Source organism: Haemaphysalis longicornis, unplaced genomic scaffold, assembly GCF_048455015.1.
Source record: "Haemaphysalis longicornis isolate Haplotype H1 unplaced genomic scaffold, Haemaphysalis longicornis Haplotype H1 scaffold_12, whole genome shotgun sequence".
Lineage (NCBI taxonomy): Eukaryota > Metazoa > Arthropoda > Arachnida > Ixodida > Ixodidae > Haemaphysalis > Haemaphysalis longicornis.
Window position 1 is genome coordinate 84358578 of NW_027526225.1, and position 71932 is coordinate 84430509.

A 71932-nucleotide genomic window follows, 5' to 3' on the forward strand; every position below is an offset into this window, starting at 1 on the left:
AACCTTAAAAAAAAAAAAAAAAGCTGCTTTTGGACAGTGCAAAAGATGAAAAATCCGAAGAGAAAAACGTTTATCTAATTCAAGATAAATTGCATGTTGACAAAAAAGTTTTTGTTTGGAACGAAGCAGCGAACGAACGTAACTCGAAAAGAACAGCATGCGCATGCAGTGGACGCAGAAATTGTCGTGAGCAATCATTATGAAGCTAGTGATAATGGAAGCGCATGGAATATCCCCAACAAACGTCTAAGACTACTAAATGTAAACGCTCGTAGTATTACAAACAACACTGAGCACCTTGACCTATGCTTCTAACACACGATCCTCACCTCCTTGCCGAGACGGGACTTCACACTGCCGTTGGTGATGATGACGTGGGGCCACCGGATTTCAAAATTTTTCGAAAGGACAGGGCAACTAGGAGGGGGGGGGGGGGGGGGGTGGGGCGGTGTGGTGGTTATTCTGAAAGATCTCATATGCCCGATTTTGAGTGCTTGTGTTTAAACGTGACACTTGGCGGCCAGAATTTCATGTTGTACGCAGCGTACCGGGCTCCTGATGCAACAACTAATTATCTATAAAAATTGTGTGCGCACATTTCGCAATACAACGATCCAAAAGTAATATTAGCAAGAGATTTTAACTTTCCTGGCATCGATTGGGGAAAATTAGAAGCAGGCTCTGACTCTGTCAATATTTCTTGCATGTTTGATATTATGATTGACCACAATCTGTGCAAGTTGTGGTTGATCGTACGCGTGTTACAGTGTGAACATCTTCATTTCTTGATCTGGTATTTTTACATCGATCAATTCTTCAGTACGACGTGTCCGTAACCACTGGCATATCGGACCACAGTTTGATTAGCGTTTCATTCCCCTTGCATGTAAGCCGTTCTAAGGATACGCATGTCACAAAATCTGTTAAACATTTTGCGTGCGCTGAAGACTGGCGCATATTTGAGTTTTTGGATGATCCGGTGGCCGAGTTTTGTGGCGACAATGTGGAACACCTTTAGGATGAATTCAAGAACATTTGAGAGAAAGAGAGAGAGAACAATCTTTAATGAGTCTGGCGATGTCAGCCGAGCTAAACCGCCTGGCTTGCTACGCCAGATGAATGCGGTGACAATGATGATTATAATGATGAAGAGGAACACATGATTTGAATTATTTACAAAGTATGATCAATGCTTGTGGCTTTTAGATAGGCCACTAAAGCTGTAACTTTTGTCTAAATACATTCATCCCCGCACGGGGCACCTTGAGTAATCTTGGTGACGGTGAGTGGCGACACCGCGTACCCCGAGCCCCCCATACTTAAGCTGTTACCTACCGTGGCGAGAAGTTGAAAGGTGAAGGGTTAGAAGCCGTGAACGGTGGCCGTCGGAAGCCCTGGTCAAGCTCCGGCCGATGGGCTCCCTGTCTCTCTATCAGGTTGGGAGCTCCGGGACCTCTTTGACCATCAGGGTAACGTCAAAGAAGAAAGTACCCCAGTTCCCTGCTTTATACTATGTCGCATGGTATTTTCGAAACCCTCTCTTCCAAATGATCGGGCCCCAAAAAGGGTCCACACCGATGTAATTTTCAAACCTCTGCCCAACATGAAATTTAACACCCCGGACAACTTTCCTCGCTTCTTAGTGATACAATCTAAGAACAAGGAATCTCCAGTTACCTGCAAGTCGGTCTTCTTAATTGCCAAGTTCATTGAGAGTGTAGTTGGTGCTAACTACAAGGCAAAGAAGCTGACATCGGGGGACGTGCTTGTAGAACTATCTACTAAAAAACAATCTGATAGTCTCTTGAACCAGACCGACCTACTTGGCCTTGAAGTAGCTGTAACGCCACACCGGAGCCTTAATAGCTCGCAGGGCGTCATATATGAGATGGACCTGCTCAATGAAAGTGAGTCTGACCTCCTCGAGGGCATGCGTGACCAGGGCGTTACTGCGGTAAGAAGAATAATGATCAGACGCGATGGCAAAGAAGTAAAAACGAAACATGTGATCCTAACTTTTGACCGAAGTGTCCTACCGGAGTCTGTCACTGCAGGCTTCCTTCATTGCAACGTACGACCTTACATACCCAACCCACGCCGCTTCTTCAAGTTCCAGCGGTATGGGCACAGTACTACCACCTGCCGCGGAAAACTGACATGTGCCAAGTGCGCAGGACATCATGACCCTTCAGAGAACTGTGCTTCTAACGTATTGAAATGTGCCAACTGTGAACAACCCCACGCTGCATACTCTCGGTCATGTGCTAAATTCAAAGCCGAGAAAGAAATCATAAACATGAAGGTCACCCAGAACATTACCTATCAAGAAGCACGACAGAAACACTCAATGTTTTCGCAAAGGTATGCCGATGCAGCTCGCCGGGGGGCGGAGCGGCGTCTAGTCACGGCGGCCACCCAGTACTGCGAAGCAGACTTGATGCCGTCCCAGCCCCCCCAGGTGCTGCCCAAGGCAGCCCAACCATCCGACACGACACCTGTGGCGCCCGCAAGTGTTGTGTTAGCTGCGAGTGTGAGGAGTGACGGCTTTGCCGTCAATCCTCCTCTTCCGGCTGCCAGACTGCAGGCGGCCATGGACGTAGATGTGGTCGGTCCCACGACCACTTCTGTGTCCAACAAACAGTCGGGGACGGCAGGGGCTCCTGCCTCCACTTCGAACATATCCCGAGGTGGAGCCCGCAAGGACTCCATCTCGTCACTGTCACACCACTCAGATGATGACATGGAGGTAACACCGTCTCTGCCAGTGCCAAAGGCGGAAAGAGAACAGCGCACCATGGCGGGGCGAGGCAAAAAGCCACCAGCCACCCGTGTCACAGGCCCAAGTCAGAACTGATAGATAGTATACATCCAGCCCGAGTCCTCATCTACACCAGGTAAAATTTCCTCCCTAAACATTTATGGTAGCACAAATAATTACACAGTGGAACTGCCAGGGCCTTATTAAAAACCTAGATGATATATATGAAATCCTACACAAAACGCCATCAGCCATCCTATGCTTACAGGAGCCACACTTAAAACCTAAGCACACCAATTTCCTGAACCAATACTCAGTATTTAGGAGAGACAGAGATAGCTCCACGCACTGCTCTGGTGGCGTAGCTACAGTTACGCAAAAATCTATCCCTTGCCAATCTCTTCAATTGCGTACCGCCCTAGAAGCGGTTGCAATGCGGGCAATTATTTTCAACAGATTAACAACAATTTGCTCACTATACATTCCCCTGAATATCGTTTATCTAGCTCTGAATTTGAATATCTCATAGATGAGCTGCCGGAACCGTTCCTACTCGTAGGTGACCTGAATGCACACAGCCCACTATGGGGATCTGAACGCACAGATTCCCGGGGCCGCTTGATAGAAAAATTCCTCTTCTCATCCGGAGCTTGTCTCTTTAACAAAAAAGAGCCGACATACTACAACACTACACACTATACATACTCACACATAGACTTGGCGATCGGCTCTTCTGTCCTCTTTCCGGCTGTTGAATGGGAAGTGGACGACAACCCCTATGAGAGCGACAACTTCCCTGTCATCTTGAAAGGCATTGATAAAGCCCATAACAGTTCCATCTGCCATAAAAAGTTTAAGGAATCGGGGGCTGATTGGTTAAAATTTAAACAATTATCTCAGCTTTCATACACGTCCTTAAGCTATTTGGGCATTGACGAAGCCTGTGAACTGGTGACTGCACACATTCTTCATGCTGCCGAGAGCTCAATTCCGCAAACATCTGGTGCCACATCTAACACTAGGAGGCTGTGGTGGAATGAAGAGTGTAGGCTTGCACGGCAGGCTCAAAATAAGGCGTGGGGTGTCCTTCGCAGGTACCCCACTACGCAAAACTTGATTTCCTTCAAACGTGCAAAAGCACAAGGAAGACGCATTCGCCAGCAAGCAAAAAGAGATAGCTGGCGCTCTTTCGTGACTTCTATCAACTCGTACACAGATGCAGGCAAAGTATGGAACAGAATTAAAAAGTTTAATGGACGGAAAACACACACCCTACCTTTGGTCAACAGTACAGGCGATACCCTAGAGGACCAGGCAAACACACTTGCGAAATACTTTTCATATGTATCGAGTTCTGCTCATTACACGAATGCTTTCTTACGACACAAAACATCTATGGAGAAGAAACCGATTCGTGATAACAAAAGATCTGACGAACCATACAACACCGAATTTTCCATAACAGAGCTTTTGGTCGCCTTGGGAACATGTAAGGCTTCAGCGCCTGGGGCAGATAGTATATCATACACAATGATGCAACATCTGCACCCAGAAACTCTCCGAACACTCTTGCACGTGTTCAACAAAATATGGGCGGCGGGATACTTTCCGAGAGCTTGGAGAGAAGCAGTTGTAGTTGCCGTATTAAAACAGGGGAAAGATGCCTCACTACCTGCCAGTTACCGACCAATAGCTCTGACAAGTTGCTTAGGAAAGGTTTTTGAAAAAATGGTAAATAAGAGGCTAATTCATTTTCTTGAATATAACGGCATCCTGGACAGTTGTCAGGCTGGTTTCCGATCAGGTCGAAGCACAACTGACCAGCTTGAGTCGTATGTCAAAGATGCTTTTATCCGCAAACAGCACTGTCTTTCTGTTTTCTTTGACTTAGAAAAAGCATACGACACAACTTGGCGTTACGGCATACTGCTTGATCTCAAAGCATTCGGTGTGTCTGGACATATGCTAAACACTACTGAAAGTTATTTGTCGGAGCGGACATTTAGGGTAAGAGTAGGGACAGTGGTATCAAGAACATACATACAAGAAAATGGGGTTCTCCAGGGTGGAGTATTAAGCTGTACTCTGTTTATAATTAAAATGAATTCACTTGGGAAATCGTTGCCACCCTCAATCTCCTACTCAATGTATGTTGACGACGTCCAAATAAGCTTTAGGTCATGCAATCAGTCCATATGTGAAAGGCAGATACAGTTAGGTGTGAACAGGCTTGCAAAATGGACGGAAGAAAATGGTTTTAAATTGAATCCTCACAAAAGTACATGTGTGTTATTCACAAGACAGCGTGGAATTCGTCGAGAACCCGATGTCACACTGAACGGAGAACGGATTGCTGTCAAGAAAGAACACAAGTTTTTAGGTGTTGTACTTGACGGAAAACTAACATACGTACATCACTTAAAGAAACTCAAACAAAAATGCCTAAGCACCATTAACATTTTAAAAGTGTTGTCACATCAGTCTTATGGTGCTGATAAAGACTGCCTTCTACGTCTCTTTGTGAGTTTAGTTAGGCCACGTATAGACTATGGAAGTGTAACATACGGGTCCGCGTCTAAAACTGCCTTAAAAATGTTAGACCCAGTACTACATTTGGACCTTCGCCTTGCCTCTGGAGCCTTCAGGACAAGTCCAATCCAGAGTCTTTATGTAGAATGCGACCACTGGTGCCTAGAGCACCAGCGTGCTTATACAGCACTCCTCTATGCTACAATGTCTATGACGAATCACCCATGAAATTCTATTGTGAATGACATCTCATCCGCCCATTTGTATTTAGCGCGCCCGTCGATCCCTCCCCTGTAGCCTTGCGTGTCAAAGGCCTTGCAGAGGAGATAGGGGTGTCTTTAGATGATGGCATAAAAACCTGTATCGCCGATATAGTCCCACCTTGGGACATGTCAACTAATCATTGTGACACATCCTTTAAACAAATTGACAAGCGTCGTGCACCCCGCGAATTGATTTTACAGCATTTCTTAAGTTTACAACACAGATATCCATGCGCCTCTTTTTACACAGATGCTTCCAAGTCTTCTTCTTCTGTGTCCTGTGCTGCACATGGCCCGGACTTTGCCAGCACAAGGACATTGAACAGAAATTGTAGCATCTTTACAGCAGAAGCCTATGGTATTCTAATCACAGTGGAACACATTACACAGAACAAAATACAACAATCAGTCATCTACACAGACTCCCTAAGCGTAGTAACTGCATTGGATTCCTTTAAGCCCACAAAAAACGTTATTCTAAACCGCCTTTTTAAAGCTCTTATAACTGCCTACAAGTCAAAGCTAAAAATACTTGTTTGCTGGATCCCTGGACACAGTGGCATTCTGGGCAATGAAATTGCTGACCAGAACGCCACTTCGGCGGCCCTATGTAGTGGTGTTGATGTAGCGCAGGTCCCTCACCTCGATCTGAAACCAGTAATCCGGAGGGGAATCCGTAAATGCTGGCAGCACATGTGGGACACACACACAGACAACAAGCTCCACTCAGTAAAACCAAACCTAGGAAGATACACAACAGAAAAACAAAACAGATTCATTGAAGTATCCATTTGCAGACTGCGAATAGGCCACACTTACGCTACACACGCATATCTTTTGAATGGAACACTCCCACCTGTTTGTAACAAGTGTGGGGAACGGCTCACCGTCCTCCATGTGTTAATTGAGTGCACATTCTGCAATGAAGCCAGAAAACGCCGTTTCTCGAAAATATATACCTACAACATTCCACTACATCCTTCACTGTTTTTAGGAGATGAACCTATGTTTACAAACAAAAGTCTTTTAAGTTATCTTGCAGACATCAAGTTTTTAAAACTCATCTCGTACAGTGCGTGACCTCGGAGCCTACGAGCAGTGAGTGAGGCCCTCATGCTCCCTTTGTCCGCACGGGAGGCCCACTCTCGTCGCATGCTCTTTGGCTCGAGGTGCATCACGTTGCACCCATAATCCATTTCAGCCACCATTATGAACATCTTCATGCTTTAGTGGACGGGCCCTCTACACCCATATATACAGTATTTTAAGATGTATTATACTCATTTCATACATATTTTAAGCACAAACATGACTATTGAAAGACCACATAACATTGTTCTGGCGCTCTTTGGTCTTAGAAACCCTTGCGCCAATAAACCACAAACATACATACACATACATAAATACATTCATTCCCAACAAACTAAAAAAAACGCACCAAGTTCACTTTGTGGGTCATAGACCTGCAGTTAAAACGAAGGGCCGAACGTCTTAGAAAAAACAGGGCAGTTGCCCACCGCCTAAGTGAAGTTCGTTCTTTTTCACATGAAGCGATTCACCGCGAGAAAACGTTTTATTTCAATACTACCCTGACTAATTTTATTAAAAATGACCCGCAGAAGTTTTGGGCCTACATTGGCGATCGCAGCAAGAATGTAGATCAAATTTCCGTGAACGGTCCTCTTATATTGGATGCGAAAGCGATTGCTGATCATTTTAACTCCTTTTTTTCTAGTGTTTTCTGGCAGACTTCTGAGCCTGTAGCTTTCGTTCAAGATCCAGTTATTCCACCAGGTAATTTAATTTCATATGAAGGGGTTATAAACATGGTTCTTCGAATAAAAGCAAAATGTTCCGGTGGGCCAGCGGAAATTCCGAATCAATTTTTCTGACGGTACGCCGAGCCCGTGTCCACATATCTTGTTACAAGTTTTGAGGCTTCAATCCGTACTGCAACGTTACCTAAAGAAATGAAACTGGCTTGTGGCAAGCCTTTTCTTGTTATTCTTGACCCTGTTCTTGTCTTCAACTATCGACCAATTTTGATTATATCATCTTGCAGCAAATGTTAGTACACATTGTCACCACATTCAAATCAAAACGCCTAGAAGAGCATAACGTTTTATCCCCGTACCAGCATGGTTTTCGAAAAGGCTTCTCAACTACAACTCAGTTATGTACAGTCATTTATTCTCTTGCATCTGTGATTGATAAAGGCGGCCAAGTCGACGTCATATTCTTAAATTTCTCCAAAGCTTTCGACTGCATTCCCCATGATAAACCTGTGGTTAAATTACAGCTTATTGGACTTCCCAAGTTTTAATGAGGCCGGATTTCTAACTACGTGTCTGATCGCTACCAGCTTGTCTGCATTAAAGATCAAAATTTAATTTTTCTGCCGGTTACTTGAGGTGTTCCACAGGGCAGTGTACTCGGTCCCCTACTGTTTTTTTATATATTGTAATGATGTAGTAAATTGTGTAAACCCACCTGTTAATGTTCGTCTTTTTGCGGATGATTTTATTCTGTTTAACTCGACAGAAAATCCTGATGACCAAACAGCTCTCCAGTCCGCTCTAAACAATGTATGTCTATGGTGCAACCAATGGGGGGATGAAACTAAACTTCGATAAATCAATTCTGCTTCGTATCACTAACAAGAAAAAGCAAGTACTAACTGAAATCACGCTCTCTAACCAACCTCTTCATGAAGTTAAAGAATACAAGTATCTTGGTGACACTCTAACAAATAATTTAAGCTGGAATTCCCACATTAAACAAGTTTCCTCCGCAGCTTTCCGCAAATTATGCATGCTAAGACACAAGCTTAAGGCTGATCCTACAAAAGGTAAACACTTAGCTTACCGATCCTTGATACCTCCAAAACTAGAATATGCAGGCAATGCCTGGGATCCTTAAACTAAAACTAACATTGATGCATTAGAAAAAAATTCAGCGGAGGGCAGTTCGTTCCAGTTATTCTCTATATAACCTTGGTAGTTCTGTCAGTAACGTTATGTTTTCGAATAGTATCCCAACTTTGCAGTCACGACGCATATTCTTGCGCCTAAAATTTTTGTGCCTCCTTTTAAACCGCAAGCTTGCTCTGAATTCCGACCCCTACCTCACACCACTAAGAACACGTCAGACCCGGCATTCACACGCACTTCCTTTAGCATCGTATTTTGCTCGCACTAACTTGCTTAAATTTACTTTTTTTCCCTCGTACCATTGAGGAGTGGAACGGTTTGCCTGCAAGCAGTTATCACTCTCCTCAGCTTATTTACGCCGAAATTTGAAATTGTTTTTCTAACTATTTCAACTGCTCCGCGTTTCCCTCCGCCCTCTTTCCTTTCGTTGCTTTTGTATAAAAATGTTCCGCTTTCCGCTTTTTATTTTCTTCCTTCTTTCGTTGTATTGAAATGTTGTGCATGAAAACAGTATTATCTTGCACCTCCTGCTTTGGCCTGTGGCCAGCAGTACTTGTAAATAAATAAATAAATAAATAAATAAATAAATAAATAAATAAATAAATAAATAAATAAATAAATAAATAAATAAATAAATAAATAAATAAATAAATAAATAAATAAATAAATAAATAAATAAATAAATAAATAAATAAATAAATAAATATTATATCAGCATAAATTAAGATAACTGGTCGAACAGAAATATCACAAACCAGAAAATACGAAAAATATAAAAAACAGCGAAAATGGCGAGACATGTTACGCCCTGCATTTCCGCAAGAATGCAGACTTTGCGGAAGTTCCACCCTTAATCGTTATAATAGCGTAAATGGAGATAATCGGTCGAACAGAATTTAGAAAAAAAAATGCTTGTAGAGAACTCACACCCTACGCGAGCAGCATAATAATGTTACGCATTAGTAGACAATGTGTAGTTTCTTAATTGGAGGGCAGTGGTCACATTTCAAAATTTTGAATTCTGTGACACAATCTACAAAATAGTCCGTCAAGCACGTCAAACCACGCAGTGTTTTTTTTTTTTTTTTTTTTTTTTCTGCCCACCTCTTTCTAGGGCCTGTTTTCCGTACATCCCCGACCCCCAGCAGAGAAGCATGTAGGCGATTGCAAACGCCGGCAAAACTCTGCTTTTTTCAATAGAAAGCTTTATCTCTCTCTGTCTGTCTCTCTCTCTCGGAATTTCCTCAAATTTTTATTGAAAGATAAGAAATTAGATGTATTGAGCATTGCGAGATTCAGAGGCCTCGGTCAAGGCTTCTTCTGACGGCTACCTTAATGAAGTCAACAAGGTCGCGTTGCTCCTCTTCAGGGCTAGGTGGCGTCAGGCACTCCCTAGTGCATCGTTTTCTAATTTGAATGTACTTAGGGGGCACTCCCAAAGGGTGTGGTTTTGGTAATTGGTAATTTTGCACTGTGAACATGGCAGTGAGGGTGTTGTTTTGCCATATCTGATGAGATGTAGCCTCGCTGGCGTTTCGAGTGTTCCCGCTTGTGCCTGTCGTATTAGGGTTTGCTGCTGTCGTGTTCGGCTAGGGTGGGGTGCTGGAAGTAGACGCTTCGCTGTTTTGTATTATTAAAGGCGAATTCTGGGTGAGTTCGTTCCTCAGATGACGGATTCTGGCAGCCGTTGCTGGGAGCCTGGATGTATGCGTCACGGGCAAGATGATCGGCCTCTTCGTTTCCCAGTACTCCGGCGTGGCTGGGAATCCAGCACAGTTCACAGTTCTTTAGTATGTTTGAATAGGGGCCGCCGGGCGGGATGTATGACCGGAGTCTAACAGCTGACAGGCCCTCCTGTTGTCGGTATAAATATTGCCGCGAACCATGCATTAGATTTGTTTATGGTTTTGATTTTATCGCCCGGCTGTGCCTAGGTTGTGTTATCTGTGCCCCGAGTGAAGCGCATGTTCCATTCCTGCTTTCTTATGCCGCACGGATTATCTCATTTGATAGGGAGAATACTTTGCCCTAACGCCACTAGCCTAGAATAGTTTTCTTTTATCTACAGTGTTCTCGATGTGGATATGATTCGACGGGTCAAGAAACACCCGCACCGGAAGATACATGACGGCAGAGCAGACGCCGAGGCATTCGATCCACCGACACTCGCCTGCGCACGTTACTTTGTTGACTGCTGCTTCGCCGTCTCTGTATTCTTTGAGTTGTTAGGGGAGCACAAGTTCGCTCCAAAAAACTTGTTTTTCCTTCAAGCCAACTGCGTCATCTTTGGCTTCGTGACAGTATTGAGGGGGGGGGGGGGGGAGCGGCTGCTTGGAAGAGGTGGAGAAACGCAATAGGCTGTCGCCTTCGGCTTGTTATGAGGGGCTGGCATGGTCTCTTCAAAGGTATAACAATCCTTGGTGCGTGCTCTCGAGCGCTCGGGGTGATCAGGCAGACAAGGCGAGCGGGTATTGTTTCAGCGACCGCGCTTGTGATCATTTCAGGTACTGTTGCCGGCAACTCCGCCCGTGTCTGCGAGATCTGGCCTTCGAGCTGGCTCTTGTTGGGCGGTTGTAGATGGAGGAGGCGGTGCGTGACTAGCGTTATATGCGTCATTTAGAGGGGTTGGTGGGATGGCGTCCACGAGGGGTTGGGAAGACCGAGCGAAGTAGTTGGCCAACTGCGTTCTCTAGGAGTTGGACGTCTTAATTCTTCGCGCAATGCAGCTTCGGCGGGAGAGGGGGCATAGAGAAAAAGTGGGATTGAATCTGTAGCCATGGCGTGTTACATAAAAGACAAAGACGCGATCTCGGAAAATTTAATTGGTTAATTAATGACAAAACTGCATACACGAATATCTTAAACTGTGCTTGTTTCCTTAAAGCGAAAATTTGCAATAACCTCGCCTACAGATGTTTCTCGCTCCACCTCGGGTGTTGTGCTCTCGAGGAGCGTTCGAGATTAAGGGTTTCCTTGGAGGAGTGTCCTTACCACGTCCATGGAATGCTCGAGACCAGGAGTGGAGGCGTTGCGGTGTTCTTCACTCGCCCGATTCGAGCTCTCTCGGGGAGAACAAATAAGAAACCAGCGGAAACGAAAGAGGGACGCATGATTTCAGTGCGCGCTGTGCAGTGGCATACCTCGGCAAAACTCGACGCGACTCACTCACACTCACTCACTCAGAAAAATATTTTTTTCCTCAGGTGCACGCACTCGCACTCACGCTCACCACTCGCCCTTACCACTTGAAATTACTCGTGTTGACGCTGCTCTCTCGCCGTGATCACTCCAACTCACTCGCGATCATACCACTCGCCATCACCACTCGTACTCACTCGCACTCATCGCTCACTTTCACCACTCGCACTCGCGCTCGCGCTCGCGCTCAACACTCGTCGTCACCACTCGCACGCGAATGATCGCAGCAGTCCCTCCATGAGTCATGACACGGAAAAATATCCGTGCATTACGTCGTCAGAAGTCCATCCAAACCGTATTCATAAACCAACACGCCACCTGAGTGTTAATTCCACGGTGCCCCATAGCAGGAGTGCAGTGACGGCATATTCCCGAAGCGAAAAGATATCGCGCAATTAACAACCATCACAGCAAGCGGCTCCTGTGTCGAACAGCGTGTACAAGTGCAAGAGTGGCGCTCACCGTGGTATGCCTCGCAAATCGCTCGAGTGCACTCGACACTCGTGAGTGGTGAGCGAGGTTCACCACTCGCATGTGGCAAGTGGGGCTCACCACTCGCGAATAGTGAGTGCACTTGCAGACGCGAGTGGTGAGCGGGGTACACTGGGAGTGGCACTTGCACTCACGAATTATGAGCGGGGCTCAGTGCGATTGGTGCTCGCACTCACTCGCACTTGCACTCGCTCGTAAAAGATGATGGCGAGGCTCACTAACCACTCACTCGTGAGCGGTGAGTGGGGTGTATGTGAGTGAACTTGTGAATTAGCCTGTCAACCTATGGGCAGAGCTCGCGGCCGAGATTCACAATGAAACAATGCGCTTTCGGGCAAAGGAAACTTTCTCGTGAGTACAATGTGGATTCTCAATCTAAAGTGCGAACGTCAAAACTGTGAACGACAACGCACGGACTAGTGGCCTTCGATGCATGAAGCGCAGCCTGAATTGATAGCTGCCGGCGTGACCAGCGAGGTTAGTGGGTGGCTCACATCTATTCTCAATTCATTAAAGAAACGCTGCCTAGTACCAGTAATGCATTGATGCTTTCTTTTGTTCAACAGTGTTGAAATGTATGAAGCATGGTACAAGGTTTACGTTTTGGAAACGTTTCCTATATAAACTTCCCGTTTCAGAATTTTATATTCCATTTGGAAGGCTGAATCGGGAAACAGACAGGCAGACAGACAAAAATTTTCGAGTTTCAGTAGGCCAAGCAAGACTGTTGTCTTTAAAAAAAATTACACCATCTTCCCGTGGGGAACCCTGATGAGGATGCGAAGCATCATGGGGGTTCCGTGTGGTTACATTGTGTTGCCGTTATGTTGAGTGATCTGGTTCTTACTAGCGCAAGAGGGAATTCCGCGTCCGAGTCCACACCGGTGACAAAGGCACGCAAGTACTGTTGTGTGACGGTGAGTAGGCGGTGGTTCTCGAGGCGCCGAAACTCGCCCATCATGTTCTTGTCGATGTTGTCTCTGTGGTAGAATCGGTAGTCTCCGGTAGCGTTGGTGAGGTAAAGGTTGTTGACATTGGTGCACCGGCTGAGAGCAACGTACACGCCCTCGTATTCGCAGCTTTGTTTTCTTCTCCTTCTTCTTCTTCAGCGGTTCCCCTACGAGAAGATGACGACGGTGTTTGAACGCGAAGCTATCTTGTGATGGATTCTTTGGTTGGCCAATCCCTAGGGGCATCCTGCCACAATCATCATCAGCGGTGCCTGGCCAGGCATGCGCAGTGGGGGTGCGGACGGCGGACAACAACGACAACTACAAGTTAGGAAGGGACACAGCACCGAGCATGAGTTGCTCCACATCTAAAATAGAGAACGTCAATGTCTGGTCGGAAGCAGAGTGCGAACAGTGGTGCTGCTGCTGATAATTATGATGATTAGTGGACCTCCCTTTAAATCGGGACGTTGGTTGTCAGAAACCAACTTGCCTGTTTTATTCCTTTGATTGCTAATGGCATGGTATTTCCTGGTAAAAAGCTAATGACGGCGGACAACAACGACAACGACAAGGAAGGGAGGGACACAGCCCCGAGTATGAGTTGCTCCGCATTTAAAATAGAGAACGTCAATGTCTGGTCGGAAGCAGAGTGCGAACAGTGGTGCTGCTGCTGATAATTATGATGATTAGTGGACTTCTCCTTAAATCGGGACGTTGGTTGTCAGAAACCAACTTGCCTGTTTCATTCTTTTGATTGCTAATGGTATGGTATTTCCTTGTGAAAAGCTAATGACCAGTCATATTACCAGAGAAACTAATACATCAATGTTTTATACTCTTCGTTGAATTCTAGCGCTGCTGTTAGAGCAGGCTCAAAATACTTTTTACTTTTAGAGGTGACAGCTGAGCTAGTCCATATTCCACTCTATGCTTTTCGTCAACCAGCATTCTAATCTTTTCGTCCCCTCGACAGCCTCGAAGTTAACTTCTTCAGTGCTATCCGTAAATCCCAGGGCTTCAGGAAGTCGAATATTTCCCTCGTGTAGATTTGGAAGGATACCGTCGCATCCTAACACTATGTGCCGTATAGTTTCTGTTTCATTTCCACAGACTACGCATACCCCATCATTTTGTGCATACTTCCCCACAATGCTTTTAGTTCGCAAACACCCTGCTCTATCCTCAAAAAGCAAAGCAGCGCCCTTGGAATAATCGTACAAATTTTCCTTTCTAATGACCAATTTCTCAGCCCCGTACATCTTTAACGATGTTTTAGCATCCATTTTTCTCTCCATTTATTTGTTTCTATCTGCCTTGATTCTTTTTTGGTTACTTTGGCTGCCTTAGATTTCTTCACTGTTCTTTCCGTAGTTCATCTTGAGCTTAACAAGGTGTACTGTTGGGCGAGTTGGTAATTCATTTTAAAAATGGCTACATCGCGAATATAAACGAGGACACAGATAGACGACACAGCGCAGACACAGACACGACACAGTCGACAAGGACACAGCGCTCGTCCCGTCGTATTTCTGTGCCCTTGTTTATAATCGCGCTGTAGCTTTTTTAAAAATTCGTTGTTAACCTTCTGGTTTTCCTTAGCCACTGTGTGTCCACGCTTATCATGTATAGGTACCTAACAACTTCAGCTGTCCACCTACGTTGATACATTGCTCTCCACCTCCCCTCAAAACAAATTTTACATTGAGCTTCTCGAACTTCAAACGACGCCCAGCCCATATCTCCCTGCACTGCTTCGTTGGTTCTTTTTCCATGCGCGCCTAAGGCCAAACGGCCTATAGTTCTCTGGTTCACTTCAAGGCCTGATAGAACGTCTGATTTTAATCATAGCACAGCATTCGCAAATGTGAGAGCCGGAACCATTACTCCTTTCCACATTCCTCCAACTACTTCATGTTTGTTATACCCCCACAGAGCTCTATGCTTCATTGTAGGTGCATTTCGCTTTCCTTTATTCTTAAGTTCCTCATCGTGAGTTCTTAAGTAAATGTCCCCTTCGTATATCCACACTCCCAAATATTTGTGTTTCTTCAGTCCGGATAATTCGCTATGCTGGATTGACATTGCGTAAGTGCTAGTGTAATTGAAAACCTTTATTTCCGATTTTTCAGTGCTAAAATTTAATCCGATGTCTGTGGCTTCCTGGCCACTAATAATTATAAGCCGTTGCATATCGCTCTGGTTATCAGCTAAAAGAACAATGTCGCCTTCTTATAGCATTGCCGGAATACGCTGCTGTACCACTTCCCCTTGCCACTTATGCCGTAGGTTGAACCCTAAATGACTTTCTTCCAGTTTCTTTTCTAAACCTACCATGTAAAGCATAAGCAGTATTGGGCTCAAAGGGCATCCCTGTTGCAGCCCTCGATGGATGTTCACCTGCTGTGCGCATTTCTGTCCTTACTGGTGTACTGTATTGTACTGGTACTGGTGTACTTGTACTGGTGTACTCAGGTGTACTGTATTACCTTTACAGGTTGCTATCACGAACTGTATGAACTCGTCATCTAAGCCCTGGGGTTTCAGCATCATCCACAGTAGTTCTCTGTTTACGTTGTCATGTGCCCCTTTAATATTCGAGAACGTAATCCATAACGGTCTATTCTGAGCTATCGCCATTTCAATGCACTCTGTTATCACGAACAAATTATCATCCAAGCACCTGTCTTATCTAAATCCATTCTGCAGTTCCCCAAGGATTTCATTTTCTAACATCCATTCTTGAATTTCGGATTTTATCGCCTTCAATACGAATCCATACACCAGTGACGTTACTGTGAGGGGTTTGTATGAATCAAAAAAGGCTTTGTTGCCTCTGCCTTTACAAATTAAATCCATCCTACCGTCTAGCCAATCCTCTGGTATTTGCTTGGATTGTATTGACTTATCTATTTCCCTCACTTTTTGCCTTGCTTTTTAGTACAAGCAGGATTATCAGCTGAATTGGTATCCCGTCTGGGTCCACTGCTGTTTGGGGGAAAACCTTTTGCTCCACCTTTTTTCAATCAAGGTTCCTGAAATTTATTTCCCTTTCCGCAGTCTTTTGTGGCGCTGTTGTTATCGGTGTAGGCTTTACTTCCTCTATTTTTCTTAAATTTCTCACTAATCACTCGATGAATGTGCTCCAACGCCTGCTCTCCTTCAAAATGTTTCCCCTCCTCATCAATCAAGAGGTTCTGATAGATATCGTTTTTTGAGCTTAGTGATTTCACATTGTTCCAAACCTTCTTGGATACACTTTTGCCCTTCTTCCGTATTTCCGCCATCCATTGTTCGCTTTTTTGTTTGATCTTGCTTGCACCATTTTCTCCACTTCTAGTTTTTTTTTCTCCCGGTAGCTATCCCAGTTTTTCTTAACTAGCGCCTGTCCCTTTTGCCTCTCTATGTTCTCTCGACGCCCTTTTCCGCTGGTCAATAGCCTCTTTTATTTTCTTATTCCACCAGCTTCTGGGCTTTCTCTTCCTTTTCAATGGGTTTAGTTGGTTGGCTTCATTCATCTTACGCTTTATGAACGCGATCATTTCGTCCTACTCCCAGTCTTTGTCTGGGTACTTATTGTTTTCATCTTCCATCATATCAGCAATAGTCTTAAACTGTTCATTGTTCAATTTAGTTCCTTCGGCTGTACCGTTTTCTAAATTTGTCCGGGTTGCGCCTCCAAAATGCAAGGTAAGCCGCTTGTGGTCACTTCCTGAGCTCTTTGTTACGTTTCATCTGTTCTCATTTCCCGCAACCTTTCGCATTCTGAACTTAAACAACAGCGCGAATGACAAGGACTAGGAAAGAAGCACAGACAAGCGCTGACACAAAAAGAGGGATTTAGAAAGAAGGAACGAAAAACAGCGCCCCTTTGGCATGAAATGAAGTTAATTAGCGTCTCGACTGGGGCCAGTTGGTTCATTCTGAACTTAATGAACATTCTGAACTTAATTCTGAAAGAATGAACCAATTGGCCCCAGTCGAGACGCTAATTCAGTTCATTTCGTATACTGTCTCTGAGAGTAGACTATAGTCTATGCCGGACTGTCTGTTACCGCGTTCCCACGTTATTTGACCGTCACACATGCCTTTTAAGTTTGCTATTACTAGCTTGTTTTCCTGACAGATCTATTAGTAGAGAACCATTGTTATCTGTGTATCCATCCAAATCTTCTATGTGGCCATTCATATCTCCAACTAAGATTATTTCACCCCGTCTTTGAAGTCGTTTATATCTCTTCTCAGACAGTTTACCGCTGCCTCATTTTCCTCCCTAGCTCCGCTTCCGGTCCACAGATACAGAACTCCAAACCATATATTTTTCCACGATATCGTGCCTTTAACCCATAGGTGCTCTTTATAGCTTTCCTGCCTCTACGCTTACTGGCCCCAGCCTAGCAACCTCTACCACATCATATGGGAGTGCAAATGAACTCCAGACTTGCCCCCACTTCCCAACCCCGGACCCGGATACCCAGCTTAAGCTGGTGACCCTAGCACGGACGGCCAGCCGAAGTCAAGGCATCCCGGACAACGGACGCCTTCAACGGGGCGAGGCCCACCCATCAGCCTCTGCTGGATAAATAAAAATATTTTATTCTCTCTCTATCTCTTCTCCTGCACTCTCTGCCAGTCGGTCCCTTGTTTAATGAGCATGCCAACGCCTCCCCCTCTCTTCATTCCTGCGGTCCTCTTGCATCCTTTCCAGGCATAATTGTCTGACAGGTGGTGCTTCTAGGTCCCGGGGGTGAGTCTCGGCTAAGGCGTACACGTTTATTTCTTCCGTGGTTTTGAATTTCTACCCAGTTATCAGGCTTTAGGTAGTTGATTTAGGTTAGGTAGTTGATTAAATTTAGGTAGTTGATTAAATAGTACTCGATTTTGTTTTTCCCTTTCCCTTTCCACTTACGGGGGTTTTTTTTGGTCTCTAAGTAAACTGCTCGCTCTATTGTTTCCCCTTAAATCACCTTTGTCTACGTTCTCAGCAATGTCTATAGGTTCCTGACTTCGCTCTAGACCTGGCTGCCTCCCAGCGTTGAGTGTGCATACGTCCCTCGCTTCCCATTTGTCGCCTAGTTTGCCTTCGTTAACTACGCGGGGTCCCCTAAAAAAGCTGCCGCACTCCCACCAAAGCGCTACACCACCTTGTTTTTTAGCCTGGGCTGAAGTGAATCCTGTCCCACTGGAAAGCTTGCCTATGCCCAATGCTGCCCGTTACCCTGTTTACGTCTATCGCTTCAAACCCAAGTTTACGTCTATCCCTTCAAACATTGGATGGTACTGCTGCATCATCTAGGGAGGCGGACGTTAACCAAGATGACCAAAGGCGAGTTTTGCAGATATCGAAACCCTTAGTCAACAGACTATCGTTACAGGTACCTGCCCATTTTACGTCACTGCAGTCGTCACGAAACATGCAATGCATCAGGAGGAATAAAGCATCGTTTGCTGCCGGACGAGCGCTGGGTTTTCTATAAAACACTAAATCTTTTGAATAAAACTTGTATTTTGCCTTCGCGGCCCCTCTCAAAAGGGAGACCAGCCGCGCATTCTTCCACCAGATGGTGTGTGAGGAGTGAGAGCACGGAGAAATTGAAGCGAACTGAGAAAATGTGCATTTCATTAGCCGCGAGATTGATTGATTGATTGTAGGGTTTAACCCGCCGACGCAACGCAGGCGATGAGGCGCGCCGTAGTGGAGGGCTCCGGATTAATTTTGACCACCTGGGGATCTTTAACGTGCGCCGAAATATCGTACACACGGGCGTTTTTGCTTTTCGCCTCCATCAGAAAAGCGGCCGCCGCGGCCGGGAATCGAACCCGCGACCTCGTGCTCAGCAGCGCAACGCCTTAGCCACTGTGCCACCGCGGCGGGTTAGCCGCGAGAGCCGGGAGAGGGAATGATGGGAAGGGTAAAAGGAGAGCGTGTTACGTTACAAGAAGCGGCGGAAGACTGCCGTACTTTGAAGACATTTGCAATGGGAAAGCAGACACGCAGCAATATGTTCTATTACTTAACTTCATTATAATCATCATAATCGTCACCCCGTCTACGCCCACCGCAGGACGAAAGCCTCTCCCATTGCTCTCTAATCACTACTGTCCTGCTGGTCCATATTGTGCCGGGTAACGCGCTACTGCTTTAAATTGAAATTGCCCAAATCATGTGGGTTTGGACGTGCTTTATTTCAAAAGGGGCTTTATTTTTTTGAGCAGAAGGAAACCTACTCAAAGCCCTTCAGTGTACAGCCAGGTGCATGCGGCCGGCCTAGTGGGGCAGCCGGGCTCCGCAGTAGCGCCTGCTGCGTGGCCGCTCAGAAGGTGGCATCCTCGAGGTCGTAGTCCTCCAGGAGAACGTGGGCAACTTGCTCGTCGACGACGACCTGCGACCCGTGTTCGCCCCGCCGTCTCCGCCTGCCCAGCGTTATCGGGCTCTGCCGAGGACTCTGCAATGGAAATCGCCACCCGTCGGCGAGAGAAAGCGGCTCCGTTATGCTTGCACGATGAAAAAAAAAAGGGGGGGGAAGGGCGGTTTTACGCCAGTAAGTGCCCGCAGGCCTTTAAAGGATCCACTTAACCATGCAACGTCGGAATTTTTTTCGTCATAGCAAACACCTTCCTCGTTCCCTGTTGCTTGTGGTTTGAGGGGAAGGAAAAGAAAAGGACGGGCACTGGGGATATTTTTGAGCTCGGCGGGGAGCTCACCCGCGTACAACCTAGTGCAGGAAAATGAAGTAGAGGGGGAGTGAAAGGATAGGGCAGAGTGTTGAATAGAGAGAGAGAGAGAGAGAGAGAGAGAGAGAGAGAGAGAGAGAGAGAGAGAGAGAGAGAGAGGGAGAGAGAGAGAGAGAGAGAGACCAAAGAATAAAAGATAGGGCGAGGTCAGCCCGGCCACATCAGCCAATAACACGGCCTTCCGGGCTACAGCTGCTGTGCGATGCCGTTATTCCCGCCTCCGTTGGAGGGACACGTAAGAGAGTTATCAACATCGCCTAGTCGCTCTGGCAGGTTAGAAATTAAATGGGAAGTTTCTTAAAAACAAAAGTCCGACATTCCCGCTTCCCTCTCGTTGGAATTCGGCGACGAAGCGACAAAACTTTCCCGCATGTTTTCCACATTGATTGAGTGACGCAGACAACTGGGTAGCCCAAAACTGAGCTTGGCAGGGTGGTTGGATGTGGGCGACAATAGAGTACAGGACATACCTAGTGTTTTCCTCGGTTCGGACGGAAACAGTTGCGCTTTTCCGAACTCCAGCGGCATTCCGAGCTGCGTATCGCATAGCAATAGCCCAAGCAGTAGGCTATGTTTATAGGTGGTATTCATTGAAAAGCTTAGCTGTCAGTTTCTTCGCTTGGCAACACTGAAAACAGCCACGGACATGGCGCGGCTTGTGCCACTGCACCCGCAAGCCGAAGAATATAAAACCATCGGCGTGCGTCATCTGCTCGGTTTCAACCCGATTCTTAACGGTGGTGTCAACAGAGATGTTATTCTCGAGGCATTACTTTGCGGTCGGTAGGGTGGAGTTGGAACGTCCAACACAAATCATGTGCTTAGCCCGGACAAGTACCGCCATCCCGCGGAGCCCGACGTAACCAGTGACTGCGCATTCGCATGGTTGCCTGCATGCGTGCCTCGCCGCTGAATACAAGCTATAAGCGTTCCGTACAAGAATAGCATAGCATAATTTTAACTCGAAAGCCCGAAATGGCCCACAAAGCAAAAGAAAAATTCAGAGATACTTAAGACTGCATATGTGTGGCAGAGCCGCGGGTGCTGATCAATGGAGTAGACACGGTGAGATCAATTACGCAGAATCACATGCGCGCTGCAAGCATATCGAGCGGGGGGAAATGCTTAACTCCCTTTCAATGTGAGCGCTTTTCTTCCAGAATGAGCGTTCTCCGCCTCTGGGTCGCATCAGTTCGCTTGACATGCCGCCACTTTCCCCTGGCTCGCAGTATGACGTCAACGTCGCACATACGTCTCTCTTTTTCTCTGGAGGCCACGTTTTCGCATGAGATTCTATTTTCACTTGAACTCCAATGCACCCAACTTTGTTTCCAGAATAACTGATTTGCTTCATTGTACTCGTTTCTTACTCTTTACAGCAGCGCGTTTTCAATACAGGACAACGGCAGTTTTTGTGCAACGGGTCACCTAATTCTTCCGTGTTATTAGACTGAATGAAAACACTATTTAATTAAACCTTCAATTGGTACCCTTATTTCGAGAATCTGTTAATTCTTGCTTCCCCATTCGCCATTTCCATCGACTCCCGCTCTTTCGGGTCTGCGAACAGCATTTCCTCCCACCGCTCAGTCGTCGAATCTTTGATGCTCGGTATTTACGTATTTTGATAGCCTGTCCACAGAATACGGTATATATTGGTCCGCCTCTATTCCGCTGTGTACTCAGTGCGGCTTAGAGGCTTCCGCAGATGAAGTATAGATGACCGGTGAAAAGCGCGACGGCTCATGGGCGCGTCGTCTGCTCCTGGCACTTCCGGTTCGAGATCTCGTCTGGCCTCCCGTATACGCGGGCGGCTTTCACGCGCGTGTGTGCGTGTTATTTATGTCACAGGGGGCTTACCTTTCAGAGAAGCCTCTAGTAGGATTTTTCATTGCTTTACATTGAATGCGCGAATCATGAGCGTTGTTGTTTTTTTCGGTGGAATCAGATAAACAAGCACACGCGCGCGTGAAAGCCGCCGGCGCACTGGAGGCCAGGAGAGCTCTCGAACCGGAAGTGGCAGGGTTCCGCGAGAGCAGACAATGCATCCACGAGTCTTTGCGCTTTTTACCGGTCACCTGTTGCCGCGGTCATATAGCACGAGGTTTTTTTTTTTTTTTTCTACTTCAGCAAATCTTATCAGTGCTGCTTGTTGCTTCGTGTCCAGTTCTTTACGAGGGCGTGTATCGCCGTTTACCCGGCCCATAGTGCTGCAGGATATCTGAATAAGCGGTTGGCATGTCCGAGATCGTCCGTCTGTTGTGGTGCCCGGGGTAGGAGTGCTAAGGTTGCGGCGTGTGCGCTGCAATGGAATCGTCAACCGGCAGTTTGTCGCTGCTTGGCACGTCGCTAGGGGCTACCTAGCAGTAAGCCACGCAAAGATGGAGACTCACACCAGCGGGGGTGGATTTGCCGAAGCTTTTCCTGCAGGTCTGTCTCGACATGAGACACCACGTGACGCATTGAGGACTGACGAGGTCCCCGGAGCTTTTTGATTAACAAGTTTTAGTGCTGCCTGGCATGTCGTTCGGCTATCCAAAGTCGCGCCGAACGAGGTGTGGAAAAAGCGATTGTGGAGATCGGGAATGACGCTCCCAACACAAACTGCGCAAATTTAACGACAGTTTGTTTTCCCAGCGTCCTCAGGCCAACGGGAGGGCCGGTATCAAGGTCGGAGTAGAGGGAAGTTCTTCTGCATCTTGTGGATGTCGGGCACTGGCAGACCAGATGATGGAGATCTGCAACGGTGGCATTGCAATAGGGCCACTTGGGATCGCTTGAGGGAATGCACCGTTTGCAGAGTGTTCCTGGTGCATATGTGGGATGTGTTGGTGTAGATTTTTCAGATAAATATTATTAACTGCGGACCTCTTTAAGCCAGAGCTCTGGCCGTGCTGAAAGTTAACAGAAAACTCCGCTCGGCAAAGGGAAGAGGCTGGAAATGCTAGGCCAGAAAGTGTGAGGGAAAGAGGCGAGGAGGAAAGGAGCTCACGACCAGGTATGGGAGTGCGTGCCTCGAGAGAAAAGGAATTGCTTGGAAATTACTACATTGTCCGATCCGTTTCCCCACGCTAAACGAATGGTCCACCTAAGCAAAGTGCACTGCGGACGAGAAAAAATTTCACCATCTTCCCGTAGCGGAACCCCGAGTAGTATGTGAAGCAGCCATGGGGTCGACTCAAGTTCCCGTTAGTTTTCAGTTCGATCGCGGCGTTGCGGGAGGAGAATGAGGGGAGCGGAGCGGAGCGCGCGCGCGTCATTTATACCGCGGATCTACAGTGGCGCCCCCAGCGGTGTATGCAGCGGCTACCGTCGCGTCTCTAACCCTGAGCTGCTTCGCATTATCGCGCGCGGAGCCGCAGGTGTTGCCATTCGTTGCGCAATCCCGGAGAGGAGAGGAGCTTCGGAGAGGAGAGGGGGAATGCCGGAGAGGAGAGGAGCGTCGGCGAGGAGACGAGGAATGCCTCGCATACTATTAGGGTTTCCCTACAAGAAGATGACGACGGTGGTTGAACGCGAAGCTATCTCGTGATGCATTCTTTGGTTGGCCAATTCCTAGGGGCATCCTGCCAGAATCGTCATCCTTTGGTTGGCCAATTCCTAGGGACATCCTGCCAGAATCGTCATCAGCGGTGCCTGGCTAAGCACGCGCAGTGGGGGTGTGGACGCCGCACAACGGCGCCCACACAACGGCGGAGGGAACAAGCTCGACCGTAACCTGCTTCGCATCTAAAAAAGTGCACGCTGCAAATCTAAACACCCACCATTTTTAAATGCAGAGCATTTCAGTAACTCACGATGTCACCCGCGTTGACGTCCGTAGTCGTAGTCCGCACCCCTCCCCCTACACTATATAAAAAAAAAAAACTATCCGGCGCCTGGTTTCGATCCCTCGACCCTGCGGGCGGAACGCAGTGTACATGGTGCTCTACCCACTGCGCCACAAAGCCGACACAGAATGGGAGGCTACGAACGCGCCTTATATCCTTGACTCATTCAAACTACGTCAAGAAGCTGCTGATACAACGCATTCACTACCACCAACTCCCCAAACACTAAACGTTGACGCAATACACCCACCCCCTATGCGACGCATTTACTCGAGTCCCCCTCGCGGGGAGATGGGCCCAATTTGTTAATCCTAGTGCCCATTATCAAACGTTTCCGTCAATGCTTGCTGAGCCAACGATTTCTGTGAAGATTCATTTTTTTAGTTGTTGCTGCAGAAAAACACAGGTGTTTCATCTTGCTCAAATAAAAATGAAGGTAGCCCACACTAACGTGTAAGATGTGAAGGTAGCGAAGCTGTACGCAACCTTCACGAACACCACGATGGTTTAGGGCCACGATTGCAGCCGATTAGCTTCTTCGCTGCCCCAATGATCTTTTCTCCATCATTGTTGCTATAACTGTGAGCTTCCTTCATTTCTTGGAGTGATAATGGTTGGGCATCACCTTGGAGGGGCGTACGCTATGGCCTGTCTTCCTCGTTCCGAGCAAGTGTTCCCACTGTTACGGCGAACGCTGGAGTTTTCTTTTAGCCAATCTCCCTAGGTTGGCATGCTTGGCTTGACGAACGTGCACTGGGGACGCCGGGCGGTCGTCACGAGGCACGAACACACGAGTACTAGGCATTTTTTCGGTTTTAGATGCGACGCATCTCATTCACTCGCCTTGTCCCTGCATCCATCCGGCGTTGTTGTCGGCGTTGTCGGCGTCCACCCCTCTCCCATTCTCGTCGCCGCGCCAGCTGCGCTCTCCGCCGCTCACCCCCTCTCCTCTCCGATAGCGAACACTCTCTCGCGAGGGGCATTGGATTGGATTCGATTGAATTGGCTTGGCTTGGCTTGGCTTGGCTTGGCTTGGCTTGGATTGGATTGGATTGGAACTCTGCGATGCTTCGCATCACCTCAGGGTTCCCCTCGGGAAGATGGTGTAATTTTTTGTTAACTGCCGGGGGGTCGCCGCTAGGCCCGCGCGTTTGTAACTGCCGACACGACGCATAACGACTAGCTAAACAGCTTGGCTGTTAAAAAACGCTTCTTGGGGTCGGCGTCCAAGCAGGGTCCCTCGCGTTGTGAAACTGGCGTCCATGCGATTGCGCTATCATCGCATTCAGGGCGCTCTGCATTTTCTTTGAGCTCGTAGCGCCCGCGTTGCATTTGGACTTTAGAAGTTTGGATCTTGAACTAAATGAGGGTGGATTGTGGACTTTCATTGAACTCATTTTGCGTAGATAAGTCTTCGCTTTCAACCATCTTACTCTTAAGAAAGGGGCAGACCTCAGAAAAACCAAGCTTCAACTAGAGAACACCACCAGCTCCGCTGTTTCACAGTCTTCGCATCTCAGTTGCGAAAGTGGCCAAATTTTTCGGGATCTGTTCGGTGCGGAAATGTGTATGGCGTGACCTTTTGAGCCGAATAAGTTCTTTGTGCTTGTGTTGGCGAATACGAGCTCATGAGGGCAAAGAGGGAACAAGCCGTGGCCACCCATTTACTTAGGCTGGATAAATTTTACTGCGAGATTAAAACTAATCGTTTATGGCAAATCGCCCTAACGGGGGCTTATGCTTTGATTTACAGGCTTCGCACTCCGGCAGAATGATCAGGCGACTTTACGAGCTGAGGACTCTAGCCCTCGGGCGCTAAAATTCTCGCCATCTTATATACCCGTCCCACACGTACACGAAAAAGGACCCTAAGTGTTTTAGGCCTTAAGATACCGAATGACATTATTTGGGTAGGCCGTGCTATCTGCGAAAACGCGAAGGCATTAAATGTAAGGCGTGATGGTGATAATGAGGAAAAAGAGAAATGCATTCATATTTTAGAAGTTTTAAACGCAGAGAAAAGCGCCGTACAAGGGTTAAAAATGGTTTTTGTGAATGAAAGCGTTATCAGAAATAGTGTTTCCTAAAAAAATGGTGTGAGCCGTTTTTAAAAGTGGCCTCAGCAGCTGCCGTCGCCTGCCAGCGGTAGCCGAATCCGAAAAATTCAAAACGACTAGTAACACGATGTCTTCCCTTTGGCCCCTGTTTTAGTTAACTTCGTCTTCTTCAGAACATCGCCACCAAGAGTGCTAAAGAAATTGTCTTATTTCGAAGTTCAGCTACATTTCCTCGTCAACAGTCTGGTGTTCAATTCCTTGGTTTCATTTGGTGCTCATCGCGTTTAAGGTAGGCAAATTTAAAGCGTTCGTGAAAACGAATGAGTTGTGCAAAACTCGTTAAATCAAAAATGACATTTTGGTTTAAGTTAGCACCAAATTTTGGCAGCAGCAAATTAATGGGAATATAACTCAAGGCATTAAGTACTCAATGTCATTTTTCGTGTACGTGTGGCACGGGTATTACATCGTCTCCAAATGGGACTGTTAGCATTTTCGAAGGCAGCGTTGCCGCTGTACGAAACTTGCGCCACGGCTGTCCAGTTTCATTCCCACATGTTCTTCCAGGTGGCGGACAAAAGCTTCCTTGTCCCTTTTGTCTGCTCGTATGCCTAGAACGCCGATCTCTCGGTTGTTGCGTACAGCTGCGCTCCTTGTTGCCTGCTGGGCGCTCTTTCGCTCTGTGGCGTTGACTTGGACGCAGTTTTACGAGGGACCCCTAGACCGCAGCGGCGCTGCACGCCCTTCTCACACGCAAGGCGGCAAACACTATACTCGGGAACAAGTTAAGAACGGCAATAGCTCATGTACGGTACCCCTCCGCCTAAGCGACGGAGCCTGATTCCAACGGGCGCGCGCGTTTTGAAAGGAGATTGCTATGAATTCCTGATCTCGTCTGCCTTTTCTCACATAGTTTGTTTGTCGTCGCTGCAGTAGTTTATAAGCATATTAAGCCCAAAACATCAGGACAACGGCTCGTGCCATGTTCAAAATATTCCCAGTAACGCACTACTTGCGCCGCGCGAAGCAACAACCGGCTGCGGTGATGAGGCACAGCGGAAACTTCCGGGGCCGTTCTTAAGTTGTACAAGAGTATAGGCATCCTACCCCCTCCCTTCTAAACCTCGGCTCGATGGTTGTCGCTGGAAGCAATCTGGCTCCTTCCGGGAGCTGTCGCACCAATGCGATAAGAGTGCGTAGCTGCGTTAAGGAACAATAGTCCTTTCTTCCACCCGGTCAAACGACCATTTAAACAAACAGGTAATGGAGGGAAAAAGCAATTAGGTACAGGCCATTTTGTGCACTGCCTACGCTTAGGAATGCGAAAGCATGATACTTACGCGGGTAAAATATCTTCAAGTAATATTTATACGCGCATTAAAGCTATTGAGGAGTAATACTTATACATTCATTAAGGAAACGAGTGCTAAGCTGCGCTGAAGGCGTTCTACAAGTACAGCCGGACGTTATCTGCACACAGCCTTCGGCGGCACAGACTTCAGGCATGGCGGAAGAGCGTTACCAGTTGAGCACGTTCAGTGGCAGTTACCACCAATGCCTGCATGTGTGGTGGCGCCTTCACACCCAGACGTCCTGCAGTAAACTTCCCGACATCACGAGCCACACAGTGCGTTTACTAGCTCCCCCTCCCTCTCCTGAGCATTGGCAGCCGCGTGGAATAATAGGACGACCTGATTTTTTGGGGAGATGGCTGCACACACGGATGGTGGCCTACCGGAGCGGGATGGCCACCCGTTGCTCCACGTTAGGGAATACCTCCCTTCTCCTTCAGTCTCAACAAACGTCTTCCACCGCAAGCACAAGTGCAACAACACAACACGCATGTTCATTATACGTGTTGCTGCCCAACAAAGCCCTAATAAATGAAATCCGAATATTATGGAAATAATTATGACAAGAAAAAATTATCCATTGCATTGAAAACGTTCCTTGTTTTTTCCAACACTAAATTTATTTAGCACTTTAAATATTATTCCTGCTGATAAAATGTACTATTTCCGCTTACTACGTTTATACTATTTCTCATCTGGCATATCGTAGAATTTTGTAACCGTGGCATCCTTAAAATAACACACTCATCCTGTACACACACGAAACAGTGATTTCTGGATACCTCGCTTTCTAGCCAACTATAAATTACAAATGCTTCAGTATAATCTGCCATGCATTTTAAATACATACAGGTGTGCTGATAATTTTACACTTAGAAGTCTGCGCGAATGCTTGGTGAACTTGGAGGACTCCATTCGTTGAAACCTGTGCTCACCTGTTTGTAGAAACGGATCGTGGATATGTTTACTCGTGTAAAATAGTTATTACTTTCAACATGTTTTGTATTGTTACAATGCATATGTTTGGTTCAGCGGCATTGTCAGAATTAAGTGCTGTGTTCCATCATGTATCATTGTCCATCGTCGCCTACATGCCTTGTAATGGCCTCTGGAGCCCCATCAAGCTGCGAAACGCAGCTTTTAGCCCTGGAAGCTTTTCCAGTGTGTTTCTGGAAGAAAGATTTTTTGATTGATTGAAGTTCGTTCGTTGTGGCACCCTCAAACCAACCGTTTTGAGTAGAATACAACAGCTTTCTGCAGGAAACACGATTTAAATTGACCCCTGGCCGAAAAAGAAAAGCACGGACTAGGTTAAACAAACGAAGGAGGAGTGCTGGGCTCATGCCGCCTGAAGCGTTCAACAAGTAAAGCACCTCTTCACGCGATTTATCCTAGGTGCACCTTCAGAATGCCACCTGGGCTTAGCAAGCGCGGGGAACCCATTCTGCATATACTACGCTGGAATGTGACCTGCAGGCATATCCGGCAGGCATACTCACCTCTTCGTTCCACATGCCACCCACGTGAAGACATTCGTCATGTTATATGTGTGTGTTCAAAGTACACCGTGCACGGACTGAAACTAATACTATCTTTGTGCAGGCAGCTTGGGACTTGAACTGAGGGCTGTTTTGGGACCTTGGTCGGGTCTTGCTGCACGTGCAATCAAAGCTCTCTTGGAGTTTCTTCGGAGCACAGAACTGGACAGGGTTTTGTGATTGAAAATTTATGCGCAACAAATTGTCATCTTTTCGTTTTTTATATTTTTTCTTTCCCTTTTTCTTCCATCATCTAGCGTAGCAAGCCAGCGCGACGGCTCGGCTAACATCGCTGGTCTTCATTAAAGTTATTCTCTCTCTCTCTCTCTCTCTCTCTCTCTCTCTCTCTCTCTCTCTCTCTCTCTCTCTCTCTCTCTCTCTCTCTCTCTCTCTCTCTCTCTCTCTCTCTCTCTCTCTCTCTCTCTCTCTCTCTCTCTCTCCATCTATCTACCTAAGCACCAGAATTGGTGCCTGTGATTGTGAGAAGCGACGTCCGGACGTGGTGAGGGGCCAGCCATACTCACGTCAATGCAGGCTGCTAGGATGCAGAAGGCCTCCTCTTGAGAAATGTTCGCCGGAAGCGTGTTCTGAAAATATACGCCTCGTCTTTACTACCCCCACCGTAACCCATGGAAACCAAAATATCAAAGCCACTTTTCGTAACATAAACATTGTTAAAACACGAAGATTTCTCCCATGCAACCACATGCAACCTGAGTCAAAGTCAAAGTTCAAAATCCAAACTGCTTCGACCGTGTCGGAATGGCGCAATGGGATAGACGCCGTCTTCGTAACGTGAGGGACTCATGTTCCATTGCCACCCGGGGAAGCGCTTTTAGGGGCGAAGCCCCTTAGGGGCTGAAGCTGTTGGCGTCTTCTGTCGTCGTCGTAATCGTCGTCTCATGTAGTCACGGTACTAAAGCACCGGTACACTCGTTCACGCCTCGCGCTAGAACGCAACACGTACTAAAAAAATAAAGCCGTTCCACTCAACGTTAAACGTGACGGAAGTGCAGAGAAAGTGATTCACCATAACGGGCTGTAGCGCCGTTATCCGATCACTGCTGCCACCCAGAGCAATTCAAAGTTCCCGCCTCCGGAGTGCTCGCGCGCCCCCCCGCCTTCAACAGCGCCAGTGGGAGTTCTGTTCTTTTTGTGCTTGCTTTTCCTCCCGCACGTGCCGGCGTTGCACTACCACTTTTTTACGCTTACTATCGCAAAAAACAACCCAACGAGCGTTTTTTTTTTTTTTGCGATAAACAACAGCGAGATGTATGACAAGCGCCAGCGTTTCACGAGTTTCGAATGCTTATGACTATTTAAACCGCTTGGTTTTCGACGCTTTTGAGGGACGTCCTACGACGGAGCGCCTGGCTCTACTTGGGTCCGTTATCTCGCGCCACCGCCTGATTGCGGGCGTCGTTTGGCATCAACCGTTACGGTGAGCTACGCCGAAAAGGCCAGCCCCTACAGTGCTCTGCACTTAAAACACCGGAACACTTGTTTACTCCTCGCGCTAGAGAGCTTCGTGCTTCAAAGGCAAGAGACTTTGACAGCAAAGCTGTATACCGAAAGACCCAAACGATTTCATCTCCGTTGGCAAAAACACCGAGGCGCCAAGATTACGCTTACACACTGCATGCTTCGCCCCTCCCCATGTTTCACGCCAGTGGAGATGGCGCGGGATTTTTTCCTTGAGGCGCTTGATGTGCCTTTAAGGAAACCCATTTTGTAACTTGGCTTTCCTGCAGTGCGTCTTGGGCGTAACGATTTGGATTTTGGACTTCGACCTTGGACTTTGAAGATATAGGCTTTCGACCCGAGAAGGCTTCGCGTTTCAACTCTTTCACTTTAACCACAATCATCATCATCGTCAGAGAAAGTTGGTTTTCCTGCAGTGCGCTTTAGCGTGGACGGTCGCTATCAGCGAGGCAAAGGAAGCTTTGACTTAAAACACCACGCGTCTCAGTCGTACGATTAGCTGCGAAGTGCGCCTCTCTTCCAGCAACACCAAGCTCTTCTTTCAGAAGCCTTCTTCCCAACCCAAGGCTGTGAAGAAGTGTTCTGTGATTTCCCATTCATAGTAAGAAACTTTTGTGGCTCTTTTGTGGTCACTCTTTCCGATTTACGTCGCCATTTGCAGCACGAATCTAACATGACCATGTCGGCACTACATTAGTACGGGTAGATTTTACACGAAGTACAATATCGGCACCGAGTTGTGCTATAGGTGGTATTCACTGAGAAGTTTAGTTGTCAATTTCTTCGCTTGGCAACACTAGAAACGGCCATGGACATGGCGGGGCTTGGGCCACTGCGGCCGCACGCCGTAGAAAAAAAAATACCGTCGTGCATCGTCTGCTCTGATGCTCAACGGTGGTGTCAACAGAGATGTTATTAATCGCACTCACATTGGAGTCGAGGCATTACTTTGCGTTCTGCGGAGTAGAGTTTGGAACGTCTACCACATGTCATGTGCTTAGGACGGACAACTACCGCCATCCCGAGGAGCCCGACGAAACCAGTGACGGCGCACTCACATGGCTGGGTACATGCGTGCATCGCTAGTGAATACAACCTATAGCAAAAATGCTACCAAAGGAAGTCTGCGCTCGCTCATGTCGGCAAAAACACAACGAATACGTCGTGAGAGATTTTAGACTTTTTTCCCGTGTGATGCATAACTTTTTTTAGAAACTCCGAGTTAGATTGCTGCTCCTCCTGTTAGCCTGGGATCGTCTTTGGGGCATATCTTTGAGAAGTATCCGAACACCTGCTCTCATGGTGCACACACATGGGGCATGCACAATATAATATATTACAAAGGGAAATATGGCATCCATCTGGAACGACGACGTACGGCCGTTGAGGAAAGCGTTCTCGTCTCGTAAATAATATGTTTCACAATTCTCTTGCTGAGAACTTTTTTTTACAGCGAAGCTGTTTATGGCTAGTACCCTGCGGATCGTGCCCGTCGACAGTCTGAGCGCGGACCAATAATTTTCAGCGTATGGAATTTAAAAATCCCGGACCACCTCCACTAACCTGAAATCTGGGTAAAGGCCAAGCATGCAGTCTATAGGTGTATTCTTGGCACCTTTGAGTTTTTGCCAACGGAGATGAAACCGTTGGGGGTAGAGTTATACAGCGTTGCTGCATAAGTCTCGTTTCTTTGAAGCACGAAGCGTTCTACCGCGAGGCGTAAACGAGTGTCCCGGTGTTTTCATAGTACGCCTTACGTTTCAGGGCGGGGCGTAAATGAGTGTCCCGGTGTTTTAGTACCGTGACTACATGAGAAGGTGATTACGACGACGACGACGACACGAGACGCCGACAGCCCGAGCCTAAGGGGCTTGGCCTTTTAAAAGGTTGAAACGACAGCTGACACTGCCCCTGAAAGAACGCCTCCCCAGCAATGCATCTTGGTCTAAATGTGAAGCCGAGTTTAAGGGGTCGGTGTAGCTGGGACTTTGCAAGCTGGCTGCGAAGTGCGATCATCTACGGAGGGAGTATGGACTTCTCTCTGTCGTCTTTTCTCTTGCACTTCTCTCTACCACTGCGGCCTTTGTCGGGGGTATTGTATATTCTTCGCCAGGCGCGGCGTCTCTCACCGTCCCCCACTGAATTTGCGTAATGCAACGCGCTCTTCGGCAGCCACCTGTGGGGCGCATTACAGCCCGCGCCGTGGTTGGAGTAACCGTGACTGTCTCCACCTCACTGAACATACACACTAGCCGACCGTTTTTTCGGTCTCCGAAAACTCGGACTTGCTGGACGTTCCGGACTTTCACGAGGAATCGTCAGTTGTCCCGTAGGAGCAATGTATTTGAAGAACGGATACTTCGGACAAAATAAAGCCTAAAGTTCGATTTTCCGGGCGAAATTGTCAGCGACAGAGCCGCGGTGCGACTGCAGGACGACGTCATTTTGAATCCTAAACCACCTGTCTAGCTCCGGAGTGCGTAGGGATTGGCTTGACTCGCGGTGGGGTAACGAAATTTCATCTTGGAGGCCATAATTTTCCAAGTCTGCGCGAAAGCGATTTCGAAAGCCGGAAGCAGGTCATACCTGGCAAGATTTTTTAGACAGTACTTTTTTTTTTTTTTAAACACAAAGTGACGTTGACCAATAAGCAACACCATAATCGGGTTTGTTCTGAACTATTGATGGCTAATTCAGTCCTATTTAAATGAAATGAAGTTCGTTTTCGTCACTAGGGAATTTTTTGGACTGCTCTTTTATTCGGACTATTTTTCGTTACCCTCCAGGTCCGAGAAATCGGTCGGCTACTGTAATTCAACATAGAAAATCCCGAATACAGCTGGACCCCAACGTATGAAATCACAGCAGAGCGGCATTTCGGTGGTCTTTCCTCTCCGCTAAGCAGGAGGGCTCTGTTTTTTTTGCCCACCAATGCCGAAGAGTTAAATGAGGCCTCCGCGATAGTGCCGTGTTCTAGTGAGCTGAACAAAATGCGGCTTCCAAGTTACGCCCAGTACGGGTATGCAACTATTTCAGGCAAGTAGGCCAGGAGAAACGAACTCCCCAAAGGACACGCCGAGCTGGAGTACGTGAATCGTTCTAGTTTTCTGGAGGCTTTGCCTTCTGTTTCCTGTCTTCTTGCCTTAAGCTGAAAAATATTTACGGCTCACTTGACGCTGCGCTCCAACGTATGCGTTCAAGATTGTTCCGGTTGAATCATTGATGCGGAGTGGATACCAATGCGCGAACGCATTGGAACGATGCTCTGACAAGATTCTGCATTAAGCACCAAGCTTCGGCTTTAACGCGTTTGTTCCAGAAAATGTTGCTTCCTTGAGGCGCATCCCGTTGCATCGTCACTGCTTGTTTTTTTTTTTTTTTTTTGTCATCGGTTTCAGCCGACGGGCATTGTGATGCATGGGGGGCGGCATGGCATGATCCCAACGGGGATTCCGAGTGTGCGTACATTAACGTTAGTTTAGTCCGGCTGTGGCCGGTGAGACGCCGTGAACGAGGGAATCGCCAAGTGCGAGCATTCGGCTGAGAACTCCCAGTTTTCACGCTGCGCTTATGCAAATGTCTTTTCTCAGCTGTCGATTAATGATACATGCGAAGGGTAGCGCTTCCCCTGTAATATATAGCGCAACATGTACGGCAAAACGTAGCTATTGTCATTATACAGGTTGTTACGACCACAATTGGAACAATTTAATTTTTTTTTTCTGAGCGAACCGCTGCTCAATTCGCTCTCAAACTTCACACGAACGTCAAATTTTGTGGTCTGGTTTGTTTGACACCGGGAACAACAATGGTATATACCTGTTTATTCGGAAAGTAAATAGAAATGGTTTCCGCCTATGGGGAAATGGCGGCCGATTTGGGCGTGCGAGCCATGGCAGTGCAAGCTGGTCTTGGAATGACGGCGCCACCTGGGGTATGCAGAGCGAAACGGACGATGGGGATTCACGTTCGTTTCACGGCAGGAAGGAGCCGAATGGGGTAGCAGACGATCAGAAAATGAGAAAGTAAGTTGTCTGATCGTCTTCTACTTCATTTGGCTCTTTCCGCGGTAGGAAGGAGCCAAATCAAGCAGCAAGCAATCGGAAAATGTGAAAGCAGGTGAGGAAACAAATCCAACGTTTGTTGCCAACGATAAACCGTGGGGATACTTTAGTATGATTGGTATCTGCTGTTATGCACCTATTTGTGATCCTCGTAAACTAGGGACGAAATAGATTTTCTGATCGTCTGCTACGTGATTTTGCGCCTTTCTACCGTGAATTCCCATCGTCCGCTTCGCTCTGCGTACCCCAGGTGGCGCCGTCGTTCCAAGATCAGCTTTCACTGGCTCGGACGTCCAAATAAGCCGCCATTTTCCCACCGGTAAAAATCTTTTTATTTATTTCTCAGAATAAACAGGAAAGTACCGGTGTTGTTCCCTGTACCAAATAAAATAGACCACAAAATGCGACCTTCGTGTGAAGTTTGAGCGCGAACCGAGCAGCGGTTCGCTCAGGAAAAAAAAAATTAAAGTGTTCCAGTTATCGTCGTAACACCCTGTATACGCTTGGCAAAGAAAGTGTTGTACGTAGCGGTTTCCTTGGTTACCGCTGGATGACGCTACCGACCTACTCCGGGTGCGATTACGGAATGCGAGCGAAAGCCGCCCGCGCACCGCCCTGCCAGAGATGAGAAAGTCTGCTCCCCGACAAATCACGCGAAAGAGTTTGTAAGAGCAATGAGTGAATTAAAAGTGAGTTTGTTCTGTTGAAGCTGTCTCTTATGCTCTACAATGTGCGGAAAGCCTTACCTGCTTTAAGCAACCGTTGAGCTGCAAACAAAAAGAAATACACAAGTAGAAGTTTAGTGCACTAACAAAGAAATAAGGAATTCGTTTTCTCCTATCAGAGCCTCATTTACAGCATTTACTGTACTCTTCTCTTATCGCACCTTTGCAGGTATGCAATCAGGAGGAGGCTGGTGGCAGCGTATCCCTGAAATGAAAGTTAGCTCACAGGTGACGACTTCACGCTAGACTTTGCTGCCCGCTTTCCAAGAAATGTAGTCAAACAACAAACAACAAAACAAGACCGCTTGAATGTGCGAGTAATAAGTATTTATATTGATATGGACACGCACACATACACGCACATGCACGCACACACAAATTTGGGCTGAACCAGCCTGCGTGCCAGCTAACCAGAGTAAATTGGTTTGATTTTTTTTCTTCAGCACTCCGTAGATTGCTCCTGAACACTTTCCGTGCATTGTCCTATATTTTAAGTGCAGTGAACTAGGCATTAGACCGCAACATTGCACCGGGCGACTATGGAGATGTCTGATCAAGTATCGAGGCTCGCTGAAGGATAATGTATCTTGAATGAAAAATAGAGCGCGACTTCGACAACGACACAAAGGAAGAACGATGTGACAAGCGCTTTGTGTTGTCGAAGTTGCGCTCTATTTTTCAATTATAATGCACCAACTTGCCCTACAGATGTGTTTAATAATGTATCTTGTGTGTAGCTGCTGGTAAAAAATTAAATTCATGGATGTTGGCTCGCATTTTTACCCGTTTGTTTCGTTTAGATGTCGCTTATTCTATGTTGTGTTTGTTGATCTTCTGACCTGCGTATCTATTTTGAGGAAATTTGTGAGGTCAACAGGTCAGAACTCCAAAGTTGAATTTATATTCTTGCTGTCCACTGCGAATAAAAGTTTATTTCTTTTACACACCCTTTGACTGCATACCAATAGTGCCCACAGAGGAATTTCCACGGCAAGCGGCTCTCCATTTTGTATGCGCTGAAATACAGGGTTCCCAGCTATCATGCACCAAGATTTAAAAAAAGAGTAATTTCGTAACTCGAATAAAACCTAGTGCGTAATGTTTACAGTACTGTGGAGAAGCGGACAGTAATTTTTTCGTTAATGAGACTTAACTAATTAATTGCAATTAATTACCTAACTCGAGAAGTACCGTCCTAATCACTAAAGTGTCAATGAGGCACTTGTAGGTACCCGCGAGGGGCATCTAACTGCGGTATTTTCAGCGACGTACTAATTCTGTACTCATTTATTCTGACTGATAAAGAAAACCCGCGAAATATGAAAAATACCACGTGACGGCGCCTCCGCGCGCATCGTAAAGCAACGCCCTTAAACAGGCTGCCTTTGAGTTAGCCAGAATGAAATAAACAAAAGAAAGAAAGAAGAAATCGCGCCCGAGTTTGTGCCTTATCTGCACACGCGGCCCGCGATACTTGCTGTTGCTGCTCCTTCCATGCATGTCATTATCAAGGTGATGAGCTGCCTCTTCGGTCGGGTGACAGGGGAAGCAGTTGCTTTCAATCAGCTTATTTGGGGACGCTGCTTTACAATGCGCGCGGAAGTGCCATCACGTGGTATTCTTCATATTTTGCGGGTTGTCTTTATCAGTCAGAATAAATGAGTAGGCAATTAGTTCGTCACTGAAAATACCGCAGTTAGATGCCCCTCGTGGGTACCTACAAGTTTCTCATTGACACTTCAGTGATTAGGACAGTAATTCTCGAGTTAGTTAGTTAGGTAATTAATTACAATTAATTAGTTAAGTCTCCTTAACGAAAAAATTACTGTCCGCTCCTCCACAATAGTGCAAACATTGTGCTCTAGGTTTTCTTCGAGTAACGCCATTGCTCTTTTTTTAAATCTTGGTGCATGACAGCTGGGACAGCCTGTATAACGAGCACGCCGGGTCGTCTCCTGTTGCTAGACTGCGCAATGCGAAATACAGTAATCCCTCGTTAACTCGAAGTCGCAAAGTCCGCTGAAAATTTCGAGATAAGCGGAGTTTCGAGTTATGTTAAATGCCTAAAATTTGTGGCCAGGTCACTGAAATAAGAGATAAAGAGCTGGCAAAAAAAGCTTCACTGCACTTGGGAGCTTTGGTAATGAAGGAAAGAGTGTTCGCAGGGGAAACAAATATTTATTATTGCGGCAGGAAGAACCGCGTTATGCTCGCCTGTTTCGTGTTCGCATCTGGTCACATAAAAGCTTTCTTGAGCTGGGCAATGCATGGAATGAATTGTTGGTCGCCAAGGCTACATTCTACCTTGTTGTGAAGTAGGCGCAGCATCTTCGTTGTTTCTGCCGTTGTAGGCACTTCTTAAAGCTCCTCTGCATCCTCATAACCAGCTGCATCGACCACAGATATCTCAACGACGTAGGCGTCGGACAGCATTCCGGTAACGGGAACATCGACCTCGTACAGCGCAAATTTGCGGTGTACGACCGCGTTCGGCGCGTAGTGGGAGCTAAGCGTTAGAACGGGGACCTTATCAGATGTCTGTAGCGGGCTTTGCCTTGTGTCCTTTCTCTCAACATTTTGAGGTATCCGCAGTCACCCGCAAAAACGTTTCGAGATAAAGGGCAGCAAATACGTGGCGCATATGGAAGGTATGTGCACGGCGAAAAAAGTTTCGACCTAACCGATATTTCGAGATATCCAAGCTCCAGTTAACGAGGCATTGCTTAACAGTCATCTTTAAGCTGAGAAACGTTGGAATTACCCCGCGGCGATGGGGGGGAGGAGGAAGGAGGAGGAGGAGGAGGAGGAGGAGGTGGGGGTGGAGAAGGAGGAGGAGGGCGTTGGGAATGGAGGGGGAAACACCCACGAGGATGTGTGCAATACAGGTTCATGGCACCGCGCGCAGCCACCGAAAGAGACAGGCGTTTAAGGCGATGTCCAAAGGCCTATAAGCACAAGCGGACGAAATTCGGAAAGTTCACGCTTTTGCCAATGGCAAGTAGTCCTGCCTCGTTGAGGGGAACCGATTTTGATTCCTCAAGTACGTTCCCTTATAGTCAGCGCCTGTTTCCCAACGCACCGAGTGCGTGCGTTTAATATAATCGGGGGATTGCTCGTAGAACAGACGCTGAGATGGCGTGAACGGGCCAACAGTTTTCAGCTGACTCCATGTCGTTCCTTGCGTTCTCCTCGCCCCACGCGCCTCCACGTGTTTGCGTTTAAAGCTGAGGGGAATCCGTGTGCGGCGTCAGTTTCCGGTTCCCTTGTGATATTGAACGTGTTCAGCGCAATGAAGCAGCGGATATGAGCTAAGGGTGCTAAGGGACGCCAGCTGTGCACTCGAAGCCCCCCGGGTGCAGGGCTGCCCTATTTTACTGGGTCGTTAGTTCATTTCCACTGCTTCATCGTGCTGAGCATGTTCGATCGCGTATGTGGGGCGCACAAGAAAACACTTTTCTGTTTGCGTAATGATTGATTGATTGATCGCTAGTGGTATTCCTTTTGAAACGGGGCGATTACGTATCATCTTACGAAGAAAAAAGTAGTATATCGATGTCTAATACTCTTTGTTTGATGTTAGCGCTACTCTTAGGGCAAGAACAAAATACTTTTTTTTTCTGTTGCAGCTGGTAGAGGTCCTAGGCAATAATCCCCTCTTTGCTTTTCGTCCACCAGCATTCTAGTTTTCTTTTAGTCGCCGCGACAGCCTTGAAGTTCACTCCCCCTGAGCTACACTTAAATCTTAGGGCTTCTGGAAGCCGAATATTTTCTTCTTGAAGATTTGGACGGATACACTCATATCTAAAACTACGCGCCACATAGTTTCTGTTTCTTTTCCGCAGACCACGAATACCGCATAATTTTCTGCATACTTCCCCATAAAGCTCTTAGTTCGGAAGCAACCTGAACTAGCCTCAAAAACTAAAGCACTGCCCTTGGAATTATGGTAGAAATTTTCCTTTTTGATATTCAATTTCTCTGCCCTGTACATCTCTCTCTACGTTTTGGTTTCCATTTTTTTATCTCCATTTCTTCGCTTCTATCTGCCTTGCTTCTTTTTTGGTTACCTTGGCTCTCTTTGATTCTCCACTGTACTTTTCATATTTCATCGCTAGCCTTCTATTTTCATTAACCACTGCGTGTCCAACCCTTTTCATGTTTAGGTACCAAAAAACTTTAGCTTTTAGCTTTGTTAACTAACGTAACAAAGTGTTCCGCATAAGTGAACGTGAAATGGCTGAGTACTCACCGCACTGTTGTATTTCTGTTGATTGCAAAGAATGCACTGGCTCTGAAACAGAAACCGCACTTTGACGCTGCCCTGGGCATCTCAAAAGCGACTCTCTTTTTTTGCTCTGTGTGGGATTTGACTCGTGCACGAGCAGCCCCGTACTCCGCGTCTTTCGTCTAGTTGCACGCGCTGTTCGGATACGTGTCAACGTCAAACCAACTGGCACAACATTGAACGCTAGGTAGGGCAAAAGAAGAAATTTTAGCCGCAGCACGCAAGAGCGTTCATCCCGTTTGTATTTATTTAAAGGGGCTATGCATGCAGACAAAACACAAGTTTGGTTCATTCGAAAGATTGCCTCGTTAGAATCATACTGACACCACTTTTAATGCACACTTCGTTCAGAAAAGCTACATAATTAGGAAACAATGGAATGGCCATGCGACCCACTAGCACATTTCCCGCAGCAGAACCTATGATGTCATATGCCCAGCTGTGCCATTGGCTGAGGCCGGCAAAGGCAAACGCAAATTAGGCAGGGCTTATAAGCTTGCCGAAGGATCTATGATGCATATTCATCTTACAGCAGGAAGAATGGTGGAGTAAACAATGAAAGTTACGAAAATACACGTAAACATTGAAGTAACGATGCGCACTGCTGTTGGTACTGTGCGCACAATGCTTTTTTTTAGCTGCACAGCAGCCCGCCGCTTTGGAGTTGTCTTACACGACACTGGCCAATTGGCGTAAACGACGTTGTCCTACGTGACCCTGTTTGTCAAGCATACCCCATGTTTCACGAAACGATTGCTTTCTACCGTAACAAAAACAAGCCCGGAACACATACGGCCAGAAACAAAGCAATGGCGGACAACAGTCCGCGCGCCTGACTATGGCAGCACCATCTGGGGGGACTGACGGTAAGCAAGGCTGCAGAGCCTAATAAGGAACTGGAAGTTCTTGTGAATACCCGCCCTGATTATTTGATGGCAGACGTCACGAAAACACACAATTTGGAGGGAGAATAAAAATTTTAACCTCAATTGATTAATTTCCCAGTAAATACGGCATCGTTTGCTGCCGGACAAGCGCTGGGGCACTATAAAACACTAAATCTTTCGAATAAAAACTTGTATTTTGTCTGCATGGCTAGTAAAGTACGTTGTTAGGCTAGTTGGTCGATCGTTATTAACAGATGTATAGCGCAAAAAAGACGAAGGGCAAAAGTCCTCGCAAAAGTCCTCTTGCATTCTTTGTCCTTTGTCTTTTTTGCGCTATACATCTGTTAATAAAGTCTGCATGACCCTTTAAGCATGTCAGAACAAGCTGTTCGCCGCAAAAAACGGCAGCTGGGAAACGGAGATACAACGTGATGTTGACGCAAGTACATGTCCTCAAAATGGCGAGCTTACCTGTAAGGATGAGGCTTGAGACAACATGCAGAATCTGACAGTTTGCTGTAAGGTAAGGGGAAATGTGAGCAGCCGTCCAAAGAGAATAACGACACGAATAGTGGCAAAAGGTTGGATAGGCCGCTTTTCGACAAGCAAATGATTCCGCCTTTAGAAGGCTGTTTGAAAATCAAGGTTTCTCTATGAGAGCGTTCACTTTGGTTGGTGTGTTTTGCCCACACGTTTAGGCACGAAAACTAAAAGCTGCCCGAGTCATAGATTGAAGTCACAACGCACGTTAAATCTGCAGCTCACACGTTTTAACGGAATCGTTACTTTCGTGCTCCGTTTCTCTGGCGTTATGATATGTATCAGACAGTTTTAAATTGTCGCCTTGAGAATTTTTTATCGAATATCCTTCAAACAAGAAGGTAAGCTTTCCCAGTTCAGTAACCTTCCATTCCCACATCAACCCCTGTTCCAACATTGTCAGCTGACGCAGCCAGCCTAAGTAAAATTTTGCGACCCGTCAAAACAATGCAATCTCCCAGCCCCAGCCCCGGTAAGAAATTTTCTTCAAGTAAGAATTCTTCAACATACTTAGGGGACGTGGGCGCAGGCTAACAACTCGACTGAGGCAAAAAGGATTGGCAAACAAATATAACAGACTGTCGTTTGGTAATTCAGGAAGGCTGAGGCGGCTGACACGCCGGCCCAGGCTATGCGCTATTCTGACTTCTCAAATAGTTTGCGAGTGCCCGTGGAGTTCGCCATTGCGTGTTGCGCTGACTCATCAAGCCGGCGAGCATTACCTGACAGGGGTCATTCTCAACTGGAATCCTTACGTTACAGAATTCCTGTCTGATGCCAATACATGAGATCGTCTACGGTAGGGAACCGGACAACCCCAAGTTTGTCCGCTATAATAAAACTCTAGTGCTTCCAATTTTTCTTCAGCTAACTATCAAGAAAGTCTGCTCAATCAGAAATTACTATGCCCGGGTACACCTTCAGAACGGCCGCAGAAGTTACCGTTGTGCCTCTTCATCGCAGCTGGATGTTACTCCGCGCGGCGCAAGTAGTGCGTTACTGGGAAGATTTTGAACATGACAGGTGCCATCACAGGGATATTCATATGCTTATAAATTACGGCAGCGACGACAAACAAACTACGTGAGAAAAGGCAGACGATATCACGCATTCATAGCCACCTCCTTTCAAAACGCGCGCGCCCGTTGACATCCGGGTCTTTTGCTCAGGCGCAGTGATACCGTACATGAGCTATTGGCGTGCTTAACTTGTTCCCGAGTATTGGCGGGGAGCGCGACCACGGGCGGCGCTAAGAAGCGCGCCTCCGTGACGTCGGCTTAGAGATTCTCGCATTCGTCGCCTGCTTCACTCGGGCTCGCTCTCCCTGCTGTTTCTTTGCGCTCAGTTGACGTCTGATGCTTGTCCGCACCAGATTTTGCGTGTGCGTAACTTTTTATCATAATAATAGACTTAACACCGTATACACTAGCTGAAGGCGTAAGTTAGGTACAGTTTTGGATAGCGCTACGGAAGAAACATTGCCGGCGTTGACCCATTTCTTGCGAAGACGGTCCTGTGCGGATCGTGAAGAGGCGGAGCTAGGCGTCGGCTTCTTTCGAACAAAGGGAACAGCCAGCTGCTAATAACCGACAACAGCAAAAATACAAGACCAAAACAAATTGCAGGCCTTCGGGGCTGTTAGCTTTGGCAGAAGGCATTATGATTCCCCGTAATAATATATACGGTATAACAGTTTTGACAACCATGCACAACGCTCAAATATATTGTATCGCATCGCTTTACATTGTCATGGCATGAAAGTATGCCGACATGGACTATCGGCTGTAGGTTGAGATACGAATAACCCACTGTGTGTATAGGCGCGTGCTGGTTTTACCCCAGGCAGGTTTATTGAGCAAAACGAGTCCTGTCTTCGGTAAAGATAACATAGCACTATGTTTGTTCAGACCTGGAGGAATATTTCGGTACATTTCCCACAGCCACGTCTTGCCAATATTCAGATATGCGTTGTAGGAAAACTGCACTCAAGAGGAGGAGGATGAGGCGAAAAAGGAAACTTTATGTAGCAGTAAAATCGAGCTGATTAGTGGGCCAGTTCCCCAGTCCAGGTAAAGAGAGTAAAAGTAATTTTCTTCAATTCATAGAACGCCATCCCAAGCAGACCAGTATTTGTTCTTTCCGCTGGAAGGGTTGGAAAACAATAAAGAGCTGGTTGGGAATATTCATCGGTTTTGATTCTTGTAATACATGCACGTATGCTATTTATTGCGTTCATTAGCGAGTATATCAAGCCTTCAACACTAATCAAGTCATAATAGTTTGGGTTGAGAGTCACCTCATTATGATAATGATGGTTACGATATAAATTCGGAGCACAAAAGCCGCCTTCGAGTACTCTGGACAACGTTGTCTGGGGCGCGATCGCGGTGGCGTAGCACAACCCTTCTCATTCTATTTGCATGTGAATAAACAATGCATGCTGCGGATATATCTTGCCCGCAGTCATAACGAAAGCCAATTTGTGAAGAAGGGAACGTATGCCATACAGCCTGAAGAAAATATCCACACAATCTCTGTGAGCCTGCCAAACATCTCCAATCGTACTAATAAGACGTTTATGATATTGCAGAAAATTAATTCTTTGGGCACAGAAAAAAAAAAGAACATTCGTCTGATACAAATCAACAACGAAAGGGTGCGATGGGCGTGTAGGGGCCCGCTGCGTAGTACGTAGCATTTGGCAGCGGCGGCATCGAGGAGCAACAACCTGATCTTGGCATTTAAAATTTTCCAGGTTGGTTCATTTTACTGGCGTTTCTTTTTGTTATCCCGCTGTTCTCTGCCGCTGCTGCCAAACTTGTACCTACCAAACTTTGTGCTGCTTTTCGTTTGAGTATGTCACGCTGCTGTGTGTGTCGGTCGCCATTTGATTCTGGCGGGCCGGTCTTGACTTGTGTGGAATGTCAGTTTGAATTCCATATAGGATCATGTTCTGGCGTTACTGAAAAAACGTATAACTCAAAACGTAAGAGTTTCCAGAAAGCATGGAAGTGCGACAAGTGCAAGGGAGTGACCGCGGGATCGGAAGACGACACTGACAAACTAACAGCTCACACTGAGCTGATGGTTCGACTGCTAGCGATGGAAAAAAAGCTGGACGCGCTTCTTGTTTTACCTGACAAGGTTGATGCACTTGAATCGTCTGTGCAGCATATGTCAAATAAATTTGACGAGTTTCAGACGCGTCTGGCTGATCAAGAAAAAACCACAAAGGATTTGTCGAAGCGGCTCGACCAGCTTGAAAGAGCAGGCGCAACTGCCGATATAGCTCAGCTTAAACGGGACGTACATGAACTTGAGTGGCGTAGCCGCCGTTCCAATCTTGAAATACACGGTCTTGCAGAAACCCCAGAAGAGGATCTATTGGTTAAGTTAAATGAACTGGCAACACAGCTGCTCATCCCGCCGATAACACGAAGCGAGATAGCTGCCTTACATAGGCTCCCGTCAAAGCCAGACAAGATACCCGGTGTCATTGTTCGTTTCGTAAGCCAGAATCTACGCGATTCTTGGTTGGCAGCTAGGCAAGAACTGAAGAAACAAAAATGCGATGTGTATATCTGTGAGAATATGACTCGGTTCTCCCGTAAACTGCTGGCAGCAACAAAAGAATGGGCCAAAACGTCAGGCTACGAGTATACCTGGCATTCAAATGGTAAAGTGCTGGTGCGAAGGAAGAGTGGTGACCGGGCGGTGGTTATCCGTTGTGAAGATGACCTTGACGGCCTTCCTCAATAACTGTGTCACTTTCTGCTGACTGAATAGCTTTTCTTCCTTTCATGTCTTCTGAGCTTGACTTTTTACGCGACATCTCTGATCTCAACTTTCATTCAAAACTGTCGGTATTTCACTTAAACGCTCGCAGCTTGCAAAACAAAGTTGACGATGTTTCAGTGTTTTTATCTGGTTTAAACCACACTTTTGACCTTCTTTGCTTCACGGAAACGTGGTTTTCCCATAATACATACGTACCGATTACTGGCTACGAATGTGTATCGTTAGGACGCACACGAAAGACAGGAGGAGGTGTCGCTATATACATACGCTCTGGGTTAAATTATACGGTTCTGTCTGAATTTAACCTTATTCATGAAAGTTACGAATGCGTCAGTATCAAATGTTGTAATATCCTGTTTGCAGTTATTTACCGCCCCCCTTCTGGGTCTGTAAGCGATTTTTTCTACTTCATTGAAACGATGTTAGAAGAATGTGTCTCTCGAAAGTTGCAAAACGTGTTAGTGGGAGACTTCAACATGCATGCCTCAATTGAAAATTCAACATATTTTACTTTCCAAGAATTATTCCAGTCATATGGCTGCTGCAACACTATTACTACCCCAACTAGGATAACAGAAAATGTTGAATCTATTCTTGACCTATGCATTACAAGTTTCCCCAGCAGTGAATTGCGATCAGGGACTTTGTCGTGCGATCTCAGCGATCACTTGCCCATATACTGTGTTCTGCATACTAAGTATCCCTCCGCTTTAAGAAACGGTACTTTAACCAGGGAATTCTCTGAAAAAAATATGGAACATTTCAAGGTTAGCCTCCTGTACCAAGACTGGAGCTCGGTAATGGGTGCAACAAGTGCTGACAGTGCCTACAACAACTTTCTAACGATCTTTCTCAGAATATACAATTTCTGCTTTCCTTTAACAACTCCCCGAAGGCATAAAAGAACGCGGAAGCAATGGATCACACGTGAACTATTCGAACGAATTAAATATCGTAACAAATTGTTCCATGCATTCCTACGCACCAGAAACAAGAGTGATTTGAAATTGTTTAAAACCGTCAGAAATAAACTGAACGCTGACCTTAAAAGAGCCAAACGTGAATATTACATACACAAGTTCTCGGGAATATTGGGAAATTCTCGATTAATTTGGCAAAGCATTAAAGAACTAATATCGTGTCAGCCACCTAAACAAGTCATAGTTGAAAAGCAGGGGTTCTCCGATGTAGAATTGGCTAATATTTTCAATGACCATTTTGTCGACATAGGTGCTCCTTCCTGCGACGTGACAGAAAAACCTTGTGAGCAATTCATCTGTGTAAACAACCCTAATTCCTTGTATTTGTTCCCCACGGATGAGAATGAGATTTTGTGCATAATTTCTGACCTAAAAGACGGTTGCGCTGCTGGCCCAGATGAGGTAAAAGTAAAGCCACTAAAACTTGTTAGTAACATCGTAAGAGTGCCGTTAGCGCACATTTGTAACTTGATTCTCACGACGGGTGTCTTTCCTGACAAAATGAAACTTGGTCGCGTTGTAGCAATACACAAAGGTGGATCAGTAGAGGAATTGAATAACTACAGACCTATATCAGTCCTGTCAGTTTTTTCGAAAATAGCGGAACACATTATAAACAAAAGGTTGGTAGGATTCCTAACAGCAAATTGCATTTTAGCCAGGGAACAATTTGGGTTCCGTAGAAATAAATCTACAGAAAGCGCTCTCCTTGAAATTAAGGAGCAGATACTTGAAAACATCGAAGCCAAATGTTTCACGCTTGGTTTGTTCCTTGATTTAAGGAAAGCTTTTGATTGTGTTCAACACGACATTCTTGTACGAAAATTGCCTTTCTATGGAATCCGAGGAGTGACCTTGTCACTGATAAAAAATTACCTGTCCTCTAGAGCCCAGTACACCGTTATTAATGGCGTAAATTCTGAAATTAAGTGTTTAAAGTATGGCGTACCCCAGGGATCAGTTTTAGGGCCTACACTATTCCTTTTATATATAAATGATATGGTAAACATAAAAGGTCACGCTAAGTTAATATTGTATGCGGATGATACGAATGTATTTTTTTCCGGAACCAACGTACAAGATCTAGTTGCACAGGCAAACAGTTGGATGTCAGATCTCAGTTTTTGGCTTGCATCTAACAAACTGGAATTAAATGTAAAGAAAACCACATATGTATTGTTCAGAGCTAAAGGGATACCCGTACCTTTAAATATAAACATACGATTTCGCGGTTCCCCAATTCAGGGATCAACATCAACCAGGTTTTTGGGAGTCCTGTTCCAAGAAAACCTCTCGTGGACACCACACGTTGAATCGCTTAGATCAGATCTCTGTCGTGCAATTGGTATTTTAAACAAGTTAAGACATTACCTACCGGCAGTTGTTAAACGCGATATATATTATGCGCTCGTCCACTCACGTATTAGTTACTGCTGTTTAGTTTGGGCGACCACAACTCAGACTAACCTAAGAAACCTTTTAATCCTACAAAAGAGAGGAATGCGGGCTATTGCCAACCTGCACAGAACCGAAAGCGTAGCGCCGTACTTTGAAACTTATAAAGTATTCGATATCCGAACTTTATACAAATTGAAACTAAGCCTAGAAATTTTCCGCCAGCATAGGACCGATAAAGCATTGTTTGAAACTAACTACTGCCCGAAAAACACCTGTTATGAACTACGAAGAAATCTAATTGAAAAACAGCGCTCCCGAACAAATTATGGTACTCAGAGATTAACATCTCAAATACCTGATCTGCTAAATGAAAACCCAATTTTAATGCATCACTTAAATAGTTCCATACGAGTGATAACTTTCAAAATACTTGTAAAAAAAATACTCTTTGAAAAAATGGCATCTGAAAGTTAATTTAGAGTTGAAATGTGTGACAACCTATTCGCAGTGTTGTATTTTATATACCTCACACGACTGCTTTGTTAAATTGTTTACATCAGTTCATGTACAACAAAATTTAGTATCCTAATTTCATTGTTTATGCAATGCCATAAGCAAAAAAACTCCTGATTAAACTGATGTGATAGTTATTTCGGTTCTGCAGTTCTGTACATCTTTTTTGTTGTTGTTTTGTGTGGAAATTGTGAACAAGTGCCACTAGAGTCAAGGTCTTTTTGCGTAGCATATATCTGTTATCATTATACGTTTTTTGTGATTTGTCATTGTTTTTATATAACCAACAATTGCGTTGATATAGTTTGCCTATGTTGTCATTTGGTTTGTTGCGTGCTCATAATTTCATTGACTGGCGGTTGAATGTGCGTTGCTAGTGCTGCTGTCATTGCGCTACAACAGGGACGGGGCCTCGTCAGGCGGCCCAATCGGGCTCGATCAATCGGGCTCGATCAAATGGGCTCAAACGCCTTTTGCCCCGTTCGCCTTGGCAGAAGATTGGAAAATATTCTGTTTTTTTTGCACGGTGTACTTGTACTCTGCCTAAATAAACAAACAAACAAACAAACAAACAATTAGATTTTTGAGTCTTCATAAGAGCATCTCAAAATACTGCGGGGAAGCCTACGCATTTTGCATACTTATCGAGGAGCTCTGAACGCTGAACCTTGCGAATAAGCTAGAAAGTACGAGTTACACAGGATCATCTGACCGATCCTCTGAACAAAGTTATTCTCTCTCTCCTCGTGTGTTGCGAATTTATGTGGGGACACTGCTTGAAATTATTCAGATGCGTCAGAAGCTGACAAGAATTACTGAATTACTAGAAATACGCTTTTAAAGCACTAAACCATCAAAGCGGGCGATTTCTAGCAGAGGCACGGCTACCCCTCACAAGCGGAGTATAGCAGACGACACCAGTGCGAGTCCCTACGCCGACGTCAGAGCCAGGGGGCGCCACTCAAACATCTCACCGCCAATAACAAACGTGTTTGGTTTTGTGCACTACATGTACTGCGCCCAACTTCTGTGGTCATCTTTCTTCCCAAAGTGGAAGGGCCCGGAATTATTTTCACACTCTTCGCATGCCCGTTCACGTGCACAGACGGTTACGGGTTATGCAGTTAACACAAAATATCTTACCTGATTAAGAGTCCCAAGGAAAAAAGCCGTCACAACGACTGAGCAGAATGGCAGGGATGTGGCCAGTGTCTTCCACGCCTTAAATACCTGCGAGAAGGTTGCAACGCGCACGTATTCTATAAAGACAAAGCGAGAGCACTATTGGCATTGAAATAGATCGCTGCGACTCATCCGCTACATTTATTTACGGGTGGCGTGTTAAAATCCGCCAACACGCTACAGGTCGATTGAAACAGTTTTTCCGCGCTAGACGCAGCTTGCCAAACATCCACGAATATTGACCTACATAGTTAAATTGAAACACGCAAGAAAACCTTAAATGCGAACGTATTCGACAGAACTCTGTCTGGTTGGGTTAAACTTGAGGAAGAGGCAGACACACCAACCAATGCCGTATATTGAAGCGGTCCCAACGTTTCGGAGCCTACTCGGTTCCTTCATCAGGGTGTAAGACAAGAAGCGGCAGTTATACCAGGTGTCTTCTTCTTGTTCTTTTTCTTTTTACTCATATCTTGCCCTTGCGCGTCGGAGACAGTGAGCGTAGATAATGGGAAGGGCTCCTATGGATCTATTCAGGCCTTCCCGGTTCACTTGTATGTGCCAGGACTCGAGGGGTATTCTTTCTAAGTAATTGGTTTTAGTGCCAATCACCTGCACGCCGTCCAAGTCAATATTATGGCCAGCTTTTTCGCAATGTTCGGCCAATAATTTGCGTTCAATGCCCGATTTGCAAACGTCTTTTTGGTGTTGTCGGAGGCGTTCTGAAAAGTTCCTGGTCTCGCTGACGTAACTAGCGGGTTAAGACCGTTGGGACCGCTTTCAATAAACGCCCTTGGTTGGTGTATTTGCCTCTTCATCACTCAAGAAAACCTGTATCATTTTGCAGCGTTGGAATGTGCCAGTGGTTTTTATTGTCACTGCCTTTTCGTAATACTGCCAGGCAGCCCCGACTGTGCACACCGAGTGTTGGAAACGTCCAGGCTGCTGCTGCCGAAGAGATCTTAACGTGAGCATCCGGGCGAAGACGAAAGAGGAGTTCGTTAAGCGCTGGTTCTTGCGGTGGCAGCTTATGGTGGGCCCAGGTTTGCCCTGTAAGCAGACAGTGCTTGTCCTGCTGCATCCAGCCTTAACTCTTATTTTCCCCTAACAATATAATCGTTACCGGTTTCGTAATCATCAACGCTGGCCTTTAGAGGGCAAGCACAACGGTATAGGGACCGGGCGGCCGTTGTATGGCACCACCGTCGTTTCAGCGAACAGCGCCACCCGTGGCGAACCGCTCGTCAGTGGAATGCCGGTGGCGGTCAGCGCAGCGCAGTTGTGCATGGCTTTCTGTCGTTTTTCTGCGGTGCAGCTTGCAAAGCGTACGTAACCGCATGTGGATTTCTCAGATCGCTAAATCTTGAGCGCGGATGTGACGTTTACGAGGCATGCCATGTGTGTTATTTAAGCCCATACTCAGTATTTACAAATAGCAGACGACGCTCACTGCGCCAAGCTGGAAGTCAAGCTGGAAGTGAAAGTTCGTTGTTTCGTGCAATTTCTTCATGCCTGCATGCAGTTTCGCGAATCGAGGAGTATATTGCCGCTAAATGCTCCCACAAAGCCGGTGTGTGCAACTGATCTAGGAATGATGCGGCGCTGGCCTTTGGCAGTTGATGACGAAACCGCGTCGACGTCGTGCACAAGCGAAAGACAAAGTTGGGCTGTGTCTTCGAAGATTCACCTCAAAACAGAAATTGTGACGGACGACGCTTCCGTAACTTCATTACCTACGGCTGAAACGTGTTTAATTTCCCAGAAATGCTCTTACTACAGTCATCGGGAATCGTTGATAGAATAAATACCGCATGATAGTAAAACGTTATTGCTTGTCATGGAGAAGCATTGCTTTACAAGAATTGCAGTGGTTGCTGGCTAGTTGGTAAATGGTTTTTCAAAAACCAATTCCTGCGTGGCTGAAGGACGCAAGACAGGAGGGTGCCCGAAACCTCTACTCAGTTTCACAACTGAATGCTGCGATCGGTTTACAAGCTGCCACCTACGCTTGAAAAATCATGCGCACTTCCGTCTAACGACGATGGTGGTTTATCGCAAAGCTCTATCGTATGGGTTTCCTTGGTTGCCCTCTCTATTGCTGCTTTCCCGATTTCTCACATTCACTTCACTGCATTGTAATCATCCCCATCTGGCGTAGCAAGCACTGCCGCTAGCAGAGCTGACCTCTCCAGCCCACATTAAAGAGCTCTCTCTCTCTCTCTCTCTTCTGGATTTAAACTTTGACTAGTTAAGCGTCGAATTTGACCAGCACACAGTTTGGTCTTTTGATCGCAGTGTCTTTGACTGACAATTTCCCATTCGATTTCGCACGAAGAAAGCTTTGTGTTCAACCATCATAATCATTAGACGGAGGTCTAGATGATTTTGCTGTTTAATTTTGAACTTCCATGCTCCCTCCCTAAATCTAAACTTTTTCCAGCGTGTCGGAAATGTGTCTCTTGTGGAGGACTCGGGCTCATGCACTCATATTTGAGGCAAATAATCACGCGCTTTTGGTGTTTTCACCAGGCATTACACGATTTTTCTAGGTACTCTGTAAATAATACTTAAGCATTAAAAAACACCGCCTGACGTTAACACGGCCACATTTTTTTAACTATCGGTGCCAGCCTTTATTCTACGCCGGTGGTAAAACGGGAGTGGGAGGAGGGATGGTTTGTAGCTTGTGCTGTTGAGTTGGTGAATAACTTTGGCTCTTGATAAAATGACCACCACAAACGTGGGATTTCCACTTCGGCTTTCAGGCTCCCATGCTGTCACAGTGTCGCTCACCAAAACCGAAGGTTTTGGTGAGCGACACTGTGACAGCATGGGAGCCTGAATGGGAAAGCTCACGGTTACAGAAAGTGTAAACTACCGCAACATTTCTACGGCTACACGGTAATCCATCTCGTATGCAGGTGCCTTTCTATTTAAAGCGCACGTATCGAGGTATCCCAGCTGCGCTAAGGCTGGCGTGGAAACCGTAGTCATTGAAACCAGTGAAGATAATTTAAAATGGTAGAAATGAATTCTAATATTGCTAATAGTTTTATTCCTACTCAGATCGCGCGGAGCCAGGCGCAGAGCGCTGCAAAAAGAGCTCGTGTAAATGTAGCCCTTACCCAAACTTACAAGCACCCAATAAGTTTGCGTAGCCGTTAGTGCATTTAAGAAGAAAATAATACTAATAATAGTAGTTTTATTCGTACTCCGAACGGGTGGAGCCAAGCGCAGATCACTGCAAAAAGCGCTCATGCCATTGCAGCCGATACCCAATTTTAGACGCGTCCGACAAGTTTACGTGGTCATTACTGCAGCTAAGAACCCAACACATCTGTCTAGACTTCGTTTCATCTCCCATTTCTGCTCCCAACGCCACCAAAACATACAAAGCACCGAAGCAAACGCGACAAAAACAACGGGAGGCTGTGTAGTCCAATGCACCGGCTCATTCCACTGACGAGGGGAGCGCCGAGTGGTGGCGCCACCCGTCCAGCTGCCCGGTCCCTATAGGCTGCATTCACTGGCGAGGCACGCAAGCAGGCAACCGTGTGAGTGCACCGTCACTGGTTACGTCGGGCTCTGCAAGATGGAGGTACTCGTGCGTGCTGAGCACACGATGTGTAGTGGACGTTCCAAACTCTACCCCACTGAACGCAAAGTACTGCCTCGACTCAAATGTGAGTGCGATTAACAACGTCTCTGTTGACAACACCGCTGAGAAGCGGGTTGAAACGGAGCAGACGACACATGTCGTTGTCTTGTTTTCTGCGGCGTGTGGGCGCAGTGGAACAAGCTGCGCCACGTCCGTGGCGCTTCGGCTATATCCGTGGCCGTTTGCAGTGTTACCAAGCGAAGAAATTGACAGGTAGAATTTTCAATGAATACCATCTATATACAACCATCAAGTCAATCAGGGATATTACAGCGCAGCTGCTAGCGCATCGTTTGGCCTGACTGTTTGTGGCGTCTGTGAGCAGCAAGAAGGTCGAAGCGAGTCGAAAGCCGGAGTGCCAGAAAGCGAAAAGCCGGGTGGATTGGGACGTCGTACGTCTATCGTTACGTCTCTAATTTCTCGACAGACTACCCACTGCTACCCAACGCCGCTGCCTGAGCACCAAAGGTGAGTTTATGCATGCGGGCGGACCGACGCTGATGGAAAAGCTCATCCAAGGTGTTAACTAGAGCTTCAGCCTGAAGAGTAGGGGTCGGTGTTATCCTAGGAAGGCAGGTAATGGTACGCATTGCGGCTCTATTAATTGCCTCAAGTCTCGGCTCACTCCGCTTGGTTCAGCTGTTGGAATTGGGCCTGGTAAACAAGCCGAGGCTGGGGCACAGACCGCATCAATAGACGGGCCATTTTGGAACAGGAGCCACCAGGCTTCTGTGAGATGCGTCAGATGAGGTGGAGTATCTGACCCGCTTTTGGCGAGCGGAACGTAGCGACATAGACGCTGACCCACGCGCGGAAACTTTTAATCCCAGCACGTGAAGTGAGGTGGCAGTGCTTAGAGGTCGGCCGCAGAGTTGTAATGCGGTCGGAGACTCCTCCAGTCGGCGACGGCCCTAAGCACTGGTCACAGGAAGAATACCTGTATTTTCGATGGAAAGTGTCAGTCCAGCGTATTCACACCATTTATGAGTGACAGACAAGGCTTATTAGAGGCACGCGGTTTGCCGAGTCAGGTCTTAGTGGACGGTCCACACCTTAATCTCGTCCGCGTACATCAGAAAGTGCCTGTCAGGCATAGAGCCGACACGCCAGGCAAGCGGTAACATACTAACATTAAAAAGGAAGGGCGAGATTACCGACCCTTGAGGCACTCCGCGGACAGGCGTAAAGTGACCCTAACTTGTCCCACCAATGTTAACTGAAAATGATCTTTTTGTGAGGAAGTTCCGGAGGAAAGAGCAAACCTTGCCCAGGAGAAGAATGCTTTGGAGAACTTCCAAAATGGCTCCATGGCTAAAGTTGTCGTATGCCTTTCTATGTCCATGGCAAGCACTCTTCGCACTTTGTGTGATCTGCCGCCAAGTAACACCGTTGACGAAAAGTGATCAAGCCCATACTCGGTATACCCAGAAGGGCCCTCAAACCAATTTGTGCCGGGTGGTACAACCGGATAGTGTCTATCCCTCATACCCGAGAGATGCTGTGGGTATTCTAGAAAAGTGGTGCGTACCTCCAGAGTAGCCGATACTCGCCGTGTGGGGTTGGCCAACAAAAGAATCCATCACGAGAAAGCTTCGCGTTCAACCATCGTCGTCGTTAGACGCAGGGGTGCATGATTTTTTTTTGTTGTGTAACGTACGTGGGTTGGGTATGTGATACCGTCGCTGTGTGACCGTATTTATATAGGACCTATTGGGCCATGGCTAACCGCAAGTACGTCGAAGACCTGTAGGATCTAAGGAAAGCTCCCACTTAACAGAACATTGTACTACAGGCGGGTGTGCACCCATTTTTGTTCTTCGTCCGTTTGATGAAGACATCGGGACAAAACCACAAGGTAGTTGATAGAGGCCTTCCACATAAGCAGGTGTGCGATCACTGTGTTAGCGCTGAGACATTATAATAACAGTCAAAAGATACTCATATACCTGCTCCACACGTTGCGGAAGGGGTATAGAGATTTTCGACGTCATTTCGCTTTTGGCTTTTTTTTAACGCATACCGTCTTTTGTTTGCCGCGTGTGCCTCCGAATGCGTATATTCTCTTAAAGATTGCTTTCGTGCTTTTTTTATCTTGGTCGAGAGGAACACATCACCTATAGTCTAGTCACTATATACTTGTACGTCTATCTCATTAAACCAGTATATTCGAGTTAGCGCCTTGTCATCTCTCGTCGTTCGTTCCTGTTCAGCGAACTCTTTGGACACCCAGATGATTTCAGACACCCGCCTAACGTGGGCTTTGGAGCTGAAACCGACTTCACTTTCAACTACCAGAAGAAAAAAGATTGTTTTCAACCAGAAGCCGCTATTCTGCCACGAAGATGCCGGAGAGGTTTTAACACATGCGATAGAGTCGTACGATATCCTGCTTGCTAATTAATTGCTGAAGTTCTACCAGCGCATATTTATCAGTGAAGCTGGAACTGTCGGGATTACGGCAACAGCCAGTGGCGGTTTCGGGCAGAGCCTCGGAATGCTCGGATAGAGAAACGCTTACCTCCATTCGTCGCCGCGTCGCCATCGGGATCACTGGTCAATGTGGTTGAAAAAAAAAAATGAGCGCGATAAAGCCACCCAGCGAGAGGAAACGCCGCATGCCCCTCTCTCGATGCCGCTCGTCTCCGCTTTTTGTTGGGGGCCTGGCATGAAGTATTGAAAAGGAGCGAGCGCATTCATGACGAAGCATCCGCTTCGGACGTTCGCGTGCGCCCCTGGCACTTCGGCGCCGTGTGCAGCTCACTACGCTTATTCTGTGTAGCCCACTTGCTTTCTCCAGCGACCGACCTTTAGCCACGCATGAGAAACTTTTCACAACAGGGACCTGACAGTTTAAGGAATAAATTATTCGTGAAGCATGTTGACTGCTATTTCGGCAGCCACTTTATAAAATACTGACCGAGAAAAGCGGAATTTTTAATACAGTCGAACACGGATATATCGAACTCCAAGGGGATCGCGAAAAAATTCGATATATCGATAATTCGATATATAAAATACGTCTATCTGAAGATTATCTGACAACTCCGCACATCACTGAGAGTTGTATAAAGTTGTGGAAAACGGTAGTTTACTGTTTTGACCCTCAAAGCACGGAAAATCCGAACCGCAGCATGATGACCACCGCACTTTATTTATCATTGAAACGTCTTTGAGCTTCGCTTCTTTTTTGAGTTCGCCAAATTGTCTTCAAGTTTACAAACACGCACAAATGAGAAAATCAACGCTGTACACTGTGCCACAACAGAGGCGAATAACGCTGACGGAACCTCGGCTGCAGTAGGCGGTTGGGAACGTTGTCAAGCACTGAGTGCCGTCATCTTCAGTATCCGAACCGAACACCTCCCCCATCTGGAGGCGTGCAACGAAGTCGCTTTGCACCCGACACGCCCCGGAATAGCCGGGGCGGGTTATGCTGCATTCGCCTTTACGTCCACGTTGATACGTGCATCGCCCTCAAAACTACTGCGAAGAATTCCGAAGGCCTTTTCAACCAACATCTTTTCAGCAGCCTGCACCCGACGAATTCCCGCTTTCGTTGCTCCGAAATGAATGCCTTGGACAAAACAAACATACAACGCCTCATCCGTCCCCCTGCACGAGCCACCAAACAGCTCAATCACAGAAAAAGAGTGCCTCCGGTTAATTTATTTTGTCCTTTATGTTCTTTTGCCCCAATCACTATTTGCGTTCTGGTTATCATGGAGCTGCCCCTCGTGCTAGCGTGAAAACAGCTGTTGAAGGCCATCGAAGCGTCATAATGCCGCGGACGCCGCCTCTGTCTCACCAAGCCGTGCAGCTCCTGCGATGAGTCAACATTATCTCAACTCCACCCCATCAGAGGAAGCAAACTTTCAGGGGCACCATCGGCGCGGAATTCGATATATCGAATTTGCCCGTGATCAGGAGTTCGATACACGCACACAACAGCCCTATACTTTTGCATGGGATTTTCAAGGGGATGTTTGCACTGTTCGATATAGACAATATTTCGATATATCCGTGTTCGATATATCCGTGTTCAACTGTATTTCCTCAAATGGCGTCATTGTGGTGACAAATAAGTATGAGAACCCTACGTGAGTTGCTAAGCCGAGGTTTACTTCTTACCTGCCACGGTGGCTCAGTGGCTATGGCGCTGTGTTGCTGAGCCCAAGGACGCGGGTTCGATTCGCGGCCGCGGCGGTCGCTTTTCTGATGGAGGTGAAAAGCGAAAACGCTCGTGCGTTCGAGATTTCGGCAAGCGTTAAAGATACCCAGGTGGTCAAAATGAATCCGGAGCTCTCCACTACCGCGCGTCTCATCGCCTGTGTAGCGTCGGCGCGTAGAACGCACAATCAATCAATCAATCAATCAATCAATCAATCAATCAATCAATCAATCAATCAATCAATCAATCAATCAATCAATCGAGCTTGACTACTCGCATGACTACCGACGGCATGACTACCCGTGCTTTATTCATGTCCAGCTTTCCGGCTCATAGCGAGTGAGCGCGCTGGGACCACCACGGGGAGCAATAAATAAGATTTTGAAATTGCCTGCTTCAACGTCAGCAATTATTTATCAAGCATGTAAGAATAGAGGCGGACTTTGTCGTGGCACCATTGACCGTCGGTCCATCATCTGCCTCCCATCAATGGTGACAAGCAAGTTCTAGCACGACTGGTAAACAATCGCTGTGACACAGCGTTTTGATAGCGAGGCGTGGGTCGAGATAAATGTACAGCCAGACCAAGAAACATTGATTCGGTGGTTTCGCTTTTGCTAAGTTGTCTGTCAAGCGCTGAAGCAAGAGACCTCACTAATGGCGGCCCCTCGTAGATAATACCAGAGTCCTTCAATGCTTCTTTGGTCATGGAACTCCTGGCCTAAATTCGTACTGGGACAAAGGCTACCGCGAGGGGCGCTACCGCAGATCGGATGGCATCGGGCGGCCGCCGCTACTCTGTAGCTAGACCGGCAGGCACGAACGCAGAAGCAGCATGCCCGTTCGCACCAAATTTTTTCGCCACTCACGAAATGGTAAGTCCATTCGAGCGGCCCACGACGCGTAAAGCGAAAGCGCACTGCTGATAAGGCGGCGAGCGTCTGTTTTATCTTACTCCGTGGTCCGTTCCCTGACAAACGCTCTCTGACCACGCCCCCGGCTGCCCTCCGATCAACACCAGCGCCGCGGCGCGGCAGCGTACGAAGCTCTCCCACAGCGTGACGGCGAAGTTTCATAACCGGAAAGGCATTGAAGGACTCTGATAATACCTTCAAATGTTGAGGAGCCTCAGCTTATCTAACGTTGGGCTGCGTCTAGTGGGATCATTTGCGACTGCTTGTGCTGTGGAAAAGCAGGAATGGTCGCATAGTTTTATTTGCAAGGGGCATGATCTTTTACCAACCAGTCACAAATATGACCGAGCACGTAGGTTTTCAAAACGCGCGCGTTTCTGTCCGCTCAATTACATATATGTTCACACAAAAGCTTAATATATGTTCGCAACATTCTCCTCCATATGGATTTTGCTTACTGCACACACTCGGTGCAATTCTTTAGAATCTAAAGAAAGTTCCGTCTGACTGGTTGATCTATCTTTTTGTATTCTAGGGCGGAATTCTCAGGTTGTCTGAGTTTCAAAGTTGTCCATCTCGTACACGCTTCACCCTCTTTCATGGGGAAGGCACTTTGATTGATTGACCCTTTCCTGCCAAACAAAACATTTTTGGTAAAAATGACCACATGTAATTAAATGTTGTGTATTTACCCCTTCCTAATGATGCCTCGACAAGTGAAAATGGAAAGCCCAGAGTATTTTCGCCGAAAACCAACCCACACAACATGTGTGAGCCGAACTTCTATTCGTATGATCTGCAGGTAGAAAGAATACCTTAAAAACGTCATCACTCGCAGAAAAACGGCATTTTCACGTATTATTTACAAGTGTCATATTGTTTTCAGGAGTACTTTTATTAGTAATAGGATTTCGAGATGATTAATAATAATAAAGTTTTAATTCATATAATGAATAATTATAAGCAATATAGTTATCATAAGTAATTACGCAACTAGTTCAACGTGAAAGCGCTAGAAAACATCACCAACGAGCCACCACAAAACCGCTAATAAATGAGACGCCAAGAAAGCAAGAAAACAATATTTATCGCTAGCACTGCAGTGCATGAGCCCGCCACCCTGTACCGCCCAGCAAAATTTTTATGAAGCCGAAAGCCCAGCCCCAACAAATGTGTGGGTGCAATTTTCAAGCGTGATGACAAAACGCCCACGAAGGGAACGAGTGTAATTTTTAGCCTACCGTGTTTTTTAAAGTCCTACAATTCGTGTCTTACACTCGTTATCCAGAAAATGCGAGAATAGCAAGAAGAAATACGTTTTCATCTTGAAGGCGGCTAGCGTGGTAGCGCCTGCTGAGGCGCCACTTTTAATGTGAGATTTCTCGCCCCCTGGTAGCTTAATGAGTGAACTACCGAAACCAATAAATTTTCGGAAATGTTCGCAGCGACTACTCATGGCCGTAAAACCGAAACCAAAACTGGTGCCACTTAGTACACGATTTTTTTGACCCACACCTTTAACGCGCCGACCCAACGCAGGCGATGAGGCGCGCCGTGGTGGAGGGCTGCGAATTAATTTCGACCATCGGGGGATCCTTAACGTGCCCCGAAATCTCGTACACTCGGGCGTTTTTTTTTTTTTAGATGCAAAGCATCTCTTAGTCGACCCTCCGTCGTTCGGCGTCCGCACCTCTCCTCCTTGTCCCCCTCTCCCCGCCAGCTGTGACAACGCCGCTCTCCTCCTCGCTGCTCGGCTCGTCTCGTGCCGGTTCAGGAAGACACCGGCAACACTGTTGCTCCAGGAGCCCTAACCAGCTGCGATAACGCCGCACTCCTCCTCGCCGCTGGGCTCGTCCCGTGCCTCCGAAGACAAGGCTGCACAGAGGAGAGCTGGCGACGCGGAACGTAAACGGCAGCGTCGAGCAGCGGATTCCTCCCTTCTAGAACGAGAAGCCGCTTTGAAATGCCAGCGGCGAGTAGCTGATCCAAATGGCGTTCGGCAACGTGACAACGCTTCGAAACGCCAGCGTCGAACAGCAGATTCCTCGCTTCGAGAACGAGACGCCGCAAAACGTTCCCCACTACTCGATAAATAAAGACGACATTTAATACGCTACTACACGTGTCTTTACTCTAACAACCAATTAACACGCTACTACTCCACGGCTTTCCATCCCCTCAGGGTTCCACGTGGGAGGGAAGATGGTGTATTCTTTTTTTGCTTTTCGCCTCCATCGGAAAAGAGTCCGCCGCGCCAGGAATCGAACCCGCGTTCTTGGGGTCAGCATCACAAAGCCCACTGAACCACCGCGGCGGAAGTGCGACCCGCTGGATGCACTTCACTGCAGTGTCTGCGAAGTTACAGACATCGGCTGACATGGTGCCCGGTGTCACGCGATCCGCTCGCCTCCACGCATCGGAGCTTCTTCCACTTCGGAGATAGAGCGGTCGGACGTTGACGCTCCCAGACAACCAACCGAACATACCTCGAGCGCTCCATTTCGATCAACCGAACGCGCCACCGCTTCTTAGAGTGCTGCGGAGCGTTCAAAAGCTACCAACCTGACTTTTTTGTTTGCTTGTTTAATTTTTTAGTGTGTGTGTGTGTGTGGGGGGGGGGGGGGTAGGTTTTGAAGCACACTACAGCATCAGCTTCGGCGGAAATGTGTGATGTGCTGGCCAGGAGGCCATATCCTTTCCTGCAAATAAAGAGTTTACATGCGTTGGTGCACTTATAGCGTCTCACAAAGGCACGCCGCGGTGCCGCCTTGTAGTAGGGGTGGGCGTACCGTAAGTTTATGTACTAGTTACCAAGGTTGACATCAAAAGGGCGTCAACAAGGCTGAAGTGCAGGAGGTGATTAATGCAATCAGGGCAGCTTTGAAGACGAAAGAGGAGAGGGCTGTAGAGCACGTTCGACAGAAAGTGCACCAAGGACCGAGAAGATAATGGAACACAGAAATTGAGAACTCTCACGATGCCAAGCTACCTTGGTTTCTTTCAAAGACGATAGTCTTTCTTGGGCTACTTAAACCCAGAAATTTTGGTCCGTCTGTCTGTCTGTCTGTGATTCGATTCAGCCACCCGGCCAAAGTAAAATTGATATTGCGCAAAAGTCTTACATACTCACAGCCAAATGTAAACGTCTAAACCCGGTTTATATGTTCATACTTGTCAACTTTGTTGAACAAGAACAAGGCATTACGCAAATATAAGACAGGAAATTAGTACACAAAGGATATTTACAGTGTTCCTTTATTAAAAAAATTATGTATCCTTGGTTTTTCGATAGCAAATGATATTTTACATCTACAGCAGAAAACCGTCGCCTCCTGGCGGCATATGAAAAATCACGCGGCAACAGCAACGAAAGATTCCGCTAGCTAGGTTCCACGACCTGCTTAAAACGCACGTGGAGCACGGCCACGCGGTTCTATAAACCTTGTAGTCGGCCGCCTCCATTCACGCGCGTCTCCGCCGTACTGCAACGCTGGCATCGAGGAACCCGGCCTGTAGCAGTGGAACGCGGTAAATTCAAATCGCCTTGCGCAAACCTTTAGTGTGTTTACCTTGGGATGAGCGCGACGTAACAGGAACAGCATGAGAGGTGAGCGGGAAAGCAAAGGGGGGCATTTCCTTGGCACATGTCTACAAAGACTACTGTCTTTTGACGACATTTGCAACAAAAGGAGCAGAATCGCGGCCAATTTTTTTTCTCCCTCTCTCTAATCGTGGGGGAGGGGGAGGGGGCTGGAGAATCCACTAAAAGGCTTCGGGCTTCGCAGACTGTTTATACAGCCATTTCCAGTTTTATCGAACGCTGCTTTATTGAATGCCGTTTAATTGGAACACCCTCGTCCGTTTTTCGAAAGTATGGTTTTACTGCTTTCAGTATTATTTGCAGTGTTTATTTCGTTTCACTGGTCATTGCACTAACCATAGGTTCATCGTATATTTTATCTACCGGGCATTACATGCAACAGCCTGCATTTATATGTTGACGCGTCTTTTCCACCTTTTCGTTGCTTCCGAACACCTTTTTATTTATATAGTATTTCTTTTTTATCTTTGCTGGCTCTCAGGCGTGTATGTTTCTATTTTTTATATTAAAAATTTGCCACTATATTATCCACCCTAAAACGGTGTGGAGTATTCCTTAGGGTGTTTATGGGAGCATTTATGCTGGTATTGCCAAATATATACCTTGCGCCAAGTTCACCATTGCATGACCCGAAGTGTTCTCCCGTCTTAATTTTTCCAGTCATGTGGTTTTCACGCGATTCCTACTCAGATCACGTGTTCGCTTTATTTGAATGTTGGAGAAGTGTCCTGCCAAGACCTTTGCAACGTTTAGTGACATATGAATGGATCCGGCGGGGCGGGGGATTCAATGGTGGGAAAGTGAGGCCCCGACAGAGATGGCGAGGGCATAAGCACTGATTGTGCTCTGAAGCCGCCTTCCCTCTGCCCCTAATTTCCCCAGGCAGTAATAGTAATAGAAAACTTTATTATAAAGTCAGACTATTTAGCTTTCAGAGGGTGGTGCCCTTAGTCCAGGGCCCCATTTGCTGCTGCGATCCGTCTTGCCCGGTCGATCAGTCCGCGCTGGTCGTCCAAGGCTGAGCTGGAAAGAGCGGCTTCCCATACGGAGGAGGAGGGCCTCGGTATAGGCAAATACCGCTTTCAGACGGCGCTATAAGTACGGTACATATTGTGACGGAGTGCAAAGGTATCCGTCCAGGCGTCGGTGAGGGAGACATCCAGCTTCCGGAAGCCCTGGGCTTTAAGGTTAACAGAAATGTGAATTGGACAGCAGTAGAGGTTAGTAAAAGAAGGTTGGACTGTGGGTGGGAACAGAGCAGAGAACACTCTCGGAAGACATACAAACTAACAAGTCAGACTAGCACAAAAATTACATAAAGGTCTTTTTTTGTTTTGGCGAAGTGATTGTACAGTGGCGTTACAACTGAGTACACCATCCCGTTACAAACAGGGAACCCCTAAGCATCATCATCATCATAATCATTTGTAGCACTTAAGTTCGCTCCTCCAGCACAAAAACGTGTGGAAAGGGTACAAAGCAGAACCAAAAGCAAGCGAGAGGAAACAAGGACACAAGAACAGGAGGGGAGCCGGCTGTCGCTGAAAGCGCAGCTCTGACACAGGAGTACGGCAGCGACAGCACCATGAAAAGAGATTTCGCAAATAAACAAAAAAAAACACAGCTGTCCTTGGCAAGAAAACATCAAAGAAAACATGGAAGCGTGTGGACTGGAAACTCGTGGCATGGTGAGGGGCACAGAGGGGAAGAGAGATGAAAACAAAGCAACCTGCACTATAGTGGCTAACTATAGTGGCTAACAAAAAACACAATGAAAGATCGAAAACGCAATGAAGAGAAGAAATAAATATGTGGAGGCAAATCTTGAGCATCGCAAAAACATAAATAGCATCGCATAGTCCGTGCACGGAAATGTCCGGATCGCGTGAAAGGCGGACACTCCGCGTTCACAATGGCAATCTCCACACACAGCGTGATTTGTCAGAGGGAAAAAAATGCTCGCTTTCTGTCGTATTATTCTATTGGCACGTCGTCTGTGTAAACAGCGGGTAAGAGAAGGCCTCGTTAGAAATGAGCAGGTTTGCCGGGGCGAATTTTGAGATAAATTATTGATTTGCCTGGAATGACAGGTTGGTTGATTACTGAAAAGTTAGTCGGCATTGTGTTCGTGTTTTCTTGACGATCTGTCGGGTGTTTTTTGTTCAAACTGAAATTTTGCGAGGAAATATCGACTCTTTACGGTGACATGTTAGTTTTGTATCCGACCCAATTATGATATGCACAGCAAGTTATCAGTGCAGCGTCTCTGATGCAATTCGAATGAAACATGACATTGTTAGCCTCTTGCGTGGGGATATGGAAGTTGCTACGGTAGAATTCAGAATTTCTTTTGGAAAAGCGTGATAAGAATCTAACAAAGATAAGTGAAGGGCACATATTCCAAAAGTGGCTGCTTAATTCTCTTTGATGTCCTTTTTTTCTAAAAAAATCAATTTCTCTGACCAACTTGAAACAAGAAATGGGATAAATAGGTGTAACTGTCACTTGGGCACGCATAATAAGGTGCATTTGGCTGCGGGTATAACAGCCGCCACATCTCGTTATGCGTGGGCTTGAGACGACCAAATAAGTGGACTACAGCATGAAACGCCATGAGGATTGCGCGGAACGACGACATGGCGTTTCGAGTATCAGACCAACTAGCCCGTCAACAAATCTTGCTGTAGCATGAAAAGGAGCTAATTAATGCACACGGATAAAACCCCGCTTCCTGAAAAATACGCAAATGTGCAAATGTTGTGAGCAAAGAGTTATGCTTTACTATTGTCAAATTAAAACTCGTGATTCGTCGTTTCTTTTTGTTTGCTTGATCAAAACACGCTGTATTTTGTCGTGGTTACAGACGTATTGTAGCTCAAACACAAGCCGTTTGATCCTTCCATTCATACTCAAAGCAGGCGGAAATCCGCGAACGTCGGTTTCTCTACCGTTTGCACATTGGCACGAAACATAAACCACATGAAAAAAAAAAAAACACAAGGACGCAAGGCACGCGCCAAGGACTTCAAGTGCGGTTAATTGGCGAAACCGCCTGAAATATTTGTATGAGACACAGATAACTTGCACGATATCACTCTTGTCACTCAAAGTTCTCCTTTTACTCTTTTAGTAACGTGCGCTGGCAGTCTTGTCGACATATCGCTAAACCGTCCAACATTCCACCCCAACAAAAGTGAAAAATAGGAACGTCTAGTTGATGATCAACGTCCTGTTTTATTTGTGCTCCGCGCGTGTAGACAGCTAGCGCACTTAAGCGCGGTTTGGGATAACGAGCAAGTCGCCGCAGTGAAGGCAATGCCAAACTACCCCAGCAACGCATCCCCCCCGTGCACGACAGCAAAAAAAGAAAAAGAAAAAAACTAGTGCCCTTTCACTTTGTGAAGATGGATGACCTGCGAAGCTGCGGCGGACGTAGTCCACGGAGTGCACGAAACACAACATGTTTGTTTGTAATTTGCGATTGAGCGTACTTCCTAGCCAAATGGCTGATTTAAACTTGGACCCGCCGCGGTGGCTCAGTGGCTAAGGCGTTGCGCTGATGAGCACGTGGTCACGGGTTCGATTCCCGGCCGTGGCGGTTTCTTTTCTGATGGAGGCGAAAAGGAAAAACGCCCGTGTGTACGAGATTTCGGCGCACGCTAAAGATCCCCAGGTGGTCAAAATCAATCCGGAGCTTTCGACTACGGCGTGCCTCATCGCCTGCGTTGCGTCGGCCCATTAAATCAATCAATCAATCAATCAATAAATCAATCAATCAATAAATCAATCAATAAATCAATCAATCAATCAATCAATCAATCAATCAATCAATGATTTAAACTTGGGAAAACCCCAGCTTTATTCTAGTGGAAAAACATGGAGTTGTCTGATTACGCAGCGGCCTGCGCACTGTGAGACTTGCGAGGCATTCTTCACTTATACTAAAAGATTGTCATAAGCACACAAGCTGTGGCCGCGCTTGATAAAGAAATACCTTATCTGGCGAGATAGGAGAATTTTATGGTTCGCCTAAAAACCACGTCCGTGTGAGATACAAGCTTTCACAGCCTGTTTTACCTGTTTTCCGCGTGCCGCAATGTCCACCCAGGTAGCCATGCTAATTTTGTTCCCCTATAAATATTTTTTTTTCGTTTCAAACAGTTGTTAGTCAGCGCCCGTGTTTGTCTCTCTTTACTTTCTGCCGTCTTAGCCCTGTTCTATCTTCGCTGTCTCTTTTCCTCCCGCATAGTAGGCATCTTACTGTTTGTGCAACACACCAACCCAATCTGCTCTACTACTGAGGAGACCAGACAGGTCACAGTAAGCCGTCTGACGACCACGTTTAAACCACCCACCAGAACAATGGACAGGCCATCTATAAGGGCATGCATCCTATAGCTGCGCGTGCACCCCCCCCCCCCTTTCTACTTCCAATCCGTACGCGCATAAATCAGCCACCGGTTATATGCGGCGGCTTAGAAATGAAATGAACTGTCGGAAATGTCGCTCTGAAAGCCCTTTATGCTGAACAAGTAATATTGGTCGACGTCAGGGTTCCAAGCAGGCAAGCTGCTGTTCAACCGGGAGGGAATTGTAGCTACTCGACGAGCTAGAACTTGAGTCGGCAATGGCGGCGGCAGCGGCTTCCGTCGTTTTCGCGCCGATTCGCGCTTCTGTTCCGGCCGACGTTCGTTCAATACCAGCTCTTCTTCCTCCAAGCGAGCTACGTATGCGTCCATCCCACTGCGAGTTAAAACCTGGAATGCATCGAGCTTTATTCTAGCGGGCAAACGAATGGCTGCCCGTTTCCCTTTATCGTCTAGACATCTTACTGACTGTGTAACACACCAACCCAGACCCAAACCACTGGATTACGTAGAGTAGCTGACAGGGCACACTGAGCCACGAAACTTCCATGTTTAAATCTCCCACCAGCACAACGGACATGTCGTCGGACATGACGAAGCCCAGCTGTGTGTTCATGCCCCCCCCCCCCCCTCCTTCTACCCCCAACCCGGCACGCATAAACCTGAAACCAGTGATGGGCACATACTTAGGCGTGAAGTACACTGGCTAAAGTGTCCTTCGAAACCCTTTCAAGCTGAAGAATTTTGGGCACACACCAGCGTTTCAGCGTTGGGCACACACCCGGGCAAGTTTCTCTGCAAGACGAACGATTCGCTGCTTCTGGGCGACGTTGAATTTCAGGCGGCAACGGCGGCGGCAGCTTTCGGTCGTCTTTACGCCTCCTTGCGCTTCTGTCGATTCCACGCAATCATTTGACAACGGCGCTACCGCCGTTGTCAGCCGATTGCGCAAATTACGAAACGCGCATCGGTGGTGGCGAGAGGAATAACATTTGTGAAAGAAAGGTCGGTGGTGGCGAGGAGGCGCCTCTGAGTGGCGCCGAGTAAACCGGCTTCACCGGAATGAAAACTGGGGGCTTAGACATGTACTGCTTTTGAGTAGAAAAATGGTTTGCCGCGTTTCATGCAGCAACTAAAGAAGTTTCCGTTCCTGAGACCCGGCTTTTTTTCTCTCGCAAAACCCACCCCGGCCGCTTTTTCAGTTGTGGGTCGGTAGCCTAGCCTGCAGGCAAAATTTGAACTACTCTGAAGGCGGCGGCCATGGAACCGCCACATTAAAAATGCGTCTGATCTGGAACCCGGACGAATACAATGGCGAGGCGAACTGCTCACCGATTGAGCCACATGCGGCCTGTTCCGGGAATGACAGTAGCTTTTCCGCAATGCTTGAAGCTTCTCCGCAATACTCACACTTCAAACATTTCACGAACCTGGTGGAACCAATATATGTGAACCATATTTTGCATCCAGGTAGTTGTCACTCACAAGATGGCGTGATAAGAAATACATCGCAGAAAATTTCGGATTTTTTGTCTAATCATCCTGAAAAGAGTGCTGCCCTTAGCGTTACGCTGGTTCCTGAGCTCCTGGTGGCTGATGGCTGAACTAGACGTGAGCCGGCACGGTCGGGCTATACTCGGGAACAAGTTAGGAACGGCAATAGCTCATTTACGGTATCACTTCGCATAAGCGACGGACCCGGATGTCAACGGGAGCGCGCGTTTTGAAAGGAGATTGCTATGAATGCGTGATATCGCCTGCCTTTTTTCACGTAGGTTGTTTGTCGTCGCTGCAGTAGTTTATAAGCATTTAAAGTCCAGAAAATCGCTGAAACAGCTCGTTACCAGTGACGCACTGCTTGCGCAGTGCGGAGTAACACCCGGCTGCAGTGAAGAGGCACAGCGGCAACTTGCTTTGCCGCTCTTAACTTCTACCCGAGTATATAGCGGCCTGGCACGCTTTGTTCATACAAAACCGTGCACGCCGCCGCTCTAGCCTGGCCGTGGAGCCGGAAAGCTGGAGTGGTCCATCTGCCCTCGAGCCCAGAAGCTCTCTGTGTATGAGAACATGTTCAGAGGACGTCGGTGCTCAACGCAAAGAACATGAAAGGAGCCTTGACAAGAAACCACAATGCATGCATCTCCAGTGTATCCAGCTCGTTACTCTTTTGCACGCTTGCGAGTAATGTTGGGCGGCGGCGAACCGGAATGCCCAAGAGGGGCCGCGCGTGTCTGAGGACTAGCAGTGACCGCTGTCCTCTGCAGCAGCCGCACACACACCACGTGGCCGGATACTTTGGCAGCAATCCCTCCGACGAATGAAGAGCATCATTGCTGAGGAGATTGCACAATGGCTTCGCAACATGCCGAACGACTAATTCGTGAGCAGCAACTAGTTACTAGTAACGCGTCACCGGTGATTAGCTACTTTTGTAGCGTGAGCTTCACCGGCCGAGGTTGAGCAGCTTCACGTGGCTCCTGGAGAGCCGTGCTGCGCATGCGCGAGGAGCAGTGACGTCACACGGTGCACAGAACGTTGCTCGCTGCCCGGCGTCTCTCACACACCACACGCGCCCACCGTCTTCGCCGACCTGTGTTCCACACGTGGCGGCCCGGTCCACTTTATGATCATGCGGGGGGTGGCCGGGAGTGGAACCGATCACTCGTGCGTCGCAGCAACACCCACCGGCGTGTGCCCGTGGAACCAGCTTAGCTCCGGGGCGATTGGTGACGCTGTGCCGGAGCCGCTTGATAAATATACACGTTTCACATAAAGCATATACCGTGTGTCTGTCATTGAAGCAGCAGTAAGCATGATAATCAAGCTAATCCTAGGCAACCAGGAAAGCTAAGAATAACCAGCTGAACCTTAGCTCGCGCTACGTATATCCTGGCATAGCGAAGATAAGCCACTGCTAATTTTTCTCGGTAACTTGTAACTGCAACGCTGTTACTTTTTTACACAGTAACTTTAACTGGAAATGCTGTTACAGTTACTTCTTTGTTTATAAAAAGTTAGTCACAGCAATACTCGCTAAAGGCCGACGAACAGATAGCGCTTTTCTATTCTTCGGACTTCCTTATTTGTCATATGCTCCAACTTTGACCTTTCCACAACACGGCTCTCCTCGTGGTATAGGAAATGAGCTCGCAAAGAGAACTATCTACCCTGCAGACGACGGAGGTCGGGGGTTAGTCTTTAAGGGGAATTCCTAAACTTTCCTTCGCCTTGAGCCGAGTGGAAACAAAAACAAAAAGGAAATGGCAATTACACCTTCACCGGGGAGGAAGCTGGCCGGCTCTTGTGGAGGAATGCCACTGCAGGAAGCCCATCGAAAACGGGGCACCCATAGGAACACCAAGGGCGCATCAACCAAAAAGTCTATACCACAAAAAGAGGCCTACACGACGGTTGTTGGTGCTGGGCTTGAGGGGGCCCACCTTTCGATTCTTCTCTTCTAGGGCTCTACCACTCACAGTTTTGGCTACCCGTATGCCTTCGTATGTTTGTATTAAATAAGCTCTGTCATTTGGGTTGTGATTTATGAGTTTTAAGCAGTAACGTAAAAGTAACGACGTTACTTTCTCATGGTAACTGTAACTGTAACAAGTTACTTGGGGAAACTCTGTAACTGCAACTGTAATAGAGTTACTTTTCTCGCTTGGGTAACTGTAACTGTAACACTGTTACTTTTTACTGGTAACGTGCCCGTGACTGTTCGTGGCCCTCAAGGTTCGTGCTTCGCTTTCAGGTAGTTTCTCGATCAGGCTGCAGCAGCCTAGGAAGCTCTCAGAGAGAGGCGAAGTGGGCGTGAGGGCGTTCTTCATCGTGGTGCAGTGTTTAACGACGAAAGCGGCCTTCATGAAGTAACTTTTTGTGGAATAACAGCTGCGATACACATTCACTGCGCGAAATAAGCATGTAACCTTTTCTGTAGCCACTCGCACTGTGTCTCGGCACCAGCGATTTCGTGAAACGTAGGCTGACCTCCACCAAACCTTCTCGAAATAGCAGTCGTCCTGCTGGGATGCCGGTTCGAGGAAGTGTTGCAAAATAGCCACCTTCATTTTTTCCAATTTCATTCCAGGGCGCTACAATTCACTGCAATTCTATTTCTCTCGAATCCCTCAGTGCCAACACTTAACCCATATACACGTTGCCGAAATGATTCAGCGGTCTCAGCATTTCACTTCCATTCCCCTGTTACATCGGCGTAAGAAACTGGCTTTAGATAGTTGCATCGAGTTACGGGCGAACGCGATGTGAAGCTGACGTTATCATATACAGTGTAGAGTGAGAAAAAGAAATCCGAGGACTCCTGAGCGTTTCTGATGAATGTGAAGGAATGAATGCCCAGTGGAACACCTCTGGGTGCTCGTTCGAGTTTAACTCTACGAGAAATGTTTCCGAGTTTCGCGATGAAATCAGGGAGGTTTATTTCTTCAAGGTTTCTTCAACCTTAGCCTGCTGACTGCAGGCCGGGAACTTTCGTAAGTTGTTGTGCTGCAGCGCTGTTTCTGTTGCTCCGCAGGGTGAGAGCGGAGCGGGAAGTGAGTGCTTGATGCACTTTGCTCTTTCTAACCGGTTCTGCGCATGCCCAGGCGCTTCCTAGCCGCGCGTTCCTCGCAGGCTGCGCTTCACAGTCGCGCGGGTTCATTAGCTGGCTTCTTACAAGTCGCTGACGCCGGCTCTTCCCCTCATGGGATGTTCAGTGCTTTCTTAATGCTTAAAACAAGTCGCAACAGACGATAGACACGCAGCAACTGAAGTATCTCGGGCAAGCTTAAAGGACTCACGGAAGCGGAAACATACAACCGCCTAAGCAGTAGCGGTGCCAGAGATTGGTATTGGAGGGGGCGATTTTTTTTTTTTGGGGGGGGGGGGATTTTTTTGGGGGGGGGGGGAGGGGGAGTAACTCGCCTGCGCACAATCACCTTGCGGCACAGTGATTTTTGGCCCACTTAGGTGGTACTACGGCTGGCTCTAGCCCACATTTCTGACGGTCGCAACACGTTTGAGACCTCGCACAAGTGGGAAGCTTAAAAAAAAGTAAAAACTACCTCTTTGGGGGAGGGGGGCGATCGCCCTTTTCGCCCCCCCCCCCTTCCTTGGGACCACCACTGCGCTCAAGGGGCATAATCGGTAAAGTGGCAGCTCTTCAGGACAGGAGAGCGGCAGCGCACAAACTATACAGGACAAAAACCAACGAGGACACGCGGAGTGCTTGGTGTGTCTTGCCGTTTTCTTGTCGTGCCTAGTTTGTGCGCTGTTGTTTTTATGATGAATAGAAAAGCCCAAATTTCAGCCCTTTTGGAGTTAGCATGGTCAGCTGCCTGCTCCTTTCGTTCCACAGCTTGCTGTGGCTTCTGTTGCTATCGGATTCGCATACCTTGACGCTAGTTCCTTCCGTCTGTCATCGCTAACTCGCAGGCGAATCTCGCATAGCTTTCATCTACTGCTTCAACGAACACGACATCATTAACGTGGAGTTCAAATGCTATCGCTACGACAAGGCAGGTTGCAGGGCAGCGTCACGCACGATACGGCGTTAACAAGTAATTTTGGGTTCAGTTCTTTCCTTTGTTGATTGGCATTACTTTGCATGGACGATTGCGTGGACGTTGCCTGTTCGTTGGAGGACCCTGTTTAGCGTCCCCACTCATTACATAATCCAGCGCATTTTCCTTCGTGCCTGCTTCACGCAATCCTACCCAAACTGTACAAATATCAGTTGCTCATACACCCCTGTTATACTGCAAAGCTCTAAACCTTTGATCCCCCCAGTTCTTGTTCCGGCGAATCCGCTTTACTCGCGACCACCTTTTACCTCCTCCTCACCACCGCGGACGCCTCTTTCGTAAATTTTATCGATGCCTCTTTCACAACTTTCGAAATTGGCTGATAATGGCGCTGGCGCCGTCATCAGTAGTTGCAGTTCTAACCCGCCAAGGGACGGATGAGTGTCGTTCACTCGGAGGAAGAAGAGCGGGTATTGAAGGAGCGTTGACGTGCACAGAAGCTCGATTGGGCGCGAAAACAACGGTATATCACTGCCGAAAAACCTACAGCTGCCGCCGTTGCAACCTCAAGTACCACCTTGTCTAGTAGTTGCGAATCCCTCCCTAATGAAACCAAACTTGCCCGCTCTGAACGCCGATGTTAGCCAATATCGATAATATATAAATTCACTCTTGCAAATCCCACCATAGCTATACAGCTTCTTTACTTCTTCAAGTGGTCGTGAAGCGATGTTCTGACAGGCGTTTTTCACGTCTGAGCACGCGCACATCGATAGTTGCTCTTTTATGCGTGCACTTCAGTGTGTCAAGTGTAAGGGCGGGGGAGAGACATGCACTCGCAAGCAGGCTTCATGCGCTCACCGTTGACATATATCCGTTGTGCTGGGGGAGATTTCAAGGTGGCCGTCTCACGGGCCGATGTGGCTGGACTGCTGTACTCCGTGGTCGGTGGTTTGGGTTGGTGTATTGCACATACAGTAAGGTGCGCATCGCGGGGGAGGGAAGCGGAGAACCCCAATGTTTGCCTCCGAGGAAAAAAAGCTGCAGTCCATCCAAGTTGTATTCAGTTATTTAGCTAGGAAGGATGATCAACCACAAATTACGAACAAACATGTTTTTTTCGGGCATTTCTTGGAGTGCGCACAGTTTTTCTGATCATGCCTTCTGCAAGGAAAAGGAAGGACACTCATTTGTTTTCTGGGTGAAGCCTAACTCGTTG

At 47.1% G+C, this 71932-nt stretch overlaps 1 protein-coding gene across 1 annotated transcript; it reads right to left on the bottom strand.

Moving 5' to 3' along the window:
- Nucleotides 1-19350: 19350 nt before the first annotated feature.
- On the bottom strand, nucleotides 19351-54734 carry LOC144162043 (uncharacterized). Its single transcript, XM_077692561.1, has 7 exons — nucleotides 54663-54734; nucleotides 48448-48534; nucleotides 40547-40591; nucleotides 39153-39194; nucleotides 34925-34945; nucleotides 29157-29219; nucleotides 19351-19566 (listed from the first exon to the last, which is right to left on the bottom strand). Exons 1-7 carry the CDS (start codon nucleotides 54684-54686, stop codon nucleotides 19435-19437), a joined length of 414 nt encoding a protein of 137 aa, XP_077548687.1. The 5' UTR covers nucleotides 54687-54734; the 3' UTR covers nucleotides 19351-19434.
- Nucleotides 54735-71932: the final 17198 nt, after the last annotated feature.

What these genes read in the sequence shown, in the direction of transcription:
- LOC144162043 (XM_077692561.1), bottom strand. Translation starts at nt 54,686, where the DNA reads ATGGCGACGCGGCGACGAATGGAG. An exon ending in TCCTTGGGACTCTTAATCAG is followed by an intron (nt 40,592 to 48,447) that starts GTAAGATATTTT and finishes CTTACCTTACAG; the next exon opens with CAAACTGTCAGATTCTGCAT. An exon ending in TCCTAGCAGCCTGCATTGAC is followed by an intron (nt 19,567 to 29,156) that starts GTGAGTATGGCT and finishes TTTCCATTGCAG; the next exon opens with AGTCCTCGGCAGAGCCCGAT.